Source organism: Camellia sinensis, chromosome 13, assembly GCF_055761805.1.
Source record: "Camellia sinensis isolate YWXY chromosome 13, ASM5576180v1, whole genome shotgun sequence".
In the NCBI taxonomy this organism is placed as follows: Eukaryota; Viridiplantae; Streptophyta; class Magnoliopsida; order Ericales; family Theaceae; genus Camellia; species Camellia sinensis.
The window spans coordinates 120,875,899-120,947,987 of NC_138973.1; the positions used below are offsets into that span (position 1 = coordinate 120,875,899).

Below are 72,089 nucleotides of genomic sequence, written 5' to 3' on the forward strand. Positions count from 1 at the left end.
CTGCTTGTTTAAATTGAAACAACAAACTATGAATTAATTTGCTAGGTTTGGCTAGAGAAGCGATATGTTGGATCGCGCCACACATCAGAATGGTTCAACACTACAGGTAGGAATGTTAAAACAAGACTCATTGCTAGTGTGATTGTATCTCAGGTAATGTGCTCAGTTCACCCACTTCTGCAAATCTGGAATACCTTTATGTTCACCTAACAAATGGCTTCAAAATATTGATTTCTAAAGTGGACTTGGGTTGCTACAATTTTACAAAGCTCAAATGTTGCTTGGGAATATGGAGTTAGTGGTCCTTTCTGGTACGCTAGTAGGGCTACCATCCAGGCATGTCAACTCTGCTTTTTCCTCCATTGTTTTTGTTCTCAAGTTCTTTGTGTCCACAAGAAGGAAATCAGATACTTTTCAATAAATAATTTTGGTAATTCTAAATTGAACAAGTACTCTTGTTTGGCGTAATGGCGATAGAGATCAAAAGAAAGGCCCCCTATGCTCATACCGTATGTGAAATTGTGAAAGCGCAGTATGCCACATAGTTGTCATGATTCCAATCAAAACACAGAACGTGCCATAGCTACTTTAATCATTTCTCTTTGAAAAACTTCATTGCCTTGAATTTGATGGCTATCTTTTTATTACTTTAGATGGGGAACTGCTGCTCATCTTGTGTTTCTCACTTTTTGGTTCTTGACATGTAGTGATCCCGGTTTCGATCCTTCTTTCTTGTTTTGCCACTTCAACTGGGCAGGTCGGGGATCGATTTTGACCCGATCAACTTCGGGGCCGAAAAGCAAAAATGCAAAATGCATTCGAAATTGCTTACAGGAAAGTGTATTTGACTCTCTTTCCACGCGCGAGCGGACCTTGTTATTCAGTCCGTAAAATTAGGGTTTCATGTCATTTCTTGCAGCCCCCTCTCTCTCTAAAACGCTCCAAAATTCTGATCTAGAGCTTCTCTCTCTAGAAGTCACCTTCTCTCTTTGATTTTTCCAAATCCTTTGGGACTGAAGCCTAAGTTCTTTACCAAAGTTGGTCATCACCTCGAGGGCTTCATTCTGTGCGGTGAAGATCGAGTTTCGACACCGTTGATTTTGGGGGTTTCATCTCATTCCTTCTTCAAAACTTAAAGTAGGGATTTTCTTTGAATTATATATATATTTTTACAAGATCTAGATGGTTTTTGAAATCATCTATTGATAGCTTCTGAAAATTTATGTTGATTAAAGAAGTTGAGCGATTTTGAAAGTGGGTTTGTCTCTTGTTCTTTTAAAATAATCTCATGGGTTTTGATCTTTGTTGATTGAAGAGAATATGATTTTCGAGAGTTTTCTTTCAAAAGATTTGAGCTATGTAGTTTGGTGAGAAAACCTAGGAATTGGGGATTTTAAAAGAGATTGAAAATCTATGGGTAATATTGTTATATTTAATTTTGTGTGCCAAAATAAATAATGTTTAGAAAATTTCTTATTTATATTCGTATAAGTGATTAATTTTGTGGATTATAAGAATTGTTGTTTATTTTAGAAATGGTTATTCAGAATGTTGATATAGTCTTGAACTGACTAAACTGCTGAAAATACTTAAGAAGAGGAAATTGTGTTTATTCCTTGGATGATGAATTGGAATAAAAGTAATTGTGTTCATCTTGTGAAATTGGCATATCATTTCATTTCATTACATTAGACGTTGAAGGTTGATTTGAAAACTTGCATTGAGAAAAGAATGTTGAGAAATAAGTTTTCATGAAATGGTTTTGGGGTAAATATGTTGGTAAGTCTTGATAGGTGGTGTAGAATAAGTTGGCCTTCGGGTCCGGGGTGAAAGACCAAAAAAATCCACGCGGATAAGTGTCAAGCCTTCCAGTTGCGATTGGTAAAAATGACAATTTGGTAGTACTTGTATAGTCTACTTGCATACACCAGCCTAGGGATCACCAGAGACATATTTATCGCCCTTGAAATAAATTGCTAAACTGCATGATATCATTGAGCATGATGGTTTTCAAAAGATGAAAATGTAATTTATTTCCAAAAAGGGCATAGCATGGCATGTGCATTTCATCTCTTGAGACTTGTATAAAATGTATATACTTTGTTAAGAATTTCCTACTGGGCTTTATGCTCACCCTACGGGATTTTTGTGCAGGAAAAGATGTGGTGATTCCACCCAACTAGGGGCGTGGAAGTATGTGTGTTGGGAGTACAATGCTCTCATTTTGCGTGACTTTGTTTTGTAAGCCAAGGGCTGTATTTGTGTTGAGTTGAAACTCTATTTTGTGTAACCAAGAATGTTCTTGGATAAATTTGTAAGCCTTTAGGACACTTATTATCTGTTTGGCTTCCATTTCATATTTGTTGTAAAATGCATGTTTGGGATTAGAACTAGAGCATTGAGATGAGAACAACATGTATTTGGCATTTGGGATTTAAAGGAAATGAGTGTATGGATTAGTTAGTTATATACATGTGTGTGTGTCTATCAGGTGGGTTTTGTTGCATAAATAGATATATCATGCCCAATTTTTTTTTTTTTGGGGTGTTACATGACAAACATCATTGTCATGGCCATGCTTCTTCTTGGTGGCTTTGTTGTCGTGAATGCACTCACTGGAGTGAACATCTACGCTGCAAGTTTTTTAATCCCACTTGGCATTATTGTCTACACACTTGCAGGGGGACTAAAAGCCACCTTCTTGGCAAGCTACATACATTCAGTAATAGGTATCTTCCCTATTTATATTGTAATCTTGTTATCCAATTACATTTGGTGCTTATATGAGCTCTATTATTTTTGTCTTTGGTTTCAGTGCACGTTGTTTTAGTCATGTTTGTGTACTTAGTTTGCACATCAAGCAGTAAGCTTGGTAGCCCAAGTATCGTATACCATCGTCTGCTTGAGGTTGCTAGCAAATCAAGAGTCTGCCAAGAGCCACTCACCCATAATGGGTAGTCTTGTGGGCTGGTGAGTGGGAATTACAAGGGCTCTTACCTTACAATGTTGAGTTCTGGAGGGCTCGTCTTTGGGATAATTAACATTGTTGGCAACTTTGGTACCGTGTTTGTTGACAATGTAAGTGAGCATTGGTCCTCTATCTACATTCTTCAATTGCTAAGTAACAAAGAATATTTGAATGTGTAGGGATATTGGGCAAGTGCCATTTCTGCAAGGCCTTCATCAACTCATAAGGGCTATTTGTTGGGTGGATTGGTCTGGTTTGCTATGCCGTTCTTTCTGGCAACGTCACATAGTTGTCATGATTCACACAAAACATGCCATAGCTACTTTGATCATTTTACTCATTAAAAAGCTTCATTTCCTTGAATTTGATGGCTATCTTTCTGTTGCTTTAGATGGGGAACTGCTGCTCATCTTGTGTTTCTTGACAAACATCATTGTTATAGCGACCCCGGTCTTTTCCCATTTGATTATTGTATCCGGACTTAGGTTCCGTAGATTCTGTCATTGTATTATTGTTGTTGTTGTCCCTTATTTTCTCATTTGGAGTTATAGGATGTGTTGGGCAGGTTTGTTTCAGGTTGGTTGGGTTTAGAAACCAAGTGTTGCTGTCCAGAATTTTGGATCTTCGCTCGAGCGAGGAGTTTGTCGCTCGAGCGAGCTGTTGTTTTTGGTTCTTCGCTCGAGCCGGGGTTTGGTCGCTCGAGCGAGAGTTTGCGTCTAGTATAGACCTGAAGTATTGCATTCTTGGCTCGAGCGAGATTTTCTTCGCTCGAGCGAGGATTTCTTGTGTCTGGTCGCTCGAGCGACCAAGTCTTCGCTCGAGCGAGCCTGTCCAGTTTAATTAGACAGCAGCGGGTTTTTAATCAGTTTTTCATCATCTTTTTAGATTCCAAACCCTAAGGTCCGACTTCTCTCTCACCCTGCTCACCTTCTCTCTTAGATTTGATCCACTTAGGGTGTGTTTCTACCCTAGATCCTTCATTAAAAAGAGTGTGTGAGTCGAGGGCTTCGTTTTAATCTGAATTGTTGGTAGTTTGGAGCACTTTGGAGTTTGGGTCTTCATCTCCATCTTCTCTTTTGGGGCTATTTCTTCGAGGTAGGGATTTCCTACTCCATCTTATAAGTTTTGTTCTAAGTTTTAGTATTTTGATATGTTGGGGGTACTTTGGTAATTTTGGGAAAAACCCTAGTTGTATTAATAAATTAATTTGTATAATCAATTCATGGAATTGGGAAAATTTGGTTAAATTCATGAAATTGAGGAATTCATTGATTAAATGGTGTGGTGGGGTAATTTAAACCACTCGCCTAGTGAATTGTTGTTATATTTATTTCTAGTCTAGAAATAACTGTTTTGGGCTATCGGTGGAGGATAGTCGTGATTGTTGTAGACATTGCATGTGGATTAGGAATAACTGAAACTAATCACATTGGTTAAGTCATTAATTTTGACTATTGCATTAATACAGAAAATACGTGTATTGATTGAGCATTGCATTTGCATACATTGTTTTGTGTGGGAGGAGATAGGGGATGTACTCCACGGTTTAGGGGAAGATAGGGGATGGATCTCTAAACCGGATTTTGTTTGGGAGGAGATAGGGGATGGACTCTATTAGCATCACTTTTATGTGTGCTTATTTATATAGAAGTGTTTTTTTTATTGATACAGCACTAAAATATGTATCAATCTGGAAGTATGAAGTGTTTTGATTTGAGCTTGAGTCTCATTTGTTTGTTGACATTGGAAGAATGTGAATATGATATATATAATTCACTGTTGTAAGTTTGGCCAGGTTCTGAGCCATATTGATAATGTTGGAAAGTGAAACGTGTCGTTGACAATAGTGTCATGAGATTGGATAATGATGTAATTGATTATCTTGGTTAACCATCTATTGAATGCTATTGCTTTATTCAATACTTATATTTGGTTTAGTATATTTCTACTGGGCTGTGGCTCACCCTATATGGGAACATCATTTTTAGGTTCAGGTGATAAGCTACTTCCAAGGACTTAGCTTGGAAGGATTTGGATTTTGAAGACTATTTTCAGTTATTTGCTTTCATTTGTTAGTACATGTAAACACACAAGCCTAGGGCTTTATTTGTATTTGAGTTAGAACTCATACTTTTGTGTCCAAGTGTTGGCTTGGAAAGATGTAAGCCTGTAGGGCATTTAATTTGATGTTACATGTAATGCTTTTGTTTAGTAAGACTCTGATGAATACTATAATGAACTGTTTCCTTTTTAACATTGCATGTTGATGTTATATATATTTAATGGGTTTATTTTCGAGGGCGTTACAATTGTCATGGCCATGCTTCTTCTTGGTGGCTCTGCTGTCATGAATGCACTCACTGGAGTGAACATCTACGCTGCAAGTTTTTTAATCCCACTTGGCGTAATTGTTTACACACTTGCAGGGGGGCTTCTTGGCAAGTTACATACATTCAGTAACAGGTATTTTCGCTCTTTATATTGTAATCTTGTTTTCCAGTTACATTTGGTGCTTATATGAGCTCTATTATTTTTGTCTTTGGTTTCAGTGCACGTTGTTTTAGTTGTGTTTGTATACTTAGTTTACACATCAAGCAGTAAGCTTGGTAGCCCAAGTATTGTATACCATCGTCTGCTTGAGGTTCCAAGCAAATCAAGAGTCTGCCAAGAGCCACTCACCCACAATGGCCAGTCTTGTGGGCCAGTGAGCGGGAATAACAAGGGCTCTTACCTTACGATGTTGAGTTCTGGAGGGCTCGTCTTTGGGATAATTAACATTGTTGGCAACTTTGTACCGTGTTTGTTGACAATGTAAGTGAGCACTGGCCCTATATCTACCTTATCCAATGGTTAAGTAACAAAGAATTAATTTGGATGTGTAGGGATATTGGGTAAGTGCTATTGTTGCAAGGCCTTCATCGACTCATAAGGGCTATTTGTTAGGCGGGTTGGTCTGGTTTGCTGTACTGTTCTCTCTAGCCACGTCACTTGGACTAAGAGCACTAGCCCTTGATCTACCTATAACGGCAAACGAGGCCAGTCATGGACTTGTTCCTCCTGCAATAGCTATTGCTTTGATGGGAAAAGGAGGATCTATTCTTCTATTTACTATGCTTTTTATGTAAGTTTCAAGCAATGCTAGATAACATTTTCAAATCTATAGATGACATGAATTGAGCATTATATAGATCACGATCTTGCTAATATCAGTATAGTAAGACTACATTTTTAGTTCAAAAAGTACATCAATACTCTTATGAAGCTTGGTAGAGATTTTGTAAGTTTCAAACCTTTGTGGGTCATATGTCTAAGTGTCATCCCCAATATCAATTGAAAGCCCTCAAAATTAAATGAGCTAAGCCAATTGGTGATCTTATTACAATCACCATTTGAGTTCCAGCATTCCATTTTTTTTTTCATTTTTTCATTCTCAGCTGTTTCAGAATTTTGGACATTTACATTTACCACTTCGGACAATTTCCCTATGCAAATTTAATAGTCCCATAATTTCAATTTTTCAGACTTTTGGGGCTTCTAAAATGTGCAATACTAAACGTTTACCTTATTCAAATATCAGTTGAAGTTTTGTTTAGTGAAGTTTCAACAGTTTAATTTTCAGGACCCTACATTCTGGCCAATTCACTCTTTCTTTGTTCTAATATGTGCTAAATCTGTAAGCTCCAATATTTCAGTATTCTGTTATGAACTCTGAATTTTATGCCACATGAAAAACATTGCTGTGACATATGCCGATTCATCAGAACTAATAGCAGTCTCCTCCTTATGCACTTATGACATCCACCGCACTTACATAAACCCGAATGCAACTGGAAAGCAAATCCTCAGTGTGTCAAGGGGAGTCGTCCTAGGCTTCGGATGTTTCATGGGACTTTTAGCAATAAAATACTAAGCAAGGCTAGAGTTTCATTAGATGGATGTACCTCACCATGGGAGTCTTTATTGGCTCAACCATTCTTCCCATAGCTTTCACGCTTCTATGCGAAAAGCAAATGCAATCGGTGCCATCCTTGGGACGACTATTGGTTGCATTCTTGGGATTATCACTTGGTTATCAGTTGCGAGCGTTGAGTATGGTAGGGTCAATCTTGACACAACTGGAAGGAATGCACCGACGCTTGCTGGAAACCTTGTATCTATTCTTACTTGTGGAGCGATTCATGCTGTGTGCAGTTTTTTGTGGCCTCAAAACTATGATTGGGATACTACTAAGTAGATAACTATGGTTGGGAAGGAAAAGAGTGAATTGCCAGCTAAGGAGTTCAAGGAGGAAAAGCTGATAAGAGCGGAAGTGTGGATTGTGAAATGGGTGTTGGTTTCACTGTTATGATTGTTTTGTTGTGGCCTCTACTCTCTACCTGCAGGTAAATTCTACAACTAGTGTTTTGACACTATTCACATTTTTGTAGCACATGAATGCTTATCCCTTCTATTTTGTAGCCATTACCCAAAATTAAAATGAAAATCCATCACGAAGGCAAAAACTCAATTCCCATAAATTAGAAGGGCAAAATTTCTTTTACAGATAAGCTTGTTGAAATTGTATCAATTGCACAAGCAGTCAATTTGTTTCAATACTAAGTTACACCAGTTTAATATTGGCTTTTCATTTGAGCATCCTTAAAGCTGGAGAATTGCATGATTAGCCTCATTGAAACGTTTACATTTTCAATAAAAAATTTTGTTTGCTAGGAAGCTTCAATCTGGCATGATTGAATATATGCCACATGCCCCCCCCTCACGCCCTCCCTCCCTTCCTTTTTTTTTTTTTTTAGCTGCTGAACAAGTAAAAAATCCTTCAATTTTTCAGCCTAAATAACTGGTATTGTTCCTTCATTTGGATTCTTCTTATTTTTTTGAACAATGGAAACCAAACCACATTAAGATTAGTCCATTTTCTTTGGTAGCACAAGGCAATTATTCAAAATTTGATTCAATGAAAAATGGAAAAGGAAAGATGTGAATTGGTTGTTGAAATATTCACTTTGCAAGCATTTTTTTTAATTGTATATATGTTAGAAAATTGGTTTTGTACATGGTTTTTGGTCATATTTGAGCCAAAACAAAAGTGTGACAGACAAATTCTGTTTTAAGGACATAATGTTAAACACTAGCCTTGATCGTTTATGTTTTTGTTCATAACAGTCTGTGGGTTCTTTCTGTTCTCTGTTTTATACATACGGTTATTGCTTCAATGTTGTGTTTTTATTATTCACAGAATCACAAAACAGTTTCTGTTTTCCTATTTGATAAGAGTTCATGTTATACTTCAATTGTTTCAATTCTCTTACTGTTTGACATTTATAGTATCACACAAAATACTGTTTTTCTAACATATACTCTTTCTTTTGTGTTTTTTTTTGGGGGGAACTGATTCAGCAAAGGGTACTTCACATTCTGAGCAATCATAGCAATAGCAGGGATGGGGTACACTTGGATCAATTGTAATTATAGTTTTGCCATTGATAGAAAGCTAGCAAACTATCCAAAGCGTCATTCTTGGCATGTTTACAAATGATAGGTTTATGGAAAAGCTTGAAGAATTGAATTTGAAGCTGCATACGATCATGTTGGCGATACCTGAAGCAGAAAAAAGTTACTTGCTTGAGAAAGGGAAGGCCAAGAAAAATGAAGCATCAGAGCCAGATGCTCACATTGTCCCTCCCTAAAACATTTCTCACCCAATTCAGCATTAATGAGTGGCACAAAATTCTGCTTGGATTTTGAATTGATGAGGTCAAAAAGGGATAAAATTTGGTCTTGTAAATGAAAAGTGTAACAACAATTGGTTTCCACCTTAGGATTGGTAGCAGGGTGTTTTTTGCACTTTAATTTTCAGTTTTAAAAAAAAAAAATAGATTTGTTCTTGAGCCTTGCTCATTTGGGTTAAGGAAACATCCATCTCTTGAAATAGGGATTAGAATTTTGACTCTGACACAGCTACCCTCCCTCTTTGAGGTACTATAAGAGATGCTTATACATATACTGAAAAATAAAGATGTTATGATATTATTATCGAGAAAAAAAATAGTGATTAATGAACATAATTAAGAAGTAAATCATTTTACTATTCGAAAAGCAAAACATGAAATAAATAAATAAATAAAAAGAAAAAATAAAAAGTTGCATATGAGAAGAAGGTGAGAGTGAAAAGAATTATCATTGGTTAGGAAAAGGGAAACAAATAGGAAAAGAGATTTCAAAACTCGAATCAATGACTTGAGTGTTGAGAGTTTATGTTCACTTTAATAATGTGATAAATGTCAGCAAATAAAAATTCTATGATTTGTTGGGGAAGTATATTTTTAGTGATTTTTTTGCTAAAATATGACTTGAAAAAGAATTGAAGCGTTTCGAAATAATTTTTTACGAAAAACATTCAAAAATATAGAGAATGGAAATGAATTTTTAACTTTTTTACATACTTTTTTTTTTTGTCTTTTTCAATACCAAAATTGACTCTTAATAGTTTGTGTAATATTACTCTATTTAGTTTGTGTAATATTGAAAAGAATATGTCCAATTTGGGAAAGGTTGTGATATACACCTCTAAGGCAGCTCCCTTTTGATCCAAACTCTAGATTGGAAGGTGCTATTTGTTCTCGTGAGACTTATTACGGGTCTTGTTTCGATAATTTGAATTATTCATTTTGTCGGACACTTCGTGTGTTTCATTCACAAAAAATTAAATTGATCCGATAACTGTAACTTGTTCAATTTATTGCGTTTTCTACCAAAAAAAAAAAAAGGTGATAATTATGTTTTTAAAAACAAATAATATATTTTGTTTATAACAATTTTTTTAAAATAAAATACACAGAGTGCTCGATAAAATGACGATTTCAATCATTGAAACAGGACCCGTGGTGGGCGCCATGGGCTCAAACAGCACTCTCCAATCTAGATTTTGAATTGGAGAGGATCCTCCTCCTTATAAAAAATAGGTAATACTATGGTACGATAGGCAAGTTATGTCATTTGTGAGTTTAATTATTACAAATAACCTAACTCAATACTATAGGAGGTCCTAATTTAAAAAAAAAAATTTGAGTTATAAACCAATATCGCATTAAGTATGACTAAATAACTCTGTAATCATAATTAAAATAATATTATAAATAAAATCATAATATATCATAACTAATAATTAAAAATATAATAAGTCTTAAAATAATGTTATAAATAATACATCATAACTAATAATTAATAATATAGTAGGCCACAACCAAAAGTGTATATTTACATACCCGGAATAGAATTTCCCTTTAATATAGTAGGTCACAACCAGGCATATAGAGTAACACTTTGGCCGCTAGTGTTGCGAAGACCCACCAATTGCTCTGCCAGCGAGGACAACCCTCGCGAACTTCCTCCTCCTCCGCTTCGCTTGTTCGGTTAGTTTCTCTCTCATCTCATATCATATGTTCCTATTATTTACTGGTTCTCTATTAAACCAGTGTCTTATTAAAACACTCACTATTAATTTTCTTTTTCTTTTTTTATTAAAAAATTTAATTCTATTTTCGTCAGTTTTATCTCTAAGAAAATCTCGACTCCTATTGTCTGTTAAAATATAGGGAAAATATGAAATAGGTGACACAAAACAAAACGGTAATACATAGCATTTCTAACATGTGCTTAAGTAGTAGGTATGTGTTTGTAAAAGTTATGCGAACTCTCAATCGACAGGAATTAAACAATAATTTTAACTAAACAATCAAACAATTAGTAAGATCAAATCAAACAGAGTAAACGAAGCAAACTAAGGATGATTTCAGTATGAAACCACCAATGTTTACAAGGGTTACAAATTAAAGAGAGAAACTACTCCTAAATTACAGAGCTACTCTTAAGTCTAACAGCTAAGTGTTGTTGAGTTGTTCATGTCCATTCTCTCTGCAAACTTGCAGCTTTTATATTTTCCCTTGAAACTCTAGCCCATGATCCAACCTTGAAATTTGCTGGCCAATCCTCTCTCAATTGCTGCAACTGCTTCTTCATCTTTCTCCAGCATTTCACACAAACCTGCCACATGCCCCCCATGATCTCTAGCACTACCTTCGACAGAGGAAAATATTTTACTAAGGCCCATTACAGTTTGTAACCTCCTTTGCTTCTTTAAACTTTTTATCTTTGACCCAACTCCACTTTTAAACCTCCAGCCATGTCATCACACAATTTCCCTTCAATTAATGAGCATGATCAACGGAGGAAAGCTTTCCAATTCATAGATATGGTCCCCTATAAATCAGTTCACCAAGCCAATTAACCAATTGATATCTAGCTCATGACCCTCTCAACCAATTGATGCACATGATCAGGTCCTTCACACCACGTAGCCCCTTGACTGCTGAAAGACTTCATTTTGACTTCAATGCCACGTGTTATCATCAGATTAATCCACTTGTCGATAGGAATTTTACGAAAATGGGTGCAGACAATGCCCCCCAACTCTTTAAGAATGAGAAGCCTCGAATTCTTGAAGAGTTGTATATAAAATTGATTTGACACTTGTCGAAAATCATAACCAAAATAAATCTTTTTTACTAACCAACAATGGTTATAAAAATGATTATTGTAAGCACATGTTAATAAGATAGCTGCCAAATTCTTGGCCATATTATAAATGTACTGTGTATCCTCCACAAATGTAGTCCAATGTAGGCCATATATGACTGAGTTTCTAAATTGGTAGTAAATTGCTTCAATCGACAGTGTATTTACTTAATCCACAGAGCAATGCATAAACCAAGTGTGAAACCAAGAGTTGGCCTATTATTTGGAGCAAAATAATCTTCCAATGTTGGCACTGGTAGACACTCTAAACATTAAAAAAAAACATTTGGAATTTTAATTTGTTTTATTTTCGAACAGTTAGAAAATAGCCAATCAAGAAATCACAATTTGCAATATATTTCTATAACTTTTTGGACTGTGTTCTCTTGTTAGCCATTTCATAAAAAAACAAGCTTTGATGTGATCCACAAATCCAAAAAAGATTTTGAATAACAAAAACCATAAATGACCTTAAAAATTCATGCATGTTGACATCTTGAACAATGCCAAAAATTTTAAATTCATGAACATATAGTTGTTCATCATTTTCAGTCATATTTGGTTTAAGATCACACTTTTTAACCAAATTGTTTACATCACTCTCTAGACTAAGAGTTGCAAGAAAAGGCTGATTTTTTCTTTGACACATTAATGTGTCATAAATATTTTTTGAAAACCCAAAAAATATTTCTTCCTTGTAAAATTGCCCCTCTGCCATCGAATTTTTATTCTCATGGCCTTTTGTTTTTTCACCCATTACAATTGATGAATTAACTTTTTCATCATTCACAACCTTTAAAGGCGTGGAAAGAACAATTGAAAAGCCACAAATTTTGACTTCTGTAAGAATTTTCAATATTTCCGTCTGTTGATGAATTTCAATCTCAAATTGGTCAATTTGATTATCAAGTTGACCAATCACTTTATGAAAATGATTTTGTGTTGCCAACCTCAAATAATATGACAATGGCGCTATTGTTTGAAATTTTTGCCAATCAAGATAATCAATTTTTTCTTGTAAATATAAAATTTCATTCTCAAGCCAACACATTTCATCTTCACAAAACCAAATAATTTCATCTATTTTTCTCGAGACGTCATTCCTTGGAAATTTACTTATTGGAACATCATGTGATTGTGTTTTACGAGATAGATCTTTTTGTACTTCATCTTGCTTTCGAATTCTTGTCGTCATTCCAAATTAGGAAGATGTCCCACTGGACGTGCCAAAAATTGTTAGTAAAAAATTATGCTAAGGATTGATCGATAAAGACTTAACAACAATTTTAACCAAACAACCAAACAGACAATCAAACGACTGTGTAAAGGTTCTAAATGCTTTGAAAGTACATGAACTTATTTGCAACAATTAACAATCGAAAGAGTGAAGTATCCAAATAAACAAAAAAAACTCCAGATGAAATTATCTAAGTTTACAAGAATTACAAGTCACAAATTACAGAGAAAACTATTAAGATAATCTACTTCTAAGAATTAAGGTAGACTACTCCTAAAGATAAAGGAAAAAAAACTATGATAAGTTTGACGATTTGTTCATCCCTTCTCCAATCTGTCTTCAACCTATTTGTAGATTAACAATTGACAGTTTCCTATTCGAAGTATAACTGTTGGAGGCAGTTTGGCCACTTCATGAAACAAAATCAAGCCACATTCCTTACAAAGTGCTACAAACTACCATACGTTGCCAACTTGCCCCCATTTTCTAAGCCCATTTCATCACTTGTGAACCATAACAAAACAAATAATAAGAATAATAATAATGTGGTCATAGTAGGTCTTTAAAGATGATTTATGGTCTGAATCGATAGACCAAAATCAATTAGCCACAATCAATGAGATTAGATTTGGCCATGATTGGCATGCCACAATTGACAGGACACAATTAATAAAATTATATTTGGCCACAATCGATAAGCCAAAATCAATAAGATTAATAGACAGAAAAATATTTATGGTGCAAACAGTACGTTAAAAAAAAAATTATATATTAAGATTTAGATTAGATTAGTAGATAGTTACCTACTTTCTTTTCTTGTTGGTTACCTTATTCTTACTTTGCCTTGTATTTTTTTTTTTTTTTGGATGGGAGGGGGGGCTTGGAAATTTGCAAAATTGTACAGAGATAATCGATGGAACCCTGATTGGAGAAGATAAAATCCTACTTTAAAGACATAGTATTTTGCTGGCACCGTACCCAATTTTTTATACAGTTTTGGAAAGTCATAAAAATTGGGGGCAAGCGTTTACTTACTACTCGACACCAACCTTTTGGTTTAACAAGATTGATGAAGGACTTTGTCAGTATAGGTTGATATCTTTGGATTATGAATTTGATGTCGATTGAGTGAGTGACGAACATCTTGGCCTCCATGGCTGTGTGTTTCGGCATCAACAGTGAGAGTCTACTCCAAATGTGCAGTATTACTCCTGCAAAGAGTATCCACAGCGCGATCGTGCTATCATTTGCAATATTGAGCAATCTCTGGCTGTACCATTGTTTGACCCTTTGAGGCAGCGCTACATTGGTGTATTTGAGATGGTGTCGACAACTGATATAATAAATGTATATTTGGGGACTTTCCTTTATTTCGAGGTTTGTCCCCTAACTCCCAAATTGGAATAATCAATCCCATTTTTACGTTCTCTTCTTTACTTTTGTTTATTTATTTGTTATGCCTAAGGTTTTAAAAAGCGGCCGCAACCGTTATGTAACGCCGTTACGTAACAATTGTGGTGGTTACCGCCACCCGTTACGGCCGCTTTTGCAGTGTGATTGAGATTCACAGGTGTGTCGGCCGTAGCGGCCGCCGTAGCGGTCGTAACAGTGCTGTAACGGTTGTAACAGCTGTAACGGCCTGTTACACACCGTTACATAACGGTTCCGAACTGCTTCTTTCGAAAAAAACACACAAAAAAAAACTGAAAATGGGGGAAAAGGGATAGAGAGAAGAGGGAAGATAGAGGAGCAAGAGATAGAGAGAGAGAGAGAAGAGAGAAGATGAAGAACATGTTATTGATTTGTTGAAGCTGTAAAACCTATGCTATTCTATTCAGCTGCTATCACTCAACCATTTTGTTTGTGTGTGTCTATCTATATTGCTTGATAATAATAATAATAATAATAATAATAATAAGTACAGTCATTATCTATTTGGCTTGGTTAAAATGTGTACATATATATTTAGGCTCTTATTTATTCTCTTACTTTTGTCATTGTTTATCTTATATATAATAGTTAGTGATTGATTTTTTTGTATAATATAAAGTCATTAATTATTAAAATAAAATGTAAAAAACTCAATTTATAGTGATTTAAAAATATGAAATATATTAGATCATACTTAAAAATTTTACAAAAATTGATCAATATTTATTTTAAATCCAATAAATATGATTATGGAAAAAAAATATGCAAATCGGTAAATTTTTTTCAAATTGTGCGAAAAATAAAAAAATTCACGGTTCCGGTTACCGCAACCGTTATGCTACGGCCTTTACACTCCGCAACCGCAACCGCGCCACCGCCACCGCCACCGCCACCGCCACTGCTTTTCAAAACCTTGATTATGCCTATCCAATGATTGTTAATTTTCATTTTCAATGATGGTTTATGGTTTCTTTTTCTTTTTCTTATTTCTTTTGTTGATGGAGCTCAAATTATTTTACTAGTCGGTTCCATTTTACTGGCCAATCCTCAAATTATTTTACTAGTTGGTTCCATTTTACTGGCCAATCTTTTTAATGGTTCGTTAATCTTACCCATTCATTAATTTCATTGTGTAAATCATTTAACATAGAGTTTGACAACAATTCTTATGTAAGTATTGTGCTCTTTATTTTGATATCATATCATTGACATTAATCATTTGGGTAAATTATACTGATCTCTCGTGTGAAAAATTGATAATTTCATTATGATACGCAAGTGCCAACAAAAAATGTCTTCTTGTTAGGTCAATTAACGTTATCATTAATGTAAGGAAAATTGATGTAATTATAACAAAAATACAAGAATTACTATTTTATATTTTCACCTCTCAAGGGAGGTGAGTAGAATTTACCTAATTGTTTATAGTAGCCCCATTTACTAGGCAATACAGATTTTTGCTCAAAGTGTTGGACCAATTGAAATACTCCATGCCAGGATAAAGTGCACCTGTCCAAAACAACGAAGCTGATCTTAGACAATTATACAATACCTTGGTGCAACCTAAGTTGGTCGGGTTAATAGCCTCAACTGTGCTGGTTTTTTCATTTATTGTATATACAATGTTTTGGTATTATTATTTATAAATCAGCTTATTTACTTAAAAAAGGTTGACTAATAATGTTTAATTGTAATTTTAAATTATAACTTATTTGATTTATTCAGTTTATTTGACCCCAAAAAAGAAAAAAAAATTCTTCATAATTTATAGCTCTTTTTAACTAAAACCCTTCAATAAGTCTGGCTAGAAGAGTCTCATTTCTTTTGTCTTAATTATTAGAAAAAAAGTTATGTGGCAGTTTATTTAATCAAACAGATTCAACTTTTTTGCACAAATTATCAAAAGTTGTACCAAATAAATTTATAATTTATTTTACTTACTTTTAGCTAATAATGTAAAAGGCTATAGTCATAAAAGTTAACTTATAAGTGATACTATTTTACTCTTGCAAATGTCTTTCAGTTTAAATCTCATTTCAGTCCCCTGCAGATTCAAGGTTTAACAAGATCAAAATGTGAACATTTGTATTATGAGAAAGTAAGTAGAAAACTGTAATTCAAATGTCAAATCTTGTATTGTTTTGTTCATTAGCTATTGTAACAACTCTGGGCTAACAAATATGTATTTGTGAATTATTATCAGGCCAAGGATGAAACTCTTGAAGAAATCAGGAAAATGCTAGACGTGGTGTATAGCACTCATTATCTAACTTTGGCTCAGACTTGGTCCTTATGTAGGCTTTGCAATGCAGTGTTCAGAAAATATAGAACCTATCATAGAGAGGGACGTATGGGTGATTTTTTTAGCTGCATATGATTTACAGCACCTACGAAAAGGGCAGGGGGTTGTTGGGAGAGCAATTTCGTCCCAAAATTTGGTATTCTGCAAAGATGTTACTCAATTTAGCATAACTGAGTACCCTTTCGCACACTACGCACACAAAGTTGGACTTACAGGTTCTTTTGCAATTTGCTTGCGAAGTAGTTATATTGAAGACAATGTTTACGTGCTAGAATTCTTTTTGCCCCCAAACTACATTGAAGGTAGGGATTCGAGGATTGCTTTGGTTTCGTTATTGACAACAATGAAGCAGCATTGTAAAAGTTTTAAGGTCACTTCTGGAGAAGCAGGAGAAGAGTTATCTGTTGAAGTTCTTGATTTTTCAAAGGACGGTAAACTTTATTCTTATCAAATACCCCAAACTGCAAGATCTCAAAATAAGATGGAGAATGGAGAAGAGACGATGTTTCTAGATTTATCCGATCAACAATTGCCCAAAGTGGATGCTATAGACACTGGAAACAATGTTGTTAGTAACACAGAAGAAAACAACATTGTTTTTACTTCCTCACAGCAAAAACTCATAATTAACTCGTCCCAGAGGCTACAAAGAAAAGATGGAATTCCAATTAGCTTGGAGAAGGACGGAAAACTTGATTCTTTTAATCAACCCCAAACTGCAAGATCTCCAAATAGAATGGAGAATGGAGAAAAGATGGTGTTTCTAAATTTGTCCGATCAACAATTACCAGAAGTGGATGCTATAGAAACTGGAAACAATTTTGTTAGTAACACAGAAGATAACAACAGTGTTGTTACTTCTGTACAGCAAAATTGCATAATTAACTCGTCCTAGAGGCTACAAAGAAAAGCTGGAATTCCAATTAGCTTTGAGGATCTCCAGCAACGTTTTGGAATGAAACTTGAAGATGCTGCAGAAAGCCTTGGCGGTAAGCTTACACATTTAGGATACCCGTTCCTAGCTGGATCCTGTGGAAAATTCATATACTTTTGGTAGTAGTAAACAAAGTATATTTTCTTATCTAGAATTTGGATATTTCATTTTGCAGTTAGCCGATCTACAGTGTAGCGTGCTTGCAGGGAATACAATATCACCAGGTGGTCACCTTACAAGAGAAGTAAGGATAACCAATTGCTTTCCAATAAACTTGTCCAAGGTGTTGTTCAGGAACAAATCCTAGGATCTAGTCAGCCTCCAATTTCTGATCCACCTCATATGCAAGACATGGCTACTCCTTCTTGCACAAAGCCACATTTTACAACAGTGCAAGACGCAAGTATTGTGACCATAAAGGCAAAATATGGAGATGATTTTTATTAAACTTCAGCTCCCTGTGTCGTCGGGAATAGTAGAGTTTCAACAACAAGTGGCAAAGAGGCTGAAACTACAGGGTGGAACTTACCATGCCAAGCATCAAGATGAGGACAATGACTGGATTTTAATAGCTTGCGATGAGGACTTGCAAAATTACTTTTCCAATTCGATATCACAAGGGAGGAATAAAGTCACAATGTCGATTCAGCCAATTACTAATTGCCCTAATTGCCAATCTTAAATCCTTAGCTGCATGTGGAATTCTCTGGTCTACATTTAAAAGACAATTTGAGGTTTGTATCTTCTATGCTTGTTACAAGTTTGTATGAATTTTATGTACTGCGTGTTGTTTACTTAATTGATTGTATAATATGATTCAAATTTGTTAGTTAGATTGTAAAAAATTCTTAATCTTAGGGCATGGTATTGTTTTAATCTTAAATTTGGAAAAAAAAGAAAAAGTAAAAGAAACGAAAGTTATATTTGTTTCACAAATCTCTTTCCTTCTCTTTTTTTACTCTACAAATCATCCTAAAAATTCAATATCCAAGTACAACGCAAGTGACGTTTGCAAATGACTAAATTTTATTCTAGTCATTAGAATTCAGTGTAGTCTACATTACATTTAGCACTCTTACATTCTCACGAAATAGTAGCTCTACATACCCAAAACAAAATTATCTAGAATTTAAAATCTAAGACCGAAATGCATTCATGGAGTGATCCCACAACAAGAAGATTAAATCTACACTCTATATCTAAAATTCAATCATTTTCTAATTGTTTTTTCTAGTTTTATAAACAAATTTACTTTAATCCCTTCACTTTTATTTAATGACAATCAAACTCTTACATTTTAAATGAAGTTAGAATATAACTTCCGTCCACTAGGCTATAATATTTTTTCTTATTTAACATTTCTTCTACTTAATGAAACACACATTTCAAAATAATTCTCCAACAAAATTTGGTGAAGCTCACACACAAAAGTGCCACCTTTCTAGCATACATATACATATATATATATATATATTTATAGAGAGAGAGAGAGAGAGAGAGAGAGAGAGAGAGAGATTTCTTTTCCATGGATATAACCACTTGTTGCTGAACTTGCATGTATATTTTGAAACTTGAATGTAGACAATTTGGGCATTCTGTATCACATTTAGAGTGTCCTCTGCATATTAGGTAGTTCTATAAAAATTGATAAAATAGAGATGGGAAGGCATATTTGAAGCTGGCTGCTAATTGGCCCTGAAAATGCCGATGGACCAAGCATGTAAATATACAAATCGGAGGATACACATATTTTCATAAACAAATTTTAGCAGCAGTGAAGGCAGTGTCAGCCACAGCGACACCACATGTAACATGGAATAACTGGCACAATTGGTGATTATGAATATCGGGGGAGAGGCAACTGACATATTATCCTCCACATCACCGCCAATAAGGCTTCCTGCTACTTTAGTACAGACTGATCAAGGAGCATGTTTCTAAATTCGGAAGTTAGGTTTTGAGCGATCATTCGCAGATTGGGCTGATGCGAGCTCTTTCATGGCTTCCTTTTCTAATTTCTTCTTTTCAGCATCTGCCTGCTGCAATTCTCGTCATGTGTTTTATTGAACATCTTAACAAAGATAGCCAAGATTTGTGTAACTGCAAGCAGAAACCAAAAAAATTAACAAAAAATTTTCTAACTATTATTCACTTAGTTAAATTAAGTGGAAAACTGAATAGAAGACAAGACAAAACAAAACAAATTACATAGCTCTTTCTTCTGGAGGTTTTGTGGCCGCATTGGCATGCCTACATTACAAGAAAATAGCCCAAATAACACGGAGCTTTTTGCGACGGTATAGGTGCCATTGCCAAAAATGGTCTTTTGAATATTCAAGAAAAATACATAAACATTTGTGACGCTTGGTGACTGTCACCAAAAAAAAAATTGAGACGGGAAACATTTACTGTCGCATATAGTGGACAAGTTGTGACGGCCAAAGTCCATCGCAAACTAACGGCATCGCAAACTAACTCTTGTTAAAACGGCATTGTTTTATCTATTAAGATTTATCATTTGTGAAGATTTAAATATGCCGCCGCAAAAAGTAATAAAATTTTTTCTATCCCGCTCATTTTAGCACATTTGCGGTCAAGTTTTCCCCAAAACCCCCCAAAACCTTTCTGAACCAAAATCCCCATACCTTTTTGAAGCAAAATCCCCAAACCCTTCAGCCAAAATTTAACGACGGTGAACGACGACGACGGCTAGCAGTGAGCGACGACGGTGAATGACGACGGCTAGTAGCGAGTGAGCAGCGAGTGACGACGGTGAGGAGCAATCAGTCTCAATCGTGCCTCTATCACTTAGCGAGTGATGACGACTGTATGCCCTCTCTCTCTCTCTCTCTCAAAAGGGCGAAACAAAATGAAAAACAACAAAACGCGAGGGAGAGAGAGAGAGAACAATCTCCAATATATTCGAAATTTTTATAAAAGAAAAAAACCTGAAACGAATCAGGAATGCAGATTCATTCCTCTCCGAAGTGCTCCAAAGACCAACAGAGCATCTATCAACAATGGTTCAATTACGTAGACAAAGGTTTGTCTCCATATCCATATATTTTTGGGTGAATTCTTATTGTTTTTTTCACAAATTGAACATTTAATTTGGACGGCGATGGGCGCATTACGGGAAACGACGCCAAGTTCTTTGCTATGTCGAATTTTCCTCGACAAGATCTCAAGCAGGTTTCTCTGTCTCTCTCTCTCTCGCTCTTTGTACTTGATTTTCCATTGATTGTTGTTCCCTGTTTGTTTGCTGAGAAAATGGAGGGAAAAACAGCTAATTAAGAAGTTCTAATTTTATCATTTAATTCTGTTATGTTTCTTCAAAATAAAACAAGGAAAAGTATTATTATGTATGGCTCTGTTTGATTGTGTTTTGCTTTTTTGATTTCATTTTTGGAAAACAATGGCGTTTTATTGCTTATTTGTGTAGATAATTGTTTAAAATTTACTTCCAAGGACCTAATAGTTTTGCACAAGTTAATGTGGTAGACCTATGCACCCGTCTCCCTTACCGTTTTCCTAAAAGGCTGTGTTGATCCCCTCAATGAAAGATGTTGAGAGGTGGTCAGACAGACTTAATCTAAAGAGTCGCGTTGGTTCATTACTTGTGTTCTCATCATTGGCAGCTCGAGCTTTTACCATTGCGCTAAGCAACCTACTTTATTCCCCTTTTCATGTCTACAGATTTTGTGTCCACTCAATTGAGAGTGTAAATTTGTTCACACACTAAATTTGTTCACACACTAAATTTGAACATTACATTTTATACTCATTGGTTGGTGTTGGTGTTGGAGGTGGGACCACCTCATTGAGAAACCAATAGGAAAGTGTGTATTGTTTACTTAGTGTGAACAAATTTGCTCTCCTCAATTGATGTTGAATTTGCTAAACTTTGGTCCTGCTAGAGCTAGAGCTTTTCAATGCTATGAACCAAATGCGGCTAGTTTTTTATTATTTTAAATTATATGGTTTAACCGGGACAACTTATTCCAAATAAAGCCACAGGGGTATGACCTTTTTTATTCTTACACACCCCTTTTTTTTCCTTCCTCTGAGGGGAGTGGGGGTGAGTTGTTAAAATGGGAGTGTCCTGTGCCATCTACATCTTTATTTTCCTGAAAGAAATAAATCACTGAGTAAGGAACAGGACACAAGTCAATATTCATGTATGCATATATGTTTCCAGACATGCACGCACATACACTTGTATGGATTTTTATGCTGGGCATATTCTTCAATGCCATGTTAGTTTTCTAATCAACTTTCATGCTTGTCTTTGTGTTTCAGTTGCATTTGTAATTAGAGTTTGGTGCCTGCTGTTTTTAAGTGTTTCCCAATTTTGCTTTCGTTTATTTTTTATTTGATGTCTACTTCATAATGACAAACCTTCATCTTCTTTTTTTTTTTTTAAATTTTTTATTTTATTTTAATTTTTCAAGGTGTGAGCAATTGCAGATTCCAAACGACAAGCTTTTCTTGGTTTCACAGGGTTCATTGCTGCAATGCAGGTTCAAATTCATTTTTGTCATTTTTTTTTTTTTATAATTTTCCAAATCTTTAATGGATGTAAAGTCAACTTATCTTTTGCAAATTGACAACTTTTTACTTGTAAATTGCAGCTAGTTTCTTTGGCACGAGGTGGACATGCACCAACTAATGATATCTTAAATGGCGAAGGTGAGTAGTGTACGTTGTGCAGTTATTGTCGTAGCCTGTTGGATGCTTGGGGTGGTTTGACTGCAAGTTCATGTTGACAACCTGAACTGTGTATAAATGATGATCATAGTTTGGGTAAAATAGTGTAACCTCTTGCAGTTGAGTTGGAAAACCTAAAGCCTCCTGTCATGGAAGGTTTGGATGCAATACTAGCTGCAAGTATACTAATGTTTTTGTTAAATTGTTTTCTAAATTATTTTATGGAAGTCCTAACTTGCTAATTGATAATATTCAGACGAAGAAAAAGTGTGCATCTAAAACAAGTGATCCTGAACTGAATGGTAAAATTTTTTTTCTCTTTACCTATAGAAATGCCATTTTTCTTTTAAGTGCACTAATCAACAATGATGCAGGTAGTTTGCCGCAATCTTCATCAGCTAATTGGTTTACTTCTACAAAATCTGCGAAGAAGGTACATGTTGCAAATTTAGTTAATAAGTGACTGGATTTAGTTATACATCCGAGAATTTTTGTCACCTTTTCATTCTTACCTTGGTTATTATGGGATCCTAAATGTTATATATAATTGTTTAATTTGACTTCCTCTCTTATGCCTTAGTTTTGAGAATGGTGCTTTCTTTCTCTCATTCATTATCTTATCAGGTGCCTATATCCTCTGTTACATCAATTGTTGATGGCTTGAAGAAGTTGTACATACAGAAATTGAAGCCATTGGAAGTTACATATCAGTTCAACGATTTTGAGTCCCCTTTATTGGTGAGTGATAAACGCATATGGCCATAATTACCTGCACCTGAATGAAATGCTAGAATGCTCGTGATTCAGGTTCTCTTTCTTTGTATTTTCACAAACTTAAAAACAGTTTTATGGCTGTTTCCATATAAATATGTATACATTGTTTAGTACTTGCTTTTGGTGTGTTATTTTTGGCTGACAAACAGTGATTTTGATGCAAAACCTGTGGTTATGCTGCTGGGTCAATACTCCACGGGGAAAACAACATTCATTAAACATTTACTGAAAAGTAGTTATCCAGGCATGATATTCTCTGTCTCTCTGTCTCTGGCAAGTGGAAAAATTAATTTTATTTGTCTCTTCATTTTCAACAGGAGCTCACATTGAACCTGAGCCAACAACCGATAGATTTGTTGTTATGGTATTTATAAAAACATTTTCTTTTGCCTTTCGTTTTTTCAAAAAATATATATATATCTTGACATCTCAACTAAAATAAAAGCTATGATATAGTGACGTTTTAATTGCTGAAAGAGAAACAGAGATCTTGTAGTGAAAGTTTAACAATAGATGAAGATAAATTGCTTCAAATACTTTGTAAGAGGCTAGATCAAAGCCTGTGGTGTAAGCATATCTGCAACGTTTTGAGTTATGTTACATGGATGCTTCTAAATTTGTTAAGTACTTGTGTTGACACTTGAGTAAGGTAGAGTTATCAAAATCATGCTGAGGCATGTGCCTAGGTGTCCCTAAGGGTTCAACATCCCTAAGGCAAATGAACTTTAATGAAGTGTAGCCGAAGCACAAGGTGCAGAAAGGATTGCGCCTGTTTCAATTGTGCCAGATTTGTTAAAGATTTGATATCAACCCTTTGATCTAATGAAGCCTTTATAATATTTTGTGTTGGTACATCCTATCAAAGCCCCCAAATAAATAAGGGCATCAACCTTAATCAACAAGTTGAAGATAAATACCTAATCTTTTAGATGAAACCACACAGATACGTATCTACTGCCAATGCCCCACCTGAGTCCATGTAACATAATTGTTAAGTATGCTTTTAATCAGCTCTTTCTCCTGGACTTGTCATACATATTGATTTGGTAAGAGCCATATAATTCTTTCCCTCCTTCCATGATTGTATTTTTTTGTTCAATAGTTTTACTAGTTAATTATGCTCCTGTACAGAATGGACCTGATGAAAGAAGTATTCCAGGGAACACTATTGCTGTTCAAGCAGATTTGCCATTTAGCAGTCTGACAACATTTGGAACTTCATTTCTGTCAAAATTTGAGTGTCCCCAAATGCCACATCCGGTTAGTTGTTGTATATACTGTAACTTTAATTAAAAAAAATTCAATTATCTCCGTATAATTATATGATCTAAAACACTTTTTATTTTGAATGTCTGAAGCTGCTGGAGCACATAACATTTGTTGATACTCCTGGAGTTTTAGCAGGAGAAAAGCAACAAACACAGAGAAGCTACGATTTTACCGGTGTGGCATCTTGGTTTGCTGCAAAGTTCGACCTCATTCTACTACTGTTTGATCCACATCAACTTGACATCAGTGATGAATTCAAACGCGTGATTTCATCTCTACGAGGTCATGATGACAAGATATGCGTGGTTTTGAACAAGTCAGATCAAGTTGATACCCAACAAGTAAGAATAGTGTACTGTGATATTATTTGACATACCGAATTGATCTCTAAGTGTCAGTGTCTGCTATCTGGTAATTGCAATCTAATCTGCATACTGATAGCTTTATGAGGTAGCTGATAAGGGTATATGGAGCATTGATTCTCGGTTTGAGAGTTAGAGCCAGATTTCACTCTAGGCAAAATAGTTCTTTAAGAAACTTAAAATTCGAGGCGTTGACGCCCCAAAATACCAAACGGCGTCAGATTAGCACGAAACTTGGCACACACAACCGCCTAGGAACGAGCGACTTGTGGGAGAAGACGGGACTTGAATCGGGTTCTTAATTTGGGAGTTAGAGCCGGATTTTACTCTAGACAAACTAGTTTATTAAGAAACTTAGAATTCGAGGTGTTAACGCTCCCAAATCACCAAACGGCGTTGGATTAGCACGAAACTTGGCACACACGATTGCCTAGGCACGAGAGACTTGTGGGAGAAGATAAGACTCGAATCGGGTTCTTGGTTTGGGAGTTAGCGCCAGATTTCGGTCTAGGTAAACTAATTCTTTAAGAAACTTAGAATTCGAGGTGTTGACGCCCAAAATCACCAAATGGTTTCGGATTAGCACGAAACTTGGCACACATGACTGCCTAGGCACGAAAGACTTATGGGAGAAGACGGGACTCGAATCGGGTTTCTGGTTTGGGAGTTAGAGCCGAATTTCACTGGTAAATTAGTTCCTTAAGAAACTTAGAATTCGAGGTGTTGACGCTCCAAAATCACTAAACGGCGTCGGATTAGCACGAAACTTGGCACACATGACCGCCTTGGCACGAGAGATTTGTAGGAGAAGACAAGACTCGAATCAGGTTCCCGGTTTGGGAGTTAGAGCCGAATTTCGATTTAGGCAAACTAGTTCCTTAAGAAACTTAAAATTCGAGGTGTTGATGCCCCCAAAATCACTAAACGGCGTCGGATTAGCACGAAACTTGGCACACACGACCACCTAGGCACGAGAGACTTATGGGAAAAGACGAGACTCGAATCGGGTTCTCGATTTGGGAGTTAGTGCCAGATTTCGATCTAGACAAAATTATTTACTTAATTATCTTTGTAATTGTATATGTAATTGTATAGTAGTTAAATTTTTATGTTTTTTTGTAATTAAAATATTAACACATAATTATATTGTTGTTAGTTATTTTTATTTTTTGTTTTCAGATATTTCCCGAGTAGGAGTTTGCTTCTTGTGGAATGCATGCCTGTGAAGAATGCGACTAACTTTTATTTTTGTTACCTACAGAGAATAATGAGGAAAACTTTTAATTTTGGTTTTTGTTATTTTAAATTATGAACAGCATTATGTATTTAAACATTATATATGTATTATGGAACATTTTGTAGTGGGGTAATTTTGTTGATGTGTAGTTATGAATGCAAGAATATTTTTATTATGAAGAAATTGTTATTTCTATACAGAAATTTTTATATTATTATGCAATTATTGGTTTTTTTTTTTCAATTGTTTTTCATTTAATATAGGTAATTTTAATATTTTTAATAATTTTATTGCTTTTTTTTTTTTTTGCGACGGCACCACATCGTCGCAAAAAACATTAGAACCATTAGTGACAGTGGTCATGTCGTTGCAACAAAAAACAATTTGCGGTAGTATTTTTTGCCGCCTCAAATAAAACTTTTAGCAACAGTAAAACAGTGTTGTCTCAAAAGGTCTCAATTTTTTACATATTATAAGCGATAGTAAAATGTCGTCACAAAAGGCAACAATTGCCGTCGCAAAAAAAAAAGGCAACGGCATGTTTTTGCAACGCCCTCTGTTGTGACCCTCCCTTTGCCGTCGTTAAAAGTCATTTGCCGTCACTAAAAGTTTTTTGAGATGGCATTAAGAGTATTAGCGATGGAAAAAATCTGAAATTTTTTTAGTGCTACACCTTGCTTGGTTTCCAATTTTCCAAAACACTTTTCAGAAAATTCTACTTTCTTATTTTTAGTGTTTTTTTGTTTTTACTGAATTTTTTTAATATTTGAAGCAATTTTTTTACTTTTTAGACACACCTAACATAAATACACCTAAAAAGTAAAAAAAAATCTTTTAAAAATTCACTAAATACCAAAAATACAAAAAAAAATACAAGAATTCAGTATATTTGTTGTATTTTTATGTATTTATTAATTTTTTAAAATATTTTTTCACAAATTTTTTACTTTTTAGATACATCTAAGTAAGGTGCATCTAAAAAAGTAAAAAAAATGTTTAAAATTTAAAAAATATTCACTAAAAACAAAAAAACACAAAAACCAAAAAAGTCAATTTTCAAAAAATTTAATCTAAAAAATTCAAACCAAACATAGTGATTTTTCATGCTATTTTTGTTTTGGGGCCGAGGATTCTAATTGTTTAAGAAAGCAATTGCATTTGGTCACTTTGGTCTAATGCTCAATGTAAAATTTATTTGTGTATGATGGTTAACATAGAATTTAAGGATCATGACTAGACGAAATAATCCAAAAAAATCATCATGGTCTCAGAACTCATTGTTTATTCTGTGTCCACAAGTTGTATGCACTCAAAATTACAATTTAAGATATTGTTGTAACCAACAATATGATAGTATACACCCAATTCTTTGTATTAAATTCATGTACTATACTCATAATTAGAAATCAAAGTCACCTAGAATGTGGGTTGTTTTGATATGTGGCGTGGAACGGGAACAGTGTATGCCACATGCTCTCTAAAATGTGGCACGATATGGAGACATATAAAATACTTTATTAGAATTCAAGGTGTTTCTATATTGAATTCTTGTTTTTTTTTCTTCTTCAAATTAATCATGTTATAAAACATTTATATGAGCATTACAACCAACTATTCATGGTTTTTCCTGGCAAAACTTTCCTCTCCTTGGATTTAGCTCACTATATTTGATTTTTTTTTCCTTCCAAGGAAACTGTTTAGGAAATATATTGGAAAATTTTTTTATTATCACTTTGGATTCATGGTTTTTCCTGGCAAAACTTTCCTCTCCTTGGATTTTAGCTCACTATATTTGATTTTTTTTTCCTTCCAAGGAAACTGTTTAGGAAATATATTGGAAAATTTTTTTATTATCACCGCTTCGAAAAGAAAATATACCATGTTCTAGAACATACATTTCAAAACCTAAATCTCTGAAGTACTAGCATTTTTTGGTAACATTGTTAGAAATATTTCAATGCAATTTGGCTACTACAAGAAATTACATTTTTGCAGACTAAAAATTTAGTCGGTAAAAGTCCGTTTTTAGTCGGCAAAAGTTTTTTGCAACAAATTTTTTTGATTGCCACTTTGGTCACCAAATGAGGGTCGAGAAAAGTAATTAGCAACTAAAATTTTTTTTAGTCGCCAAAAGTGATATTTTCTCGACTAAATATGTTAGTTGCCAATTGTCATATTTCCCAACCAAAAATGTCACCAAAAGTAATGTTTACGCAATGAAAACTTTAGTCAGCAATAGACCTATTTGTGACCAAACACTTTGGTTGCCAAAATTAATAATTTTATTGACTAATTATTTAGTTGCCAAAATGTATCCTTTCGCTTACCAACATTTTGGTCGCCAAATGTGAAGGTGAAACACCAACTAATCACTTAGTCGCCAAAAGAAGAAAAACAAATCAAATTTTGGTCGCCAACTCAATTCTTTTTGTTTTTCAAAATAGAAATAGAATATAAAAACAATTCCTTTTGACCTGTATAATATATGATAATCCATCCAAATCATTTAATATAACCTATAATTTGCAAGAATCATTCAAACCAACAAAATTAATTGAATCATGAACATCCAACAAAATACATAAATCAGCCAACATTAACCTGTTTAATTAAAGTCATCAACTATTATAAGTTTTCATCCACAAGTAATTTCAAACTACATAATCGTCCAATTAAAAAGGTCATGAAATCTATATAATCATCCAATTCACATCCATCTAGTATAAAAATTTATAACATAACAATTAGGTATTATGTTTTAAATTTTTGTCCATATGCATTTAAAAAATGTAACTAGTACTACCCAAATATTTTCTATACACATCTATCCATAAATATATAATCCTTTAAAAAATGTAACCAGTGCCAACTAGTCCTGTACAATTTAGCTTTTAAATTTTTATCCATATGCATTTAAAAAATATAACTAGTACTATCCAAATATTTTCTATACACATCTACCCAAAAATATATAATCCTTTAAAAAATGTAACCAGTGCCAACTAATTCTGTACAATTTAGCTTCGTGCACAAGTTTATCCATCTATATAGATTCAGATCATTGATATGGAAGAAGACTTCCATTGAGAAACCCATCAAGGAAATCAGATAGTGAAGAATAGCTGAAAACTGTCTCTTCAGGTATTCAACAAGCACAAACAGAACAAAAGGATACCCCAAAATCCTTTCAGAGACCTTGCCACAAACACCTCCACTACATAACTGGCAACTTGTAGCCTCAAGGGCCAAAACTGTAGCAAAACAAAAACCATGATTCCTATGAATCAAACAGATGGAGATAGGGTTATATTCGAAGACGAAGATTCCATTGAAATGAATGGAAGTTATTGCTGAAAACAAAACAAGAGAATTGAAAACGAAGTTGAAAGAAATCTAAATCTAATTCGAAATTAGCTACTTAGAAATTGAAAACAAAGAGAAAAGGAACAATATCAACAAATAGAAAACAACATCAAAATCAAAACAAAATCAGGATCGAAAATGAACGGACATGTATAGAATAAAATCAACTGAAAAACTGACCTTGCTCTTCATCTCGATTATTAGGGAATTTGTGGTACCAACGATCCACAATGCCTTACCAGTGTACCCGATCCGAGACTGCAACACCATGCTCGAAACCCTAGATAGAATGCTATGTTACCATTTCAACTCGAACCGAGAGAGAACCATTTCAATCATTGGTAATGAAATTTCAGGCTTTCACAACCCAAAAAAAGAAAAACAAGAAATTACAGCCTTGTTTGGTTTGTTTTTCAGAAAAATTTTTGGGAAAAATTCTCTACAAACAAATTTGCAAGAGTAATCAAACCAAACAAATTTTCTAAAAAACATCTCAAAATTTTGTTTGGTTACCTACTTTCCAAAATCACTCTCTCTCTCTCATACATATCAAATCAATCACTTTTTTTAGAACTCTCTCCCCAAAACAATTTTTCAAAACCATTTCTGAAAAAAGGCAAACCAAATAAGTTTTTGTACTTTTTATCTCAAAAACTACTCTACAAACACAAACCAAACACACCCTACATGTTTCTTCAATCATTTTATAGAAACCCATTTCAATCATAAAAAACTTTTATGAAAAAGTCATAACATAAACCGCATCATCATTGACAAAATCATTTTTCTTTCTCTTCTGTGGATGCATAGATTCTGTTAGCTCCACTTTGAATATAAGCAATGTGTAGGTTTCAAGTAGATTCCAGCCTAGTGCAATAAACATTTCGCACGCTTTGCTTAGAAAGAGTAAGTTGTCATACCTTCCCATTTGGTGAAACAAGCTGTTGCAGAGCCCAATTCTTTCGCTACGCTTCTCTTTCCTCTCCTATCATCCAAAAGAACATTTTAAAGATGGAAAAGCAAGCATCATATGATAAAAGAATGGATGTGCCAATCAAATGGGTAGACCTCCCAAATTACCCGGCTTCCACAACTTAGTAGAATCCGGCAGAATATAAGGCAGTATTTAAATTTTTTTTGTTTTGTCCTCAGTGAGTTTATTTTTAGTTTGAAATGTACTATTAGAAACCATTCTCCTTCCAAAATGTAATTTTGGTATTCAATTACATAAAAGAAAACAAGAACAATACAGCTAAAAGGAAAACAATAATGCAAGGAGAAAATTGCACAAATGTAGAATATGATAGGAAACCTTGGAGGAGATGGACAAATCAGCCTTGTGTCGTTTTGGTGAAAAAGTAGTGAGACCGCTTTGATCATAGAAAGGGGCCTCCTTTTGTGTTCCATCATCGTTCTCTCCTCTATTGTCGTTTCTCGCTTACAGAAAAACCAGAAAAGAAATCAATATGCACATCAACAATGGAGCAGAATAGCATGCAACCAAACACAATCAATGCATAAGTTCATTTTAAAAATCCCACAGAAAGAACTCCAAAGGAACTAATGATACAATTGGCTGATCATTCATCCAGTTCCTGTAGATGATAGAAATGGAGCAGAATCCTGAACAGCAAGTTTCTTAGATTTTCTGGACATAATCATTTACAAATTCCACCATTATGTTTCTATTACAGCAGATAACTTACAGCATGGCTGTTCGAATCTTACAATTCACATCGATTCGATACGAGTTTCAACCAAAACAATTTGATTTGTATTGTTGAATCTTAAGTTGAGTGAATCTTATGATTCAATTGCGATTCACTACGAATCTACGATTCAGTGCGATTATTTAAATACATGTGTATTTTTATATGTATATCCCTATATAAAATTATATATTATGATAAATAAAGTGAATATTGCTATTCATGATTCAATTCTTGTTCTAACAACCAATATTTCAATAAATTTGATGAGAATGTTCAAATAAACAAGGACAAATTGATTTAAGTAAAAGAAATAATATACATTAAATTTTAAGGATTACATTTCATAGTCAAATATTACCAAAGAGATGATCCTCCAAGCTACCCAGCTGGATGGCCTGTTTTGAGCTTGAATTTGGGATTTATGTCTAGAAATCAAACACTAGAAGTTTCGAAATCAAGCTACAACAACCAAACCAATTTCATAAATCAACACGAAATTAAATTGAATCAAGCATATAAAACCCTAAAGCAACAATTAGAAAGGGGGAAATAGAGGAAGGGAGAGAGAGAGAGAGACTCAGAGAGAGAGAGCGCGAGAGAGACAGATAGACAGAGAGTGAGAGAGAGAGAGAGAGAGAGAGAGAGAACCTGTGATCTGAGGCTGTGGCGGTGGTGATTTGCGACAGTGGCCGTGGCGATGTGCTCCGTACGGTGGGCTGTGGATAGGTGCTTTTCTGTGAGGTTTGGTGGTGAAGGACAATATCTGTGAGAGTTTTGAACTTCCTTGTTGTCTAATAGAGAAAGGGACGGGAGCCAATAAATGAATTCCCACTTCTTCTTCTTTTTTGTTTACCTTTAGTGACTAAATTTTTTGTCGGAAAATGTATATCCATGACGACTATTAAGTTTTGTAGCCAAATCTAAATCAACGGCGACTAAAATATTTGTCGCCAAAAGTTTTAATTTGATGACTAATAAATATTTTGGTCAGAAAAAGTAATATAAGCACGACTGATTTTATTTTGTCACCAAAACTTAATATTTGCCGACTAATTTGTTTGGTCACCAAAGAGAAATCATAATAATATGCTTGTTTTTGGTGACTAAATTTTTTTTGTCGGCAAAAAATATTATAGATGACAAAAAACAGATTCAGTAGCCTAAAGTGTACACTAACGGCGACTAATAAACTTTTTAGTCGCCAATAAGTAATATATATCGACTAAAAAGTTTTAGTAGCTATACCCCAAAACAACGCCAACTAAAAAAATTTTTAGTCGCAAAAGGTGACATTTTTGGCGACTAAATTTTTTTTAGTCGCCAAATTTGGTCACCAAAATTTTTTTGTTATCACTTTGGATTCACCGTTTCGGAAAGAAAATATACCATGTTTCAGAACACCCATTCCAAAACCTAAATCTCTAAGGTATTAGCATTTTTTGGTGACACTGTCAGAAATATTTCAATGAAATTTGGCTCCTAACAAAGTTAGCTAGACTCATGCAATGAAATATGTTAGCATTTTCACTTCCATCATCTAATCTAACCTACATCCAGATACATCTCTAACATAATCCTTGTGGCAGATCAAAAGAAATGTAGTGAACTTCCATACTTGACAGCAACAGAAAATTAAGTACATAAATGTGGAAAATAAAACCAAACCTTGTTCACAAGGGCAGCTAGCTGGATCCTCCCCAAAATACTGAGACAATGAATCTGCACTTCTTCCCAGCAAGATAAATGTGTCAGGAAAACTTAACTAAGCAAGAACCTGCAGATTTTAACAAAAGAAAAAAAGAAGGCTCACCACTTCAGAGCACAAGGAGATAAGTGACCTTCAGCTTCAGCAGTATCAAGGAAATTCTTCAAGGCCTGAAAGGTCGAGTACTGATTCTTAGCTTTGCATTAAAAACAAACAATTTTTTTTTCTTTTGTGTAATTCGACTTCTATGAAATTTAAAGACTCGACATTCAAAATCAAGGAGAAGCGATAACAGAGACCATAATGGTTTCAAGGTAAAAACAACTAAATTCCATAACTAGAAAACACAAGCTTACATGACATGAATCTAAAACATAAGAACAAACGATGCTGTTAAGATTCTTGTGCAAGCCATACGGATATGATTTCATTTTCAATAATTGTTTAAAAGTGATTTTGACTTTGATAACTGTGACCGAGCCTCTATACCACAAAGATGATGATAGAATTTACATTGCTTACAACACTCTCCCAACCTCAACTAAGACTTCCACTAGAAAATTTCTGCCAAGTCCACTTTTCATTTATTCTAACTGATTACCGCACCATCATCAACTTAATGTCAGCATGGCTAATATTCCTCAGCAAAATCAAACCAAATTTACTGCTGAATTTTCCACTAAGATTAAAATTTCAGTATTGGCAAATCCCCTTTATTTTATATCTCAGCATCACCGTCAACAAACATACACCAGTTTTGTCATCAAACTAGAATTATGTACATCTATGAAGATCCAACATAAATCTGGAATAAAAAAAAATGAAAAAAAAGAGTAACCTAGTGTCCCAAGTATGTCCCCTACCTTTTGGAAGCCTGCAGAGATGGCACCATCATTTTCTGAAGCAGTGTGTTCCTGCTCAACCTTTTCAAGACCTTTACTCACAGCTTGCATTTCTTCAGCTAAAGACTTCAATAGGATCTAACCATTTGATATGCAGATGGAACAAGCAATAAATTGTACAACTCAACTAGAGACACCCCATTCACATTGTACATTAAGAAAAATGCAAACCTTAGAGGTTGCTTCCAAATGAACAAAATCCTTATCAAAATACAGCAACTCTGGCATCTTCTCGGCAATGAGCTAACGAAAACAGCAAAGCAATTGACATAGCATCACACAAGAATTCAAAGAAACATTGGAAGAATAAAATACAAAAAAGATGTTGAACATGCACAACAAAATGGAAGCTGTTAAACACATATGGTGAACTATTCAAGAAGAGAAAACAGTTAATACATGCAAAGCAATTTAAAGAACCATTATAAATTTGTACATACAAAATTACTCTCTAAAAACTCAAGAATGTCAGATAAACAAATTTTGTTTCATAAAGAAAACTTCAGTGTTACGTGTTATCAGACAAATATCTAGCAAGTAGTAACCAAAAATTCCTTTACAAAAAGAAGAGTGAGCATTTTTCCTTTCAAGCATATTTCTAAATTGTTCTCTTTTACTGAAAACATTGTATGCTGACTCCTGGGCATAAATCAAGTTCCTGAGGTCGCTATGATTGAGTGATTATTGACTTAAATGGTGGTGAGCTCGGCAAGATAAGTCATCATTAACTATAAAATAATTCATACATATGCAAATAAAAATTCAATGACGCATTTTTAAGTGAGAATTTTGACATTCCGACCTTGCACAACTAATGCATCAATGTCATTTTATTGTTCCTTGCATGAGTATCAGATAGCTTAAGTAGGCTGTCCAATTTGAATCCTATCGCAGATCCTGAAATACAAAGGAGGACATAAATGCCAAAAGCTTTCCACTAAACAAAATATCTCATACAGATCATAACAAACTTCAATCTCATAGAATAATACCTCGAGCAGTGCCTTGGTTCAATGCATTTCCTAAAGTGAGAATCGTCTGCATTACTTGACGCAATTTTGTAGATTCTTTTACCTACAATAACGCGTATGATATTAAGGTACTGAAAATGATTTCTCGCTAGTACTAACTTCACAAACCCTAAATAAAAGGAAGTACCTCTCTAGCAGCAGCATTAATTGTGTTCAGGTTACATCTTAAGTCACTCACCTGAACAAGTTTGAAGCTATAAGCACAAACAACTAGAAATAATAATAGCATTTGTTCTCAGATAATACCAACAAAAAAAAAAGTCCCAGATCAATATACCTGACTGGAAAAAGTAATTCTGAACGCAAATACTCGCAATTTGGACTCCACTCGTGGGACATTCATTAACTCCAGGAAAAACTAAAATGTTCATCAAGCACAAAATTTGTTAGCAATACATATACAAGATTTTTGCACTTCCCTTCCCTCCATCATCAAGACAAAACAAAAACCTGTTCACACTTTCCAAGCATATTGTTGGTCCCATTGTAGTTCTGAAAGAAAGAAAAATCAGTAAGAAACCAATAAAATAGTTAGAAATAATTTTGAAATCATCTTAAGAGAGAAGAAGAAAGGAGTACACCAGATAAAAATGTACCACAGCTCAAGAAACCAACAACAAATGAGTAATTTTGAAGTTAATACAAAACCTTTTCATTTTTCATGATATGCCTAAGATAAATACTATGACATCAAAATATCACATAATTACAACTCAAAACCAACAAATTGAGAGAGAGAGAGAGAGAGAGAGAGAGAGAGAGAGGAGGGGGGTGTACCTTAAGCATTGTCATTTCTTCTTTTGTATGACAAAATTTAATGAGATTTTCTACTTGATCAATTTCTAGGGCTGAAGAATCCAAAGCCAGAACATCATTCTGGAAATAAAGCAATAGACCCCCCTCCAAAAAAAAAAAAAAATCTAATAGGAATTTGATGCAGATGAAACTACCGTGCTTTCCACACACACAACCACAAAACACTTCCTGAATGTTTCATGTTCCAACCAAGTGTATAGATTTCAATGAAACTCAAGGCCTTTACTTTGCAGCATGGAAGTCCACAATGGAAGGATCTTGAAAAATCAAACTCAATCAACATGGTGACTGACAGGCAGCTCAAATTAAAGAGAGAACAGGACCAGCTTGTTGGCAGTCCACTTTTATGGCTAGGATATAGACAGACATTACAAGCTTATAAAAGTTGACATTAAATGCCCTTAAATCAGACAGTGCAAAAGACATCGACTCTGCCGCACTAGCAATTTTAGCTACATTCTCAGACATGATCAAATCAAGTGAACTTCATGATAAAAATAAAATGATAATAAAGAGCACTCCAAGTGCACAACTATATATTATGGTATGAAATGTTAGCATTAGCAAGTCATTCATCAAATTCAAACAATATTGCTTCTGGTAAATATTCATTTTCCTTTTAGGTTTTGCAAGTGAGTGATTCATTTTCCTTGGTTTAAAGGTTTAAATAAGTTAAATGGCGAAATTGCCACGGAACTGTCACCTCAGCCCTCTTCAAATCTTAGACATTGTAGAGAACAAATTGTTTGGAACATTACCAAGGTGTTTTAACAATTTCTCGGCCATGGCCATGATGCAAAACTCGAAAAGTTGGATTTTTCAAGAAAATCCCCACACCACACCCTCTTCAAACCCCACAAATTGAACAATACAAGTTACATAAACTCCAAGACTCCAAATAAAACCAAAATCTCACACGCACTTGGAGAAAATTGACTGTTGACATCCTAATGAAATGGTCGACAGGTTAACCCCAATGATTATGGCACTACCCTTTTTATTAACCATAGTCATAAGACAAAGTGACCAAAAAATATTCAGCTCCATTCCCCCTGAATTTGAAAAAATTAAAATTATGACATGTCTAAAATCACTTGATCCTACTCAGTTGCCATAACTACTTTTACAAATTCATAACCATCAATTTTCTTGCTCCTGTTAGTTTCAGGACTCACTCTTACTGTCTCTGTTTGTGTCTCTTTCTCTCCTCTACTTCTAGTCTTTCTTTCTTTATAGATATCTTCTTGCAACCAAGTGAACTTCAATAGAATTGCTGCACTTGATGGCAACTTCTGTTTTTCATAGTTCAGCAACTCATTTGTTTTTTATTATTTCACCCATTTCTCAGCAACCAAGCGAAGGGTTTTAGCAAATTAACTGCAATCACCCCAAAAAAAAAAAAAAAAACTACAAATTTACTCATAAATTGATTGGTACCCGAAAAAATGTAAGTCCTAAAATTTGGGAAAACAATTTGTATTTGAAAGCATTGACTTCTCAATTGTATTCTTTCTATTATCTACATAGCATTCATTCAAAATTAAGCTTCCTTAAGTTTTCCCTGTTTTCTCAGCAGCCCAACAAGGGACGCATTTACAGATTTTTCAGTTCCAAAATCAGCTAAGTACTTAAGTTTGATAGAACAGTTCCACTTATAATCAAGTTTGTGTTTTCATATTTCGGCCCATTTTCTCATAACCCAAACAAAGGTATATATATCTATTACTACTATAATAAGCATAATTCAAAAGAATTTGGCCAATTTTCTGAGCAACCAAACATGGGTAAACCCTTATCATATACTATGATATGTTTTTTATTTTCTTTTTTGAATTTCAACACCAAATGTAGCTTACTGAGATATTATGGCTCTGTTTGGTTATGAATTCAAAATGTAATTCCACAGGTGTATTTCAGTATGATATTTGGTTGTGTGTTTGGAATCAACTTTCCAAACTTCTGCACAGAGCTCTGTATTACAGCAACATTTTTTGTGAAAATTTTGGCCAGGGGAGGACCACCCGGACGTCCTTAGGGACTACCGCCCGGACGTCCTTGGGGACATCCACCCGGATGTCCTCTGCTGTACAGGAATTTTTTTTTTTTTTTTTGCAATTGATTTATATAATTGGAAAAAAAAAATTCTGAAATTTTTTTAATTTTTAATGTGTTTTAAAATAATTTTGAGTTGTATATTTAGTTATGAGTTGTAAATTTTTGTATCACATATCAAATATCACATCAACAATTCCCCACTCAAATCAAACCTCTTTTCCAAAACTATTTTTAAAACTCTTTACCAAACAAATTTTCTACACTCAAATCATAATTCTACAACACACAAATTCAAAATACAATTCATACTCTCAAATCACATTTACAAAACACAACCAAACGCAACCTATGATTTTGATTTACATCACTGACACACAATTCAGCACTTGCCTCTTAATATAAATTTAAAAAAAAAAAAAAAAAAACAAAAAATAGAATAACATTAACAAATTAGTTGACTTAGCTAGGTGCCGCTGTGATGGTGAATCAAGAAAACTTTGGTTCCATCAACAGCAAAATAGAAGTTTTCTAGGAAGAGAATAAAATCATATCAACTAGAAGAGTTGAGAGACAGCTTCCAACAACACCTCAAGAGGATAATCTAGAAAAACAAATGGCAATGATATTGTTTTTCTACTAAAATTCAACACCCACTCTAAGATAATATAGAGAAATAAAAGTATGTTGTCTCCTCAAAAGAGTAGTATCACAGATTCAGAGCAAATATAAATTTACATGTTAGTTCGATTATCTATACAAGAACAAAACATGTGTGCAAGAGCATAACCCTCCCTTATGAAATTCATTCAGTTCCCAGTATATGCTTGGCAATGGAAATTAAATTACATTACTAGCATTTTTTCGTTTACTTGTCCAAAAAAAAAAACACAAAAGAAAGAAAGAGAAAAGAAACGATTACTAGTCTTACACGAAATTCCGGAAGATAGCATATTGATAAAACAAATTATTTTTAAAAAAAGCCAAATAAATCTCGCAGTACATAAAACAAGAAGTATGAAATGGGAGTCATTGATGAAGGGAATAGAAGAAGAGCAACAGATGAAATGCTGGTGTGTTGACCCCATATCCAATCAACAACATCACAACACAAAAGTATTTTTAAATAATGAGCTTGAGCTCCCCACGTTCCTCTCAATGGTACATTCAAGAAAGCAGATTTTGTGGCCCAATATTATTTGCCGACTCCCAAGGAAGGTCAGCAAGTGGGCCGAGCAGAAAAAACATTTAGGCAACATGCAATCAAGACCCTACTACCAAACTAAATATTCAAAGCACTCAAGGCCATCACCTTGCATTGTTCATTCATGGCCAAGAGCTGGGCCTCTTTTTTGTCAAGTAGAGCGGTCAACCTCACATTTAGGAGCCAATTCCTGATCTCTGGTACAACTACCAAGAGACATTGCCAGCATTCATTGTGTGTGCTAAGAGTCGAGTACTCCTCTAAGTTAAAGTTCACTAAAACCTTAAAGAGTAATTGCAAGTTTACAATTGATGTAGAATGAGTGAGGTACACTGGCTGAATTTGATTGGCTTTTGTGGCTGAGAACACAAGGTTGTAGTGGCTGTTTGAGGGTCGTTATGGGCAATGTGATCAGTTCCCATGAACAGTGACCTTGTGCCCATTTGTGCTACATGCACAGAACAGAATTTTTGCACAGAACAGAAGAGAGACAAAATTGATGTAGAATGAGTGAGGTACACTGGCTGAATTTGATTGGCTTTTGTGGCTGAGAACACAAGGTTGTAGTGGCTGTTTGAGGGTTGTTATGGGCAATGTGATCAGTACCCATGAACAGTGACCTTGTGCCCATTTGTGCTACATGCACAGAACAGAATTTTTGCACAGAACAGAAGAGAGACAAAGTGTAGGATCCACATGTGGGCCCACTCTTCGTGTCTCTTCTATGAAAAATTTTGTGCATTTATCCTTTTTCCCTTGTGCCTTTGTGATCTTTTGTAACCTAGGGTACTAAGGTTGAGAAACTATGATGCTTAAAAGTTGAATCAAGGACAAAAAAAATATGGTTTTGGAGATGTATTGAACAACCATTGAGCAGTGATCAGCTTTTGTATTAATAGGTAGCCAGATTCTTGTGTCTAAGAAATTAAGAGTGATGCTGTTAACATTTCACATTTAGCCTCTCACACTCCCCTTGTGAAAGGCTAAAAGACAAAAATTGGAGTGTGAGAAGTTTAAAGTACAGTGAATATCAATTCTCAAAAATTATCCTCAAGCCCTATGGACAAATCTACATTCTCTCAAGCAATCCTAGACACGTTGCACGTATCCTATAAAGAATGAACTTACTACATCTAGTTGCTCTAGATTACGTGCCACATAGCTAAGTATGTGATGATGTCCAAAAAAATGTCTACAGACTTGACAGACAGCATGACAGACAGCCAAAAGCAAAAGGGGACATAACAGACTTTTTTTTTCATTGTGAAGCCTGCAGGAAGAGGCAGATCAAATTAATTGTTACTGATCATAAGAAAAAGATCAAATTAAACACAACCCAAAAAAGCACTTCTCAACTATTTAGGATTTTCTATGGATAGTGAACTAAATAGAAAAATAGTTCTTAGCAAGAACATCCAGTGTTGTGAATGACCCATAAGTTTCTCCATAATCTACACCACAAAATTTCACAATGAGATGAAAAAAAAAAAAAAAAAGAGCAGGAATTTGGAGGTCATAGGTACCTACCTCAGAAGGAAACTTCTTTAAACACGGAAACAAATTCTTTCATAGGACGAGTGCTCATCCAACTACACAAGAAAAATTAAATAACACTAGATTGGTAAAAGACCGGCGCATTCCTCCAACATGTGAATAACAGCAGACTGTGTGATGATGATATCAATCTTCCTTTCTCCTAGATCGACCACAGGAACACTCTTCATTCTATACTAAGTAGCAAAAGCATGGTCAAAAGGGAGTTAGATTTCAAACGCCATTAATTTAAAAAGATTGTTATTCGTAATATATGAAACTAAACATAGACAGAAGCATCTTCCCTATTACACCCATGTCCATCATTTAAAAGAAGCAATTCATTTATTTATAGTGTATCTTTAATATCTATATGTTTAGATATATTTTTATGTATCAAAAATTAAAACAGAATCTTTACGGTTTGCAACCCAAATCGATTCACAATTCAACAAAAGGGAAATTTCAATTCATAATTTGACAACTATGATTCAAATCACTTTGTAACTCGGATGAAAAAATAAATTAATTAAAAAAAAGAAGGAACTAACATAAAGAACAGAGAGTACCTGATCACAAACTATTACTGTGTGTGGACCAAATCCAGATTTTCTAAACTGATAACCTCTGCATAAAGCAGATTGAAAAACATCAACCTCTAGATAAACCAACAAATGAAGAACATTAAAAAAAAGAAAAGAAAAAAGGATGATATTAGCTAAAGGTAAAGTTTAATATAAGCACAATGTCAGACTCAGAATGAACAGCAATAAAAATCATGAAGAAAATCTAAGGATTGATAATTAATCTTGCATAGCGTAACCAGTACCTGCACAAAACACATGCAATGACCTCAGCATATTCTGGATTTTTAACAATTCGAATGCAGCGCTTGGTTATCTGTTCAATAAGATCAACTCCTAAAACTCTTCCAGCTGCTACAACATTAGCATTATGCTCCACAAACTTCTCCCTTTGGAACATGTTCTGGCAATATTTACAATACCATTTACCACGAGGAATGCTCGACGATGATGCACATTCTGCATAGGTCAGTAAGAATGTACATCAAAATCACTCACGTTGACCACCACCATGGAACCAATTCAGAAAGGCAACTAGTACAGCACAGGAAAGCAGTCTAAAAATCAAGTAAAAGAAGCAAACAGGAATGGCATTTTATTGCACAATTCTTAAATTCAGGTACAAAATATCAGAAGTCTGGCATTTTCTACAGAGTACCTTCAGAGTGTTACTGTTTACATGAATCCCACTACTCTGATTTGTGATTTTAGAAGATAGTTTATTTGCTCCTCTTAATTCTAACTATAGGCTTCACAGATATCAATTAATGAACATTTAAATTTAATAATTTAAAAAAAGGCTCAGTTTACTCCACTAGTTATGTACTTCAGAAAACTCACATCATTCATTTCAACAAAGAATCCCAAAAATGATAACATCAAAACATTAAGCAGAGAGTGCACCTTCACTTCACAAAAACAACAAAACATCTAATTAATCAAAGTCGGAATACAAACCTTCGAATGCAAAGAAAACATTGGGTAGAGAATGCAATATCGAGAGAGATTGAAACCCTTCTCCTGAGGTTTTGCTCATTCGAATCCTCTCTCTTCTCTGTCTCTTCTCGGTTTCGCTCCCTTCATCTCTTCAGTCAAGAAATTTATTGGAGATTGAATCTTTGAGATCCATAAAGGAAAAAGGAAAAAAAAGGAATGTAAGCAAAGCAAAGGTTTGATGATGAAGAAGAACAAGAAGAAGATGAAGAATTAGGGATGTATAGGAATCAAAAAATTGGAGATTAATTGAAAGGAATGATAAAGAATGAAGACGAGAAGGCTAGTAATGAAGCGGCTGAGATTCGAAGAGCAATGCAGCTTGTCAAACTAGCTCATAATAAGAGAGTCGATTCGATTTCGATCTTATGCCGAATCGGTGGTGTGCGATCTTCAACAATAATAATCGATCTACTCCGGAGAACAATCAATGACATTCGCGTCGATTGCATAGATAGATCGAACCCCTCCCCTTTATACTCTCCCCTCTTTCTTTCTCCTTTGTTATGTTTCGCCCTTTTTCTCTCTAAAGAAAGCTGAGAACCGAAGATCATTGTATAATTTTATTTTATTTTTTTAATATTTTGGTGTTGGCGCTCAAAATTTTTATTTTGGCCCTATATATATATTTTTTTTAAAGGTACTTTTCATGACAGCATTGCGTGCCGCAGAAAGTATGGGTCGTGAAAAGTATAATTTTTAATAGTTGATTTTTTATGCATTATGAAATGTTTAGTATTTTTAATAGTTGGTGGCCGCTTGTTGTGTATAATTGATGTACTAACAGCATGCCATATATACGTTGCAGAAAGTTTTATTATTTACGGCTAACATTGCAAGTCGTAAAAAAATCTTCGTAATTAGCATTCACAGTCTATACAATAGACACGTCGTGGTTAGAAAATTATTTACGACAGATAAAAAAAATAAGTCGTAAAAGTTAGAAACCATGGCTTGTATTTACTGTATTTCGTTAATGTGGAGCTGTAAAAACTCAATTTTGTTGCACTGTTAAAGAAAAAACTAGCACTATTTATTAATACTCAAACATTGTTGGACTAGCATGATCAAACCTTTGATGTCACAATAATGCAAGAGTGGTGCTATTGAGTTGGGTTAAGTGATATTGTGCATGATTAGAAAAAAATAAAGAAAAGGCAAAGGCTTTGTTTGTAGGAACCTCTATGAATAATTTGATTGATAAACTTTTCTTGAACTACAAAGCTAGTGGAATCAAATATAAGCCTATAATATTATCTAGTAAATTGTTGAACAACTTATAAATTATAAGAGATAAAGGTTTATTGGATCAAGAAAAGGTTAGGAGGGCTTACGTATATGTCCTACTAAGTGGACTTATTGTCTAATAGATCCTATGATAATTAATGACATTTTTTATCATACAATATTAAAAAACGTCACTAATTTTTAATTTTTAGCGACAGTTTGAAAATTTTGTCACAAAAAAATATCACTAATTATAAGTTTTAGCGACAGTTTAAAAAATGGTCAAAAAAAAGTCACTAATTTTCAACTTTTAGCGACAGTTTAAAAAATTCGTCACAGAAAAACATCACTAATTGTAAGTTTTAGTGACAATTTATAAAATTCGTGATTAAAAAAAGTCACTAATTGTTAATTTTTAGCGACGTGTAAAAAATCATCATAAAAAATTATTTTTAGCGACGATTATATTAGAATTTATTTTCAATAGGACTTAATGGGAATTAAGTCTAACTATTAGGACCTATTGGTAGTTTACCCAGAGGGGGGTTATGCTAGAAATCTGTTAAATACCTTTACCAAAGTGAGAAATGAGAAGAGAGTTCATGTTACCAACCTAAACAGAATCTAAGCCATTGTATGGAAATATGATCCACACCATTTGTAAAATGGAAAACAGCCCTAGAATCAAATAACCAAGGTACAAGATCAGTTGGCACATGAGAAGAGTTGGGAGGATTAGAAACAATGTAAGAAGATGAAGAGAAAACACTAGACACGAGTTATGCTACATGTACTTAAAGTTATAATAGAGGACTCGGTAAATTAGAACCACCTCTAAATAATGAAAATGACTGAAGTACATGAGGTTGATAATTCAAAATGAGACTATGACAACAATTGATGACTAAAATTATATATATATATATATATATAAAGGTCATGTGATGACAAACCTAAGGGCTATCAATAAAAGCATTAAATTCTAAAATATTTAAAATCTTGATACACTCTTCACATATTTCAAAATATTTTTATACATTTCAATATTCTTTTTGCACAATTTTTTCAACAATAACAACGGCCCTAAGGGCTACTTTTAGCATTTTCCTATATATAAATACCAAAAATCTTAGCCTACATCATCTTTACAAAATCCATTGGATGAAATAAGCCTGCTGCGATCATTACTGTAATGCTACTAAATCTCATATAAGTAGCAAGCATTGAAACGAAGTACCCACCAGAGGAGGCCCCCAAAGCCACAAGTAGGAGTTTTTCAAGCTTGTATTTCTCAACCCACCACTCGATAATTCCTTTTACAATCATTCTTTCCCCCTCAACTAACCAGCATGTGTCCCACACTCGAAATGGTAAGGACTGCAAACTTGCGAGCAAGAGCGTGAAGGACAATTAGCCTTTCTTCAGGCAAACCAATACAGTTTGGGCAGTCAGAAGATTTGTCCCAAAAATCATTAGCTCGACCACTACATCCATGAGCTAAAAATAGAACTGCCTTCGGTGAATCGGGTATTCTCCATATAACATCTGTTCCATTCCTGAACTCCACATTCGGGTTGAATTGAACCAATGATTCAAAACTATTCCACTTTTGCTTTACTAGCCCAATTGAAGAATTGGGTTTCTCTCCACCATTTCGAAACAAAAGTATCAAAGCCACGAGAAATAGAATCAGAACTGTAAACAATACAGGCACCCGAAAACCCCCAGTACAGTTCATTGACCTTGATAATTTGTTTCGACGCCTAAACATTGTTGAAATTTTGTAAAAAAAAAATATATATATTATATTTCTTCCCAAATCCCTTGTCCATGAAGCTGATAAAAGTTACAAATTCCATCAAGAAAACCATGAACACAAAAGCATTTGATTAGAGTTGAATTTATCCACCATTTGATTACTCAATCCAGTTATGTGATCAAAGAAAATCATCCCATTATCATCATCGTCTACACAAGGAAAAAAACGTACATATGATAAGCTTCCAGCAATTAATCTCAAAATTAGAAAGGAAACTCAGCTTCTGTTATTCAATTCTCATCAAACGAAAGGAAGAACTCTTCCATGGAGTTTTACAATAAGAGAGAAAAAGAAAAAGAAGAAGAACAAAAGAAGATACAACCTCCCCTATATGTAACTCCCTTCTCCCTTATAATCCCTTTCCCGTAACAGATCCTGTAACAAAATAACTACCCCACACTCACAACTGCCTAACAGAGCAACTACCCACAACTGTCTAACAGAACAGTTCCTATCATTCTCCACCCCCTTAAAGGAAGCTTGACCTCAAGGCTGGAAATGAGGAAAACGCTGCTTCAAGGAGTAACAAGTCTCCCAGGTGGCATCCTCAGGAATAGAATTAGACCAGTGGACCAAAACCATGGTAAGAGGCCGACCATGTTTCTTGATCAGTTTTCTATCCAAAATCACAGTGGGTTCCAATTGTAGCTGGCCATCAAGACTGGTAGATGGAAGGGAAGGTTGCACAACAATACCTTGACCCAGTTTAGGCTTCAATAAGGAGACATGGAAAACTGGATGCAGCTTGGAGGAAGATGGCAAATCGAGTTTGTAGGCAACAGGTCCCAGCTTCTGCAGGATTTGGAAACGACCAAAATACTTGGGAGCTAGTTTAGCATTCCTTCGTAATGCCAGAGAAACTTGCTTGAAAGGCTGAAGTTCAAGGAAAACCCAATCGCCAACTGAAAAAACTCGCTCAGACATGTGCTTATCTGCTTGTTGTTTCATTCGATACTGGGACTGAACCAGATGCTCTTTCAACAACTTCAAAATAGTAGCTCTATCCTGCAACAAAGTATCAGCAGCTGCCACAGCAGTATTCCCGGGAATACAATGGTTCAAGCTGGGAGGGGTTTGACCATATAAGGCCTCATATGGTGTGACTCCCGTAGTGACATGGTAGGTAGTGTTATACCACTATTCAGCGAGAGATAGCCATTTGGTCCATACAGTAGGTCTGTCTCGTACTAAGCACCGCAAGTACCCCTCAAGGCATCTATTAACTACTTCAGTTTGGTCATCCGTTTAGGGGTGATAAGAAAAACCCATACACAAACTAGTACCCTGCAATCGAAATAATTCCTTCCAGAATTTACTAGTAAACACCGGGTCCCGGTCTGAAACAATAGAAAGAGGCATCCCATGAAGTTTAAACACATTATCTAAGAATGCTTGAGCTACTGCAGTAGCAGTGTATGGATGGGTTAAGGAAATGAAATGAGCATATTTACTAAGCCTATCCACAACCACATAGATCACAGTTTTATGTGAAGAGCTGGGTAACCCTTCAATAAAATCCATCGAAATATCACTCCAAAGCTTAGTAGGAATGGGAAGGGGCTGTAACAACCCAGGTGCTGCCACTGTTTCATACTTATTCCGCTGACATACATCACATTCAGCCACAAACTAAAGTACATCAGATTTTAGGCCTTTCCAATAAAAACCTTGTTTGATTCTTCTATAAGTTCTCTCTCATCCTAAATGTCCACCGGTGGGAGTAGCATGATGTTCCTTGATGAGTGTGGTCTTTAGTTAAGGTGAATTACCCACTACCAATCTGGTTTTGTAATAGAGCATTTCATGCTGCCAAAGAAAATGAGGATGACTGGTTGGATTCTGAGTCAAATTTGCGATAAGTTGTTGGATAGAAGGGTCTTGTTCCCAACTAGTTTGAAGATCCTTAACCCAATGGCAGAGGACAACAGAGAGAGCGGACATACTGCTCATATCTTCCTCTCTTTTCTGGACAAGGCATCTGCAGCGTAGTTAGATTTACCACTCTAGTATACAATTTCGTAATCAAAACCCATGAGTTTGGGATGCCATTTTTGTTGCACGATAGTGATAATTCTCTACTCCAGCAAGAATTTGAGGCTTTGGTGATCTGTCCTAATGTGGAAATGTCTACCCAAGAGATAATGCCTCCATTTGGTAACAGCTAGAACTATAGCCAAGAATTCCTTCTCATATGTAGATAACCCAATGCGGCCAGACAATGACTTACTAAAATAGGCTATGGGCTATCCTTCTTGCATCAATACAGCTCCCAACCCCTAAGAAGCATCACATTCCAACACAGAGGTTTTATCATAATTGGGTAAAGCCAATACAAGAGCAATAGTCATAGTTCTTTTCAATAGAACAAAAGCTTGTTCAGCATCCTCTGACCATTTAAAGGCATCCTTTTTAAGCAATATAGTAAGGGGTTGGCTGATCTGGCCATAGTCGTTTATGAACCTTCGGTAATAGCCAGTCAAACCCAAAAATCCTCGAAGAGCTTTCAAAGATTGAGGTCTAGGCCAAGTAGACATAGCGTCTATTTTAACGGGGTCTACAGCCACACCAGAACTAGAAATAATATGCCCCAAATACTCCACTTGATGCTTCCCAAAAGCACACTTGGACATCTTAGCATATAGTTGATGAACTCTCAATTTTTCCAAGGTCAAAGTCATATGAAACATATGTTCAGCCCAGCTCTTACTGTATACGAGGATATCATCAAAAAATACTAACACAAACCTCCTCAAAAATGGCCTAAACACATCATTCATCAGGCTTTGAAAGGTGGATGAAGCATTGGTCAAGCCAAATGGCATGACCAAAAATTCATAGTGGCCTTCATGCGTTCGAAAAGTTATTTTTTCAATGTTAGAAGCATGCATCCGGATTTGATGGTACTTAGATCCTAAATCCAACTTAGAGTAGAATTGAGCTCCGTGCAACTCATCAAGTAATTCATCAATCATGGGAATAGGGTATTTGTCCTTAATAGTGTCAAAATTTAAAGCTCTGTAGTCAATACACATTCGCCAGGTATTGTCCATCTTTTTGACCAAAAAGACGGGTAAAGAAAAATGAGGCACACTCTGCCTTATAACCCCTGAGTTCAACATCTCTTTTACTATTTTCTCAATCTTATTATTCTGAATATAAAGATATCGATAAGGCCTGATATTTGGGGGATGACTACCATCCTTGAGAGATATTTTGTGATCATGTGATCTACTTGGAGGTAAGTCACTGGGTTCCTGAAACATATCAGTATAATCATGTAAGATTCTATCAAGATCCGAATGAACCTCATGGTCAACTTCCACAGAATTGGAATGTAGGCAGCAAAGATGAGCTATGAGTCCTTGTGGATTTTTCTGCATCAACTTCTCCATTGCCTTAACTTCAATTTGTTGTATCTCCACTGTTGCACCACCTCACAGCACATGTTTTTTGCCAAATGCAGTGAATTCCATCTTCAAATTCTGAAAATCCCATAACACCGGTCCCAAAGTAGATAACCACTGGACTCTCAATACCATGTCACAACCCTCCAAAGGTAATAATCTTATGTCAGCTGTAAAAATTGTACCTTGCATAACCCACTGGAAATCCTTCACCATAGCATTGCTTTGTAACTTAGTACCATCAGCTACCACCACTATTAAAGGATTGGTGTATTGGATTGATGCTCCAGTTCGTTTTGCCATTACTGGGTCCAAAAAATTATGGGTACTACCTGAATCAATTAATATAGTGATCATATTCTTCTTAACATTTCCTTTAATTCTCATAGTCTTATAAGAGAAAGGACCTGATAGGGCATGAATTGAGATTTGCAATTCTTCTTGCACATTTTCTTTGTCCATGTCCTGCACCACCTCCTCAAAGACATCTTCCTCATCTTCAGCTTCGAACATAAAGAGTTGTTTCTTCTTGCAAACATGGCCTTTGAAATATCTCTCGCCACATCCATAACATAATCCTTTCATTCTTCTCTCCTCCAATTCCTTCTGTGTCAGTTTCTTTACAGCAGTTACTGACTCCACAGGTTTTGAAGTTGGCTTTATTGATTTGCTACTTGTAGGAAAACTGGTACTATAGCTTTTAGAATAAACTCTATTCTTCTTAGCTAAGGCCTCAATTTTGTCTTCTTGTAACCTTGCTAAATCCATGGCTTGTGACACATTTCTTGGCCTAAACATCTGTACTCCTACCTTGATTTCATCCTTCAAGCCACTTATAAAACAACTAACAAAGAATTCCTCTGATAACCCATTTGTTTTATTTGCCAATTCTTCGAATTTTCCCTGGTAGATTTGGACTGTTGATATCTGTCTCAATTTCGATAGTTGTTCCATGGCATCATCAAATAGGCTACCTCCAAATCTATCAACCAGGGCCCTAACAAATTCCTTCCAAGATCTGAGAACATGGGTTTTTTCATACCATCGAAACTAATGAATAGCCCTATCCTTTATGTGTATTGAAGCCAATCGCGCTTTTTGTGTTTCATCGATCGGATTAAATTCGAAAAACTTCTCACATTTGTATACCTAAGCCTCAGGGTCTTCACCGAAAAATTTCGGGAAATCCAATTTGGCAAATCTAGTGTGCCACTGATTTGGATTATCGGTGGGTTCTTGTGTAGGAATGATCAGAGGAACCGAAGAAGAAGAACTCACCTTTTCTGCAATTTGCTCGTACTTTAGGTTCAAAGCTAAAACCAGATCCTTGATTCCAACCATGGCTTCGGCCTATTTATCTGAACTTTCTTTTAGATGTCAAATAGCATCCTCGATTCGTTTGGTATCCTGAGATCGTGTACCGTCCGCCATTACCGAAGTGATTTGCCCAAGTCCGAAGAACGGTGGCTCTGATACCACTGATAAGCTTCTAGCAATTAATCTCCAAAATTATAAAGGAAACTCAGCTTCTGTTATTCAATTCTTATCAAACAAAAGGAAGAACTCTTCCATGGAGTTTTACAATAAGAGAGAAAAAGAAAAAAGAAGAACAAAAGAAGATACAACCTCCCCTATCTGTAACTCCCTCTCCCCTTATAATCCCTTTTCCCGTAACAGATCCGGTAACAAAATAACTGCCCCACACTCACAACTGCCTAACAGAGTAGCTACCCACAACTGTCTAACAGAACAGTTCCTATCATTTATACATTTATATAGATGTGTGTGCATAAATATAGATTAATGATTGTATCTGTGTGTGTACAAGTTAGTTAAGAATCCAGAGAAAATACCTGAGAAAATTGATCAGAAAGAGATAGTTGCGAAAACCCTAGATTCAGATCAGGTAGTAGTTTGGGTGTTTTTGTTCGATTTTTCGAAGTTATTTCGCTTTACACACGCAGGCGATTACGTGGATTCCACACGACTACATTAATCTCTTTATACATTTTGATATAAAATATATTATAATATAAAATATAAAAAAAAATCAATCATACGAGTAATGAATTAGGGATAAAAATGAATTCAGGTGTTATATACAAATTAAAATTGGGTACTTTTTCATAAATATCTTTTTATCTACTTATATTCTATTTAGTTTATATTATTTTCTTATATTTCAATAAGTCCTATGGGTGACACAGTTACTAAAATACCCTAATAATATTTACATTTACAGTGTGAATGTTTACAGAGTTAATGTAAATGTTTACACCATCAATGAAAATGATAGCATGTCAATGTGAATATTCACATTGTAAAATATAAATGTTCACATTACTAAATTGCTAACAGTTCAAAAAATATTTGTAAGAGTAGAAATGTCCATAAAATACCTTAAATATGAGAATTAGGATTTGATGGATCAAATATTCAAATAATAAGACTTATTAGAATACAAGAATATCTTATGGATTAACTAGAATATAAACACTTGAAAATGAATTTTCTAATAAATCTCTCATTAAAATTTTAAAGAAAATCATTATTTTCATATTTTTTTAAACTTAAAAAAGGAAGTAAGTGTAATTTATTTATTTATTTTATGGTATGGGAGACTCAATTTTGAATATTATTCTCTGGTTACAAAAAAATAAAAATAAAAATAACCCTCCATTTTTGGATGGAGTGATGATATAAAAGAGAAAAATTTTAATCTTTTATTTTAAAATAAAATATTTATAAATATAATTTATATTTATAAAAATATCACTGTCACAAAATTTTTAAGATATTTTTTGTATTAATTTTTACTATGGATAGAAAATTCCTTTTGGGTGTCAAGTTTGTAGATTATTCTCAACCTTCTATCATCCCTTCGGTGCGTCATGCTACTGGCAATTATTGGGGAAATAACAACATACTGTAATTTTAGAAAGAAAAAATATACATATAAAATAGTGATAAAATTTATAAATTTTAATAATTAAAATGTTATACTTTTCTATGACTCTGTATTTTTTTTTTATTGTTATCACTAAATTTTAATTTCCCAAAATTATTTTATAATCTTGGAACAAGTCCACGAGACACCCTAACTTGATTTTTATTAGTCAATATAATGGGATTTAGTATTTTTTTTGTTTGATTTATGAGGGACAATAGGATAAATGTCATATGTTGACCGATGTAAAGAATTGTTTCAAAAATATCAAATAATCATTCTATTCTAAGAGGGAAACATTGCATGGTAGAGAATCCCCAAAATTTAGTTCCATAAAATTTAAGTGACACCTAGAATTGCTTATATAATCCCCAAACAAGTATAGTATTAACTAGCGTACATATGTGATTAAATAATGATGGATAAATTAATTTTTTAATAAATTAAAAATAATTTTAAAAAATAAATAAGTAAATTTTAACTATTTTAATTAAGTGGTTATTTGAAATTAACATTTTAAATTGATTTTTGACTATTTTAAAAAATAAGAAAAGTTATTGTGTTTGGAAATAAATTTTTTAATTGTACAAGAAAATGTGAAAAAATTCATAAAGAAAATTTTTGAGTTTAGCAAAGAATATGAAATTAACCTGATTCCATGACTTGAATCAATAAAATCTTAAAGTCAATTTAAAAAATCATGTTTGTTTTGAAATTAAATAATTCAAAAACTATTGGTGTATCTTGATTATATTTTCTTATCTCTATCTTATAAGACCATGTATATAAAAAAAATAAATTTACAATATTTAGGTTGAGTACATCAGTCGAATTGTGTCTATGATTTTGTGAGGTTACATGCCATTCGTGAGCCCTCCATATTAGTTAGAGATTTGGAAAAATTATGAGAGTTTTTTTTTTCTTTTAAATGGAAAAAAATAACTTTATTGATGAAAACAAAGTACATACATATTAAATCAAACATTAATATACGTACATTTGTAAGTCTTTCATATTAGTTAAAATTTTAAAAAAAAGTTATCATTTTAGTTAAAAATTTTAAAAAATTATGGGCGAGTTATATGAGCATCAAATTTGTTTATGCCAAAAAAAATAAAAGTTAAATGAAAGTTAGGCAATCGAAATTTTCTTAATCATTTAAAATTAAAAAAAAATTAGTATGAGATATTGATCATAAGGCTTCTTACTAAAAATTTTCTTTTACTTATATAAATAGGAGCATAAGATTTACTTTATGTAAGTGAAATGATTCTCTATTTCTTTTTTTTCTCGATATAAGGGGGTATTTATCATTTTTCAAATTATGGGAGATAATTTGTATTTTAAATAAATCTGAGAGGGTGTGCTTGTAATTTATCCTTAAATTAGGGTTTTATAGATTTGGTCGTCCAAGTTCACGACTAGTCAAACCGTCCAATTGCCAGGCCGCTCACGCGAAAGAGACGGGCTTCAGGCCGTTCATGCGAAAGAGAAGGCCTTCAGGCCGTTCAAGCAAAGAGAGGGGCATATCGTCCAAGAATAGGAAAGATCAAATGATTCCGTATCCATTACCAAACATTCTCGTCAGCCGATTGCTGTCAGTCTTCCCATATCAGAAACCAGAACCGAATATTCCTTTTCGAGTTCAATTTTCCAAGATAGCTTTCAAACCCCTCAAAGCCGTGCATCAGCCTCCGATGACACCTGTGATTTCCGTCGATTTCAACAGCAATGGTAACGACGAGGTGTTTTCCCTATTACCTGTCTTTCTCTCTCTATATATACATGTATATATGGACAAGTAGAAATCAAAATACTCCCTCAGTACACTTTTTATGTGTCCAAATTTCCATTTTTGGAAGTCCCATTAATTTATATGTTAAAAATGACCGTAGATTTGCTTATCACAGAAGAAAAAAGAAGTTTAGAAGAGAAGGGATACTAAAGAAGGAAGGGGTTGAGACGAGATCTGAATAGTAAATATAGTTATAGGACAGGGAAGTTATTGGCAAACAGAGCCTTGTTTATAATCCAATGGGGCCATTTTCTTATACTTGTTGCAAGTTGTAAACACAGTTATACTTACATGCTTATTTAAGCTTTGTCTTAGTCACTCTCTTAGCCATACTTGCATGTTTATTTGAGCTTTGTTGTCAACTAAAAAAAGCTCCATATTTAAGTGTTTTTCATGTTTGTTTAAGACCCTTTTGGTGTTGAGGGTCATTTTCCCTCTTGCATGCCTTATTTTGGCCTTGTTTTGTGCCATGCCATAAGGCCTTTGAGTTAACCCTTGCATGGCCTTTTAGCTACTGAAATCCAGTGGATTTTCAGTGGTTGGCATGTGGTTTTGAGTCCCTAAATCAGAGAGGGGTGACCCTCTCTCTTTTGGTCTTGTTTGCTTGCATTTTTGGCCTATCAAAGGAGCATGTGTTTTCATACTTTCAAGGCTCGGTTTAGGCACTTTTTGGTGACTTTTAGGGCCTGCCTAGACTCTGTCTATGGCTGGTTTGGTCACCTTGGGTTTGCCTCTTGCATGTGTAGAGTAATCCTTTTTGTGGCTTATCAAAGTAGCATGTCATTCTTGCATGTATTGGTCATATTTCAGCGGGTTTTTGGTCATCATTTGGCATGCCATGATTCTGTTTTTGGCTGGTTTGATAGCCTCTCACATGCTTCATATGCTTGTAGTGTAAATCATGTTTACTAGCTTAGAATGCATGATGTTTTAGCCCTCTATTCTAGCATATTTTGGCCATGCTCCAACCTGGTTTTGTTTATATTTTGGGCTGCCTTAGCTCTGTTTTGAGGCCTCTTGGTCGAAAGATGCTTGCCATGCATGCTTGTAGTGTAATAGCCTTGACTAGCTTCGAGTTTTGAAGTCCCTTGCATGCTTAACTTGAGGTATTTTCATGTTTTGGCATCATTGAGCATGATATTTCAGAGCATATAGGGCTATCATACTTCCATGTTTTCCACTCTTTGAGTGCCCTTGAGAGTTGTACTTTTATACCCTATTTTGTGAGCCATTGCATGAGCTTCATTTTTGTGCCTTTCAAGCCATCATCCCAACTCATTTTGCTACTGTTTTGGGCCTGCATAGGGTCTGTTTGGAGTTGGTTTGGCCATTTGAGCATTGCCTTGCATGCTTATAGTGTAATACATTTCACTAGTTTCGATGCTTGAGCCATTCAACATGCATTACATGAGTTGTTTGCATAATTCGAAGTCATTTTGTATGCCATTTCAGAGCTGAAACATATGTCATTGCACTCCATATCTCATCCTTTCAATGCGTTTGGAAAGTTGTGTTTTGTGCCCTAGACTTGGGGCCGTTGCATTGTGCATGATCGTATGTGTTTTGATGCCTTACTTCTATCATCTATTGGCAACTGATTTGGGTGTGGCTGAGGCCCATCCATTTTGGTTTAAATCCATTTTGCATTGAGTATGCATTGTAGTTCATAGCATTGAGTATGCCATGTTGTCGCATGACTGATCATTGCATTGTGCATGCCTTGTTCATCTCATTGTGTATGCTAGTTTCTATGTGCATTGTGTATGCTAAGTGTCATGTGCATTGAGTATGCCATTGTTAGTTCATAGCATTGTGTATGCTAGTTGTATGTTTGCATGTTATCCCTTGCATGTTTGCATGACTTGGCTGCATTGCATTAAAATTGCATGCTAGAGTTGCATTGGTGCATGTCTTGTTTGTTGCATTGTGTTTGGAATAGGGGTTAGTCCAAACACGGAGAACGAGGGACGTTTCATGTTTGGGAGTTAAAGCCGGATTTCACTTTAGGTAACTAGTTCCTTAAGAAACTTGAATTCGAGGTGTTAATGCCCCAAAATCACCAAACGGCGTCGGTTTAGCACGAAACTTGGCACACACGACCGCCTAGGCACAAGAGACTTGTGGGAGAAGACGGGGCTCGAATCGGGTTCCCGGTTTGGAAGTTAGAGCCGAATTTCACTTTAGGCAAACTAGTTTCTTAAGAAACTTGAATTCGAGGTGTTAACGCCCCAAAATCACCAAACGGCGTCGGTTTAGCACGAAACTTGGCACACACAACCGCCATAGCATTGTGTATGTTAGTTGCATGTTTGCATGTTATCCCTTGCATGTTTGCATGACTTAGCTGCATTGCATTAAGATTGCATGCTAGAGTTGCATTGGTGCATGTCTTGTTTGTTGCATTGTGTTTGGAATAGGGGTTAGTCCAAACACGGAGAACGAGGGACGTTTCATGTTTGGGAGTTAAAGCCGGATTTCACTTTAGGTAACTAGTTCCTTAAGAAACTTGAATTCGAGGTGTTAATGCCCCAAAATCACCAAACGGCGTCGGTTTAGCACGAAACTTGGCACACACGACCGCCTAGGCACAAGAGACTTGTGGGAGAAGACGGGGCTCGAATCGGGTTCCCGGTTTGGAAGTTAGAGCCGAATTTCACTTTAGGCAAACTAGTTCCTTAAGAAACTTGAATTCGAGGTGCTAACGCCCCAAAATCACCAAACAGCGTCGTTTTAGCACGAAACTTGGCACGCACAACCGCCTAGGCACGAGAGACTTGTGGGAGAAGACGGGACTCCAATCGGGTTCCCGGTTTGGAAGTTAGAGCCGGATTTCACTTTAGGCAAACTAGTTCCTTAAGAAACTTGAATTTAAGGTGTTAACGGCCCAAAATCACCAAACGGCGTTGGTTTAGCACGAAACTTGGCACACACGACCGCCTAGGCACGAGAGACTTGTGGGAGAAGACGGGGCTCGAATCGAGTTCCCGGTTTGGGAGTTAGAGCCTGATTTCACTTTAGGCAAACTAGTTCCTTAAGAAACTTGAATTCGAGTGTTAATGCCCCAAAATCACCAAACGGCGTCGGTTTAGTACGAAACTTGGCACACACGACCGCCTAGGCATGAGAGACTTGTGGGAGAAGACAGGGCTGGAATCGGGTTCCCGGTTTGGGAGTTAGAGCCGGATTTCACTTTAGGCAAACTAGTTCTTTAAGAAATTTGAATTCGAGGTGTTAATGCCCCAAAATCACCAAACGGCGTCGGTTTAGCACGAAACTTGGCACACACGACTGCCTAGGCACGATAGACCTGTGGGAGAAGACGGGGCACGAATCGGGTTCCCGGTTTAGGAGTTAGAGTCGGATTTCAGTCTAGTCAAAATTATTTACTAAATTATCTTTGTAATTATATAGTAGTTAATTTTTTATTTTATTTTATTTTTCTGTAATTAAAATATTAACACCATTATATTGTTATTAATTATTTTTATTTTGTTATATTCAGATATTTTCTGAGTAGCAGTTTGCTTCTTGTGGAATGCGGGCGTGTAAAGATTATGACCAACTTTTGTTTTTGTAACCCACGAAAGAATCAAGACGAAAACTTTTGGTTTTGATTTTGATTTATGTTATTTAAATTTGTGAACAACATTATGTACGTATTATGTGACATTATGTAGTGGCATAATTTTTATTGTTATGAATTTTTATTCATGTATTGTTATGAATGGAACAACATTATGAATTTTCATCGTGTGCCAACTTTTGTTTATGTATGTATTTATATTATTATGCAATTATCTGTTTTTTTTTTAGTTATTTTTCATTTAATACAGGTTATTTTCATATTTTTAATAATTTTAATACAGGGATTTTTTTTATTTTTTTGAGACGGCAGAACACCTCGTCTCAAAAAGAAAATTGAACCAAACTTTTTGCGACGGCACCTATACTGTCGCAAAAGGTAGGGAATTGAATTGAGGAATAAGGCCTTTAGCGACGGTATCATTGCCGTTGACAATAGTCATTAGCGACGGCTCAGGTAGCTGTCTCAAATACACTTTTAGCGACGGTATTTTTGCCGTCTCCAATACACTTTTAGCGACGGCAATACTGTGCCATCGCAAAAAACTCAGATTTTCATCCATTATTGGCGACAGAAATTTGCCGTCACAAAAAAGGCATTTTCCCGTCGCAAAAACAAAGGCGACGGTGCTAAAACCCTTTTGCAACCCCTTTTGTTGCGACCCCAAAAAGCCATTTTACCGTCACAAAAACCTTTTGAGATGGCGTTTGGGTACGCCGTCACAAAAAACAATTTTTTTTGTAGTGACTGCACAATTATTATGTTAAAATAAGTCCAATGGAGGGCCAGTACACTTCTCACAAATATTCTAATTTGCTAATTAGCGTACACTTAAGAGTTACTCTTAGTCCTATCAGCGGTTTGGCATAATCTAATCATGTTATAAAATAATTTAAATATCCAATTAGATTATGAAAAATCTGACTTGATGTAATTTGAATCCAGACCTGTATTCGGGTTCTTAGTGTCGGTCAGTATGTGCTTTGCAATTAATGTATATATGAGCGTTGTGGCCATTTCAATGCATCCTTGGTGTTCACCATGCTTTAAACTATTATATATTTCACCCTTTATTTTTGGATCCATCACATGCATATGTAATTACATTGAAGCTTCCTCGATGTAACTCTTTTTATAAAAAAAATTATTTATTTAAATTTTATGGCCATTGTTTCTTGATAAATTCACTGCCCTTTCAATTTCATCTTCCCTTCAACTTCCAAATTTTATCCCCCCATTGTTTTTTTCCGACCTTTTCTGCTCCTAGAGAAGAATGTACAGAATATCAAGCACTAGTCGATTCTCTGATGAATTTTTGGTCAACTTGTCACCGGCCGTGAAATCTCCAGCTACCGATGACGATGACCTGCTACAACCTGTGTCTGATCATCAGATTTCGGATGGCAACAAGAAGGAAGTCCCTTCTCCTTCTCAGCAGCAGCAGCACAAGAAGTCTAGAGGGGAGAATGTTATTCACCTCATTCCACTTTTTCTGCTTCTTTGTGCTTGTTTGATTCATTGGTGGTTCTCTGTTCCTCTTAATAAAATTTAATCACCTCTCAAACAACCTAACCTAACCAAGCAACTTCTTTTGTTTTTCCTCTCTGTTATTGTCCTTGTGTTGGAATGAATTTATCTTTTTCTTTTTATTGTATCATGACATGATGTATCACTGTTTCATTGTTTGGGCTGTTGTTTCTGAATGATTGAAGTCAGAAGACACTTGAAGTTGAATTTAGTAGAACACTTTATTTTTTTTTTACGATTCTTTAATTTTTAATTTTATTTTTGTGTGCAGAAAACATTTTCCTATGATTATATCCTGAAAACTAACAGTGATATTGTTGAACAATTTTCACTGTATTTAAATAAATTAATTATGTTTGTGTACTAAACGATAAACAGAATACAAAAGAAAAATAGGAAAGGAGAGAGATTGTTTGATTACAAAAATTAAACCAATAAATAAAAATAAATAAATAAAAACAGATTTTTATTTTGTTACAAAAACAAAATCTGACTTAAATATATATAAAAAAAACAGAAAATAAATTAATAACTTACTTGATTAATTCTTGAATAATATTCTGATCAAGTCCAGTGTTCGACACTGTGTCTTTAAGACAGATTCGTCCTCTCCACGGTGCTTTCAGAATATGGACGTCTATCTCTCAAGATAAAATGATCAATCAACGAATAAATACAGTACTACAATTTATTCGTACAACGAACATACTAAGTGTTTACACTATTTCTCACAAGAAAATAATGCACCAATATGTAGAGAATAGTTGCAGAATTATTTGGACGAAAAAATTGAATGAAAATATCAAATGAGGGCTAGTCTATTTATAAATGGATTGGTGACTTTTCATTTTGAATTAAACAGGTGCAAAACCTGTTTGAACAGGTATGATACCTGTTCAGTTTGAATAAACAGATACAAATCTGTTGGGTTCAAATTTTGAACAGATAAAAACCGTAGGGACTTGTTTGGATGTAGGGAAAAAATCGGAACAGATTATTTCCGAAATTAATTTCAATTCTCGACAGATATTTTATTTTACCAAAAAATAAAATTAAATTCAAATGTTTTTGGCTCAAAAAGATTAATATTGGGCCAAACAAGTCCAACCCAACCCGCCCGGACGGCGACAGTGCGTGTGTGGTTACTTTTGGGTCCAATGGGTCTAGCCCAATTTGCCCATAGTCTCTCACTTCTACAAAGTTTGGGTGCCCTTTGGGGCCCTCCCTAAGTTATAATTCCAAGTTATATAAACCCACAAAATTCTTCCTACCAAACCAATGTGGGACAAGCCATTTTCCAAACCTTAAGGAATTTTCACTAAGAACTCCATTTCCATGGAGCTCACTTTGGTTTCAAATTTTCATTCACCCGATAATGGTTTTAAACAACCAAATATACCACGTGAATCACAACGCGAGATAGAACGCGTCACCACTTTGACCCGCCAACTTTGGTGCACGGGTCCCACCTAGATAATAGACCAAAGTTTGGAAAAAATTATGTTTTTACCCAGATTTTTCAAAACATTTATAACAGATATTAAACGCATCAATTATTATACTAATTAGTATATTAACATAGTTATGACATTAATATTTTTAAATTATGACCCCACTCATTACAAAACACAAAACTTCTTAAATTATGACACATCATCAGTTAGTACACTAATTGGTATACCAATTAGTGCATATAGCATTATTCGAAAACTAATGTACTACTAGTGGTTATATTAATGGTGGTGAAGTGTTAATAGTTCTGGTGGGGTGATGGTGTTGGTACTGGTGAGGTGGTATGGGATGGAGGTGGGGGTGATGATGGTGATGGTGGCATTAATAAAATTTTAATTAAAAAATTACTTTTCATCTTTTAAAAGTTAAAATCTTTTTTCTCAATTAAATTTATTTTTTATTAATCATTTTGTTTTCCAATTTTGAAAAACATTTTAATGAAGCGGAGGAGTTCTGCTTCTAGGTACTTTTCATTTTTGGGATGTTGGAAATGCACAAGAAATTGGCTTACTCAGCTCTAGAAAGAGAGAAAAACACTTTGCTTGCAATCATTTTTCAACTATGCTATAATCACACACACTTGGGTATGTAAGTGGTTTGTTGTTATGATTTTGCAATGATATTTTTATAATTATGAACAATATTAATGAGCTTTTTGACTTTTAATAAATAAATATAAAAAAAATTACATCTCACCTCATTAAAGTATCACTTAGTATTGCTCAATCACATCAATTAAAATTTGTTACATTGTCACTTTTAAATATCAATTCGTATCAATATATGTGACCTTTTCTAAGAATTCGTTACATAAATAGATGGAAATTATGTGAAATCCTTAAAACGACCTTATTTTTCTTTTCTCCTTTAGTCTTTCTCCCTCTCATTTTTCATACCCAAGTCAGCAACCATGCCAAACGTATACTATGCTTGGCATGATTCTTGTTGTGGGTAGAAGAAAAGAACAAAAAAGAAAAAAAAAGGGGGGGGGGGGGGGTGTGTCATTTAAGCATTTTGCAACATCTGAAATATCTTGTGCAAGTCACATATCAATTTTTTTTTTTTTCATTCATTTATGTAAAAGGATCCTTAACAAAACATTCACATTGATATAGGTTAACAATTCAAGGTGACAAAGTGCATGTATTTTAATTGATGGGGTAAAATAATAATAAATGATAATTTAAAATTGTAAACAATTAATATATATATACACAATCAATGAAAGGAGAATTGGGATAGGAAAGGAAACAATGAAATAAATCTCCCAACCCCTTTCTTGTGTTTGTTATCCTTTTTTTCGTTGATCATTTGTTTGTAACTTTGTACACTAGAAGGATCATCCTCACTTTAGAGTTGGGCCCTGTACCTTAATGACGAGGGCTACTATATGTATATCAGAACAGAAATGCTATGTAAATTGAACAAGGGTATTTGAAAATTGTTTTGAAATAAATTGTGTAGTGCATATTTAAAGTTAATGAAACTTGAAATAATTGTGATCAATAGATATATTTTTTTAAAGTAATTTTTATGAATATATAATATTGTTGTTGATAATGGTTCTTCAAAGGATCATTCTATCTATGTCCGATTATGTACCAATCCACAATTGGGTAGGAAATAATTGTGGTGATTCACATAGTTCTTCAAGACCACGCATATTGGATTTTTTGACACTGTTTGAAATTGGTAATATCATAGAATTAAAGTCAGAATTAATAATATGTAGGATAGAAAATCAATTACATGTGTCATGAGAATATTTGCATCATATTTAGTTATGCTAGGATATTGTATGGAATAATAGGTCAGAAAGAGCGATACGGTTAATTCTATGACAATGAGATTAGCAATAAAAATATGTGAAAGGCATAGATAAAAATATGAGATTAGCCAAAAACTGGCGTTGCCAACTTCAAGTTGTTTGGCGTGAGGTCAAGAATTGGGCAGATTGGATGGCTAAGGCAGCTCGATCTCAGCATTCCTCTAATGTTATCTTTCAAGTGCCGCCTCCTGCTTTGAGTCCTTTATTAGCTAGTGATTGTCAAGGCGTTCGATCCTTGCATAGGGCTGTTTTGTAATATTTTTTTGGGCTTAGGCCCCCATTAATACCAATATATATATGAGATTAGCATTACCGATTCTATTTATTTGATAAAGTTTGTTGTAAGTTAAAAATTAATAATCAAAAAGTAGAAGTTAAAAAGCACCCTCAAATTTTAGATAATCAATTTTTTTTTTATAGCTTATTTAAGTTATTTTTACCTAATAATCTATATGAGATGGGTTCTTGGAAGCTCAAAAGTCACTGAAAAAGATGAACTTCACTGGAAAAAATGATTTCATTTGGAACTGGAAAAGAATAGGCTAGAGATTTGTTGACAGTCAAACTAGATTCAAGAAGAAATGGAGAGAAATGGTGGTTGGGTGAAAGATCAAAGCAAGCCAGCTAGAGAGAGAGAGAGAGCATCCCATAGAATTCCACTTTCACTCTTCATTCCAACTTTCCAGAGTTTTGCTATTGTGTTGGTTCATCTATGAAGAGCTATGGGTGGGTGGATATATATGTACACCCAAAATTGGCTTGATAACCAAACAATTGATTGTGGTGATGCCATGTGGTTAGGAGCCACATGGGAAATATTCCCTCTCTAATTGCCTAGTCGAGGTAATTGCGAGCCCGAGCACTTTGTGTCTTGTCCTTGGGTATCCCTAAGAACAATAGGAAGTCCGAGGGTTTTATGAATTATCTCGACGAACCTTTTGTCTTTAGCCACCAAACTAACAAATCCCACCATCCCAAGATAAGGGTTAGGTGTGGTCTAAGGGAACTTCCTGCCGCAATAGTGCCAAGTCCAAGGGGATTCCTAACTCCTGCCACCTTGACTTTTGGTGTAGGCTAATTTGACTGGTGAATGAATTTATCTTCAAGTTCCTCATCTTCGAGAGAGGGTCTATTTTCGGACTCGCCACACCATGGTTCTGACGTGTCAATCTCGAAGTGGCTCCAAGTCCGCAAGTATTTTGGGACTCCTAATGGAGTAACTTCTACGTTCTCCGAACCGTTTTGAAGCCAAGTACTCGGATCTCTGGGGTTATGGCTCCAAACCTTTTCGAGTCGAGTTGTAAATGTTATAATATTAGAAAAAGAGAGAGAAAGTGAAAGAGAGAAAAAGAGAAACTCTTTATTATACTCATTGAATAATGAATTGGTACAAGGCTCATTTATATAGGAGAATAAGACGCTAACTATGGTAATACATAGTATAATAATAACTATGGTATACATAATATATACTATATGCAACAGCCCCCTCAAGCTTAAGGTGGTAATGCAGGTGTCACATCTTGAATTTCCAAGATTTGACCCATGTGAATAAGTCAATTAAATAATAAAAGAAAGATAATAACCTTAATAAAAGTGATATCTCTCAGGGAGATGGATATAATAGTATCATTCATTATATGAGTTCCTCCGATTACATACACCTTATATTCAACTTCTAAGTCGAATGAATGTACAGTATGTAAAGTTAGATAATGACATCATGAATAATCAAAATATCTATAGGCTTCATCATATATAAGGGTATAACCATTACAAAAATTTTGATCCTTACTTCATAGAAGGTCATGAGCTATCTTCTTATCTTCTATTAGATGAAGACCTCTATGAAAACTTATACCCACATTGAGTTTGTAGGGCACATCAAAAGTGAATATTGTTTACATGGCTTACGCAAAAACAAGAAGGTGATTGCAAAAAGCCTCAAGTCGCATGTAGTATTTCATAGGTCGAACAAACATCTCCATTCTCCAAAATGATTCATGAAAAATCTTAAAGGATGTATTAAAGGAAGCAAAGAGTATAAATCAAGTAAGAAAGTTTGGCCTATAATAAATTTCGTTATTCAAATAAAAAAAATTGCAAGTTATCTCATGTTTGAAGAGCCTATTTGGAGTCTTGGCCTTTCAGAAGTTTTGAAAAGACATAACATCACTCAAACCTAAAAAGTACTTTAAACATTCTAGCCCAATGAATAGGCCTTGTAATGGAATAGGGCTTTCATGTAGGAGTCTTGGCCTTTGAGAATGTTTGAAAAGGCCTAATGGTAGTTTCAAACGTGATCAACATTTCAGGCCTTCTAACACATTAAAAAGGCTTCCTTAATAGTATGCCAAGAGTTTTAAATAGAAGAATTAGTTTTCCACTGCAACCTTCTATTGTAAATAATTCACCCAAGACTGGATGAGAGAAAAAAGGTCAAAGTTCAGATGCTAGTTCATGAATACTTGAGCTTGTGCAATGAGGTCTAAGATCTTAGTGTATACTTGAGAGGCATTTAGGATTTAGAAGTTCTTAATGAAGCTATGTTAGGCCTACAAAAGATAGTTAAGAAAGTCTTGATCTTGATGAAGGCCTATCAGGTTTGCAAGAACTAATTCAAAAGGTTTGGTATCAAGCCTAGAGCAAATTAAAAATGGTAATTTGTGAATCTATAGAAATATGATGAGTGTTAACAAGTGTATGGTTCAAACTTATTACACTACAACAAAAAAAGATTTTTACGGCGCGCAATACACGTTGTAAAAACCTTTCTACGACGTGCAGGCACATGTCATATTACGACCTGTCATGGAAAGTCATTCACTTTCAACGACATGCTTCGTACGCCGTTAAAAACTATTTAATGGCAGATTTTGTGCGTCGTTGTTACTTTTTCTACGACTACTTTTGCACGCCGTCAATTGGTGTGACAAACAACAACGCTGATTGCGCGCTGTAAAATATATAATACAACGACTTGCTTAGCCTGCCATAGATAAGTAGAACATACCACGGCATACATGAAATGCTTTAGAATATTTCATATAATGACCTAATTTGCTTGCCGTAAAATGTGCATTTTTTTAAAAAAAAATTCAGCAGATTCTATATTTGACCTGTTTTGTACAATCTAATATTACAATCAAATTCAGCAGGTTTTATTTGACTAATTTTATACAATCTAACAAATATTACAAACAAGCATCACAAAACATCAATCAATCACCAAAATATTATTTGAAACATCAAAAAGAAACTGTATTATTAAATTATAAGCATTCAACAATTGTCTATACATTCTAAACATTTAAAAACCATATCCTTAAGTTCTAAACTGTACAAAAAGTTTAAACCATCTAAAACTATGCAAATCTAACTTTCTAAACATATCGACAACTATTAAGAGATTATCTAAAACTAGCGACAACAGTTCCTAAAACAATTGCAGCTTCAGCTGTAGTTGTAGCAAATCCACTTACTCCTATCACAGGGACGAGGGTGCCCAATGTATGTGTTAAGACACATAAACCCACAACAATAGCTAAAGCAACTAACCCTGTTGCATTTCTTGTCTGCATGAAAATCCAACCAAATTAACTATGCACTCAGTTTAGTTTACAAGTAAAGTTTTTTGTGTCTAATAACAAGTTCACCCTTTCATGCATGAAATTGTTTTCTGCAGTCCGTTAAGCATGTCAGATACTAACAAAATGTGATGAAGTGTTTACTTTCCATTGAGAGAGAGTGAGACTTACTTGTACAGATAAGCAACAATCCCAAGAATTACGCACAACAGTATAATATCAATAAAGAAATTTCGACTAGACCTTAGCTGGAACAAAAGGAAAACTCTCCATCAAATCTAGTAAAGGGATCTACAACAAAGCACAACTGAATATAGGTTGAAATTTCCTACCCCCACCCCATCCTTGGAACACAAATTGATTCAAATCTGTAGAAAATACTGGCTCAATCACCTGATTAACAGTGTCTTTAAGTCTCACATTGGTATTCTTAAGCACACTAGATGTTGCCACAACCCGTGCCCTTCTTCCTTGGATCAAAGCTGAAGCCTGACCAGAGAGCATATCATACTGAGTCTGCAGTTGCCTAAGCTGTCTCTGCAATTCCAAAGCCTCAGCTTTGTATGTTAAAGTAGCATCCCTAGAGTCAAAGTTAATCCATCAATAGCAGAAGCAAAGAATAGCAATGCATCATCATCTCTTGCTTCAAAAGTACCAATATAGAAATATCAGAAACAAAATAGCAAAAAATTTTGAACTCAGCAAATCAAAGAAAATTTAGAGGCACTTGAGTGTTTGAGTGATAAAAAAAATCCTATGCTTAAGATATAATCTTAATTACGATTTACATATTTAACAAATAATAGATTAAAACGCATATCATGAAGATCTCAATCCAAGCTAGATAAACTTTCAAGAATGTTAATTATTTTCTTATGCTGTCATTAAAGAAAATGTAATAAGTTTCCATCCATAAGTAAATAGGTAATTTTACCTGAAAGAATCCTATATATTACATTGAAGGTAAATTCATTGCTAACATCAAGTGGCTGCTAACAATCCTTTGACGGCTATCAGATATATAGATATCCTTTTGCATTCTTGAATATATGACTTTTGCAAAGACGACTCCATATATCAGATACTGCACCCAAAAGAAAAAAAGAAAAAAACAAAATGAGAGCAAAATCTAATCTCATATCATTAAGAATGAATATCAATAGAAACAGCAAATTGGATTTTTATTTTTATTTTATTTTTATTTTTTTTTGGGGGGGGGGGGGGGTCCTGGGAATGAAAATAAACACAGAAGGAATGAAGGCATAGAAAGATAGATAGGTCGTATAACAGCTTCCATTTACCTTGAATGGGCCCAATTTCTCCCAGGGCCAAGCAGACAAGGTTGCAACCATGTTACCTACACTCTTACTGTCTCTGTCTGTGTCTCTTTCTCTCATCTACTTCTAGTCTTTCTTTCTTTCTTTATAGATATCTTCTTGCAACCAAGTGAACTTCAATAGAATTGCTGCACTTGATGCCAACTTCTGTTTTTCATAGTTCAGCAACTCATTTGTTTTTTATTATGTCACCCATTTCTCAGCAACCAAGCGAAGGGTTTTAGCAAATTAACTGCAATCACCCAAAAAAAAAAAAAAAACCTGCAAATTTACTCATAAATCGATTGGTACCCAACAAAATGTAAGTCCTAAAATTTGGGAAAACAATTTGTATTTGAAAGCATTGACTTCTCGATTGTATTCTTTCTATTATCTACATAGCATTCATTCAAAATTAAGCTTCCTTAAGTTTTCCCTGTTTTCTCAGCAGCCCAACAAGGGACGCATTTACAGGTTTTTCAGTTCCAAAATCAGCTAAGTACTTAAGTTTGATAGAACAGTTCCACTTATAATCAAGTTCGTGTTTTCATATTTCAGCCCATTTTCTCATAACCCAAACAAAGGTATATATATCTATTACTACTATAATAAGCTTAATTCAAAAGAATTGGGCCAATTTTCTGAGCAACCAAACATGGGTAAACCCTTATCATATACTATGATATGTTTTTTATTTTCTTTTTTGAATTTCAACACCAAATGTAGCTTACTGAGATATTATGATTTTTATTTACATCACTGACACACAATTCAGCACTTGCCTCTTAATATAAATAATAAAAAAAAAAAAAATAGAATAACATTAACAAATTAGTTGACTTAGCTAGGTGCTGTTGTGATGGTGAATCAAGAAAACTTTGGTTCCATCAACAGCAAAATAGAAGTTTTCTAGGAAGAGAATAAAATCATATCAACTAGAAGAGTTGAGAGACAGCTTCCAACAACACCTCAAGAGGATAATCTAGAAAAACAAATGGCCATGATATTGTTTTTCTACTAAAATTCAACACTCACTCTAAGATAACATAGAGAAATAAAAGTAAGTTGTCTCCTCAAAAGAGTAGTATCACAGATTCAGAGCAAATATAAATTTACATGTTAGTTCGATAATCTATACAAGAACAAAACATGTGTGCAAGAGCATAACCCTCCCTTATGAAATTCATTCAGTTCCTAGTATATGCTTGGCAATGGAAATTAAATTACATTACTAGCATTTTTTCATTTACTTATCAAAAAAAAAAAAAAAACACAAAAGAAAGAAAGAGAAAAGAAACGATTACTAGTCTTACATGACAATTCCGGAAGATAGCATATTGATAAAACAAATTATTTTAAAAAAAGCCAAATAAACCTCGCAGTACATAAAACAAGAAGTATGAAATGGGAGTCATTGATGAAGGGAATAGAAGAAGAGCAACAGATGAAATGCTGGTGTGTTGACCCCATATCCAGTCAACAACATCACAACACAAAAGTATTTTTAAATAATGAGCTTGAGCTCCCCACGTTCCTCTCCATGGTACATTCAAGAAAGTAGATTTTGTGGCCCAATATTATTTGCCGACTCCCAAGGAAGGTCAGCAAGTGGGCTGAGCAGAAAAAACATTAAGGCAACATGCAATCAAGACCCTACTACCAAACTAAATATTCAAAGCGCTCAAAGCCATCACCTTGCATTGTTCATTCATGGCCAAGAGCTGGGCCTCTTTTTTGTCAAGTAGAGAGGTCAACCTCACGTTTAGGAGCCAATTCCTGGTCTCTGGTACAACTACCAAGAGACATTGCCGACATTCATTGTGTGTGCTAAGAGTCGAGCACTCCTCTAAGTTAAAGTTCACTAAAACCTTAAAAAGTAATTGCAAGTTTACAATTGATGTAGAATGAGTGAGGCACACTGGCTGAATTTGATTGGCTTTTGTGGCTGAGAACACAAGGTTGTAGTGGCTGTTTGAGGGTTGTTATGGGCAATGTGATCAGTACCCATGAACAGTGACCTTGTGCCCATTTGTGCTACATGCACAGAACAAAATTTTTGCACAGAACAGAAGAGAGACAAAGCGTAGGATCCACATGTGGACCCACTCTTCGTGTCTCTTCTATGAAAAAATTTTGTGCATTTATCCTTTTTCCCTTGTGGCTTTGTGATCTTTTGTAAGCTAGGGTACTAGGGTTGAGGAACTATGATGCTTAAAAGTTGAATCAAGGACAAAAAAAATATGGTTTTGGAGATGTATTGAACAACTATTGAGCAGTGATCAGCTTTTGTATTAATAGGTAGCTAGATTCTTGTGTCTAAGAAATTAAGAGTGATGCTGTTAACATTCCACATTTAGCCTCTCACACTCCCCTTGTGAAAGGCTAAAAGACAAAAATTGGAGTGTGCGAAGTTTAAAGTAGAGTGAATATCAATTCTCAAAAATTATCCTCAGGCCATATGGACAAATCTACATTCTCTCAAGCAATCCTAGACACGTTGCACGTATCCTATAAATAATGAACTTACTACATCTAGTTGCTCTAGATTACGTGCCACATAGCTAAGTATGTGATGATGTCCAAAAAAATGTCTATAGACTTGACAGACAGCGTGACAGACAGCCAAAAGCAAAAGGGGACATAACAGACCCTTTTTTTTCATTGTGAAGCCTGCAGGAAGAGGCGGATCAAATTAATTGTTATTGACCATAAGAAAAAGATCAAATTAAACACAACCCAACATAGCACTCCTCAACCATTTAGGATTTTCTATGGATAGTGAACTAAATAGAAAAATAGTTCTTAGCAAGAACATCCAGTGTTGTGAATGACCCATAAGTTTCTCCATAATCTACACCACAAAATTTCACAATGAGATGAACAAAAAAAAAAAAGATCAGGAATTTGGAGGTCATAGGTACCTACCTCAGAAGGAACCTTCTTTAAACATGGAAACAAATTCTTTCATAGGACGAGTGCTCATCCAACCGCACAAGAAAAATTAAATAACACTAGACAGGTAAAAGATCGACGCATTCCTCCAACATGTGAATAACAGCAGATCGTGTGATGATGATATCAATCTTCCTTTCTCCTAGATCGACCACAGGAACACTCTTCATTCTATACTAAGTAGCAAAAGCATGGTCAAAAGGGAGTTAGATTTCAAACGCCATTAATTTAAAAAGATTGTTATTCGTAATATATGAAACTAAACATAGACAGAAGCATCTTCCCTATTACACCCATGTCCATCATTTAAAAGAAGCAATTCATTTATTTATAGTGTATCTTTAATATCTATATGTTTAGATATATTTTTATGTATCAAAAATTAAAACAGAATCTTTACGCTTTGCAACCCAAATCGATTCACAATTCAACAAAAGGGAAATTTCAATTCATAATTTGACAACTATGATTCAAATCACTTTGTAACTCGGATGAAAAAATAAATTAAATAAAAAAAAGAAGGAACTAACATAAAGAACAGAGAGTACCTGATCACAGACTATTACTGTGTGTGGACCAAATCCAGATTTTCTAAAGTGATAACCTCTGCATAAAGCAGATTGAAAAACATCAACCTCTAGATAAACCAACAAATGAAGAACATTAAAAAAAAAGAAAAAAAGAAAAAAGGATGATATTAACTAAAGGTAAAGTTTAATATAAGCACAATGTCAGACTCAGAATGAACAGTAATATAAAATCATGAAGAAAATCTAAGGATTGATAATTAATCTTGCATAGCGTAACCAGTACCTGCACAAAACACATGCAATGACCTCAGCATCTTCTGGATTTTTGACAATTCGAATGCAGCGCTTGGTTATCTGTTCAATAAAATCAACTCCTAAAACTCTTCCAGCTGCTACAACATTAGCATTATGCTCCACAAACTTCTCCCTTTGGAACATGTTCTGGCAATATTTACAATACCATTTACCACGAGGAATGCTTGACAGTGATGCACATTCTGCATAGGTCAGTAAGAATGTACATCAAAATCACTCACGTTGACCACCACCATGGAACCAATTCAGAAAGGCAACTAGTACAGCACAGGAAAGCAGTCTAAAAATCAAGTAAAAGAAATAATATACATTAAATTTTAAGGATTACATTTCATAGTCAAATATTACCAAAGAGATGATCCTCCAAGCTACCCAGCAGGATGGCCTGTTTTGAGCTGAATTTGGGATTTATGTCTAGAAATCAAACACTAGAAGTTTCGAAATCAAGCTACAACAACCAAACCAATTTCATAAATCAACACGAAATTAAATTGAATCAAGCATATAAAACCCTAAAGCAACAATTAGAAAGGGGGAAATAGAGGAAGGGAGAGAGAGAGAGAGAGAGAGAGAGACTCAGAGAGAGAGAGCGCGAGAGAGAGAGAGAGAACCTGTGATCTGAGGCTGTGGCGGTGGTGATTTGCGACAGTGGCCGTGGCAATGTGCTCCGTACGGTGGGCTGTGGATAGGTGCTTTTCTGTGAGGTTTGGTGGTGAAGGACAATATCTGTGAGAGTTTTGAACTTCCTTGTTGTCTAATAGAGAAAGGGACGGGAGCCAATAAATGAATTCCCTCTTCTTCTTCTTTTTTGTTTAACTTTAGTGACTAAATTTTTTGGCGGAAAATGTATATCCATGACGACTATTAAGTTTTGTAGCCAAATCTAAATCAACGGCGACTAAAATATTTGTCGCCAAAAGTTTTAATTGGTGACTAATAAATATTTTGGTCAGAAAAAGTAAAATAAGCACGACTGATTTTATTTTGTCACCAAAACTTAATATTTGCCGACTAATTTGTTTGGTCACCAAAGAGAAATCATAATAATATGCTTGTTTTTGGTGACTAAATTTTTTTTGTCGGCAAAAAATATTATAGATGACAAAAAACAGATTCAGTAGCCTAAAGTGTACACTAACGGCGACTAATAAACTTTTTAGTCGCCAATAAGTAATATATATCGACTAAAAAGTTTTAGTAGCTATACCCCAAAACAACGCCAACTAAAAAAATTTTTAGTCGCAAAAGGTGACATTTTTGGCGACTAAATTTTTTTTAGTCGCCAAATTTGGTCACCAAAATTTTTTTGTTATCACTTTGGATTCACCGTTTCGGAAAGAAAATATACCATGTTTCAGAACACACATTCCAAAACCTAAATCTCTAAGGTATTAGCATTTTTTGGTGACACTGTTAGAAATATTTCAATGAAATTTGGCTCCTAACAAAGTTAGCTAGACTCATGCAATGAAATATGTTAGCATTTTCACTTCCATCATCTAATCTAACCTACATCCAGATACATCTCTAACATAATCCTTGTGGCAGATCAAAAGAAATGTAGTGAACTTCCCTACTTGACAGCAACAGAAAATTAAGTACATAAATGTGGAAAATAAAACCAAACCTTGTTCACAAAAGCAAGAACCTGCAGATTTTAACAAAAGAAAAAAAGAAGGCTCACCACTTCAGAGCACAAGGAGATAAGTGACCTTCAGCTTCAGCAGTATCAAGGAAATTCTTCAAGGCCTGAAAGGTCGAGTACTGATTCTTAGCTTTGCATTAAAAACAAACATTTTTTTTTTCTTTTGTGTAATTCGACTTCTATGAAATTTAAAGACTCGACATTCAAAATCAAGGAGAAGCGATAACAGAGACCATAATGGTTTCAAGGTAAAAACAACTAAATTCCATAACTAGAAAACACAAGCTTACATGACATGAATCTAAAACATAAGAACAAATGATGCTGTTAAGATTCTTGTGCAAGCCATACGGATATGATTTCATTTTCAATAATTGTTTAAAAGTGATTTTGACTTTGATAACTGTGACCG

At 34.7% G+C, this 72,089-nt stretch overlaps 2 protein-coding genes, 2 long non-coding RNA genes, 1 other non-coding gene and 4 pseudogenes across 12 annotated transcripts in view; 5 read left to right on the plus strand and 4 right to left on the minus strand.

The window, feature by feature from the left end:
• The first annotated feature begins 5,282 nt into the window (after window positions 1–5,282).
• On the plus strand, window positions 5,283–6,093 carry LOC145788938 (urea-proton symporter DUR3 pseudogene; annotated as a pseudogene).
• A 2-nt stretch (window positions 6,094–6,095) lies between these two features.
• LOC114292003 (urea-proton symporter DUR3-like) lies at window positions 6,096–8,739 on the plus strand (annotated as a pseudogene). Its single transcript, XR_014349501.1, has 2 exons — window positions 6,096–7,350; window positions 8,366–8,739. The product of XR_014349501.1 is annotated as an urea-proton symporter DUR3-like (transcript).
• A 7,777-nt stretch (window positions 8,740–16,516) lies between these two features.
• On the plus strand, window positions 16,517–18,128 carry LOC114292056 (protein NLP6-like). Its single transcript, XM_082900852.1, has 3 exons — window positions 16,517–17,374; window positions 17,622–17,690; window positions 17,901–18,128. The coding sequence occupies exons 1-3, from the start codon at window positions 16,517–16,519 to the stop codon at window positions 18,126–18,128; spliced, it is 1,155 nt and encodes a 384-aa protein (XP_082756978.1).
• A 1,675-nt stretch (window positions 18,129–19,803) lies between these two features.
• Window positions 19,804–25,998, plus strand: LOC114291997 (EH domain-containing protein 1). Of its 6 annotated transcripts, none has more exons than XM_028235901.2 (9): window positions 19,804–20,638; window positions 21,898–21,966; window positions 22,078–22,135; window positions 22,410–22,455; window positions 22,528–22,586; window positions 22,778–22,891; window positions 24,059–24,187; window positions 24,286–24,537; window positions 25,738–25,998. In XM_028235901.2, the coding sequence occupies exons 3-9, from the start codon at window positions 22,127–22,129 to the stop codon at window positions 25,750–25,752; spliced, it is 624 nt and encodes a 207-aa protein (XP_028091702.1). In that variant the 5' UTR covers window positions 19,804–20,638; window positions 21,898–21,966; window positions 22,078–22,126; the 3' UTR covers window positions 25,753–25,998. The 6 variants fall into 6 exon arrangements, with proteins under 6 accessions (XP_028091702.1, XP_082759419.1, XP_082759416.1 ...); XM_082903293.1 differs by having other exon boundaries at window positions 20,350–20,489; window positions 21,914–21,966; XM_082903290.1 differs by having other exon boundaries at window positions 20,353–20,489.
• Window positions 25,999–28,617: 2,619 nt separating this feature from the next.
• On the minus strand, window positions 28,618–43,521 carry LOC114291988 (uncharacterized). The gene is made up of 20 exons (XR_014347928.1): window positions 43,488–43,521; window positions 40,943–41,156; window positions 40,683–40,740; window positions 36,429–36,616; window positions 35,643–35,808; window positions 35,286–35,501; window positions 34,959–35,000; window positions 34,786–34,866; window positions 34,636–34,686; window positions 34,470–34,551; window positions 34,280–34,374; window positions 33,649–33,720; window positions 33,439–33,555; window positions 32,681–32,745; window positions 32,536–32,594; window positions 31,519–31,661; window positions 30,471–30,595; window positions 30,079–30,143; window positions 29,339–29,438; window positions 28,618–29,046 (listed from the first exon to the last, which is right to left on the minus strand). It is a non-coding gene; the product is annotated as an uncharacterized LOC114291988 (transcript).
• Window positions 43,522–44,051: 530 nt separating this feature from the next.
• LOC114292012 (uncharacterized) lies at window positions 44,052–44,688 on the minus strand (annotated as a pseudogene).
• A 7,978-nt stretch (window positions 44,689–52,666) lies between these two features.
• On the plus strand, window positions 52,667–56,628 carry LOC145805990 (uncharacterized). The gene is made up of 2 exons (XR_014348382.1): window positions 52,667–52,832; window positions 56,385–56,628. It is a non-coding gene; the product is annotated as an uncharacterized LOC145805990 (long non-coding RNA).
• Window positions 56,629–64,571: 7,943 nt separating this feature from the next.
• LOC145806414 (uncharacterized) lies at window positions 64,572–70,141 on the minus strand. Its single transcript, XR_014349505.1, has 6 exons — window positions 70,001–70,141; window positions 69,736–69,793; window positions 69,161–69,358; window positions 66,221–66,488; window positions 65,854–66,003; window positions 64,572–65,499 (listed from the first exon to the last, which is right to left on the minus strand). It is a non-coding gene; the product is annotated as an uncharacterized LOC145806414 (long non-coding RNA).
• Window positions 70,142–70,165: 24 nt separating this feature from the next.
• The window catches only part of LOC145805676 (formin-like protein 3), a 4,302-nt pseudogene continuing 2,378 nt past the window's right edge, over window positions 70,166–72,089 (minus strand). Inside the window, exons 9-12 of the transcript XR_014347929.1 lie at window positions 71,717–71,781; window positions 70,644–70,711; window positions 70,381–70,480; window positions 70,166–70,214 (exon numbers count right to left, since the gene is read on the minus strand). The product of XR_014347929.1 is annotated as a formin-like protein 3 (transcript). The remainder of the gene's footprint in view (window positions 70,215–70,380; window positions 70,481–70,643; window positions 70,712–71,716; window positions 71,782–72,089) is intronic.

What these genes read in the sequence shown, in the direction of transcription:
- LOC114292056 (XM_082900852.1), top strand. Translation starts at nt 16,517, where the DNA reads ATGCAGTGTTCAGAAAATATAGAACCTATCATAGAGAGGGACGTATGG. An exon ending in ACAACAGTGTTGTTACTTCT is followed by an intron (nt 17,375 to 17,621) that starts GTACAGCAAAAT and finishes TTCATTTTGCAG; the next exon opens with TTAGCCGATCTACAGTGTAG. An exon ending in GTGGTCACCTTACAAGAGAA is followed by an intron (nt 17,691 to 17,900) that starts GTAAGGATAACC and finishes ATTAAACTTCAG; the next exon opens with CTCCCTGTGTCGTCGGGAAT.
- LOC114291997 (XM_082903289.1), top strand. An exon ending in AAGTGATCCTGAACTGAATG is followed by an intron (nt 22,456 to 22,527) that starts GTAAAATTTTTT and finishes ACAATGATGCAG; the next exon opens with GTAGTTTGCCGCAATCTTCA. An exon ending in GTCCCCAAATGCCACATCCG is followed by an intron (nt 24,188 to 24,285) that starts GTTAGTTGTTGT and finishes GAATGTCTGAAG; the next exon opens with CTGCTGGAGCACATAACATT.